The 72,089-nt window shown below is 40.5% G+C and overlaps 1 protein-coding gene across 1 annotated transcript; it reads right to left on the bottom strand.

The window, feature by feature from the left end:
• Nucleotides 20,184-26,930, bottom strand: PIP (prolactin induced protein). Its single transcript, XM_005673107.3, is given in 4 exon segments — nucleotides 20,184-20,424; nucleotides 20,884-21,001; nucleotides 24,761-24,866; nucleotides 26,767-26,930. Coding segments are annotated over 4 exon segments (453 nt in total). The 5' UTR covers nucleotides 26,871-26,930; the 3' UTR covers nucleotides 20,184-20,299.

Below are 72,089 nucleotides of genomic sequence, written 5' to 3' on the forward strand. Positions count from 1 at the left end.
AGGTCATGTTTCTCTAAGCGAGGAAGGAAATGCATCTTCTCCACATGTACATACCATCATCTTTAGGTAAAGTCTTTTCAAAGTAACACCTAACTTTTGAAGTAGTTGTTGTGGCTCCCACAGCAGATTTAGGTCTATGGTTTTCAAGTGGTCGCCAATACTATTATAACCCCCACGATAGATGGCCAATGACAACAAATATATTCATTACCAAATTTCTTCTTCTTTTTCTTCTTCTTTTTTTTGTTTGGCTGTGCCTAAAGCATGCAAAAGTTCCCAGGCCAGGAATCCAACTTGTGCCACAGCACAGACCCAGGCTGCTACGATGATAACACTGGATTCTTGACCCAATGTACCACAGGAAAACTCCCAATTATCAACTTTCTTGAGAAATGAAAATTCAGTCTTAGCTTTGTGGAAAATTCAGTATTTTTTTTTATTATCATACCATACACCTTGTTACCTTAAGCTCATTATGCCAAAAGGTTTATTGGAAAAGTGGCAAATAATAAAACAAAAAAGTAGGTGTAAGAGTTCCCACTGTGGTGCAATGGGATTGATGGCATTTCTGGAGTGCTGGGACGAAGGTTTGATCCCTGGCCCAGCACAGCTGGTTAAAGGGGAACACCATATGCCATGGGGCAGCCCCAAAAAAAGTAGTTGTAGATTTACACTGTACAGACAAATGACAAAATAGCACAGCAGGAACATTCAGACCCCTTTCCACTTGCTTTATGGCAGAACTGCTTGGCCTCTATTTCCTGTACATTTTTCACCTAATGTATAATTTCCCATCCCCCTCACTATTCTCACCAACTGAGGGCCTGAAGCCTGCATGCAAATTTCATGCCACAGCATGATGCCTCTATAAAAGCTCCCAAAGATGGAATCTGGAGGGCTTCCAGGTGGGTGAACATATGAGGGGCTGGGAGAATGGAGCCCTGGGAGAGGCATGGACGCTCTGCACCCCTTTCCACCTATCTTGTTTTACAGCTGTCTTCCATCTGGATGTTCATCTCTTATCTTTGTCATATCCTTTTATGATAAACTGGTAAACATGAGTCATTCTAGCAAGTTAATTGAACCTCTGCTTTATGGAGGATGGATCGGAAGCGCAGGTGGCAACATGGCCTTGGGATTGGCATCTGTAGTTGCAAGGGAGGAGTCTTGTGGAACTGATCCCTTATCCTGTGAGATTGGAGGCTGCCTCTGAGTAGATTGTGTCAGTATTGAGTTGAGTTGTAGGACACCCAGCTGGTGTCACAGAGAATTGCTTGGTGTGGGGAAAGCCTCACACATTGGGTGACAGAAATGTTCTATGTCCATGTGATAGTGGTGTGACAATAAAGGAGACACACAGGAGAAAAAGATAGTAGGGAACACCTGGGTTTTTCCCTACACAGGTGGAAAACTGAGTTTCCCCAAACGTGCAGATAATGGCAAGTGGAGCTGTTGTGTGCACACAAAAAAGGTAGGGTTTGAGGGCTATGGACAAAGCACTGGTGGTAACTCTAACACTTTTTGCTGCAGACTCTGGCAACTTCACCCTTGGGGGGGGTCTCTTGGCATGCAGGGGCACAGCTATCAACCAAGAGTGGGGGTGGGGCAATGGAAAAATATCCCAACTCTTTGTCCTTCAAGTGGGACAGCTTCAGAGATCCCAGCATACTTGGGTTCCGATTGTCCACGTCAAAACCTGTTTATCAGCTCACAGTGTATTTTTCTTCCACTTCCTGTCTCACTTCCTCACTGAAGGGGAGATTCCAGTGTTGGATGCAATCCACCTGCTGTGGGGCAACAGGGACTCTAGTGCAGGTGTTAAAGGAGATGCTGGCATACTGCAGCATCAAAATATTTTGCCTTTAATGTTTGGTAGGTTGAGATGCTGTATAGGTATAGTGTTTGAATAATATGGAGAAAAGGGTAATTATGAGGGTGTGGCATTGGATGCCTATGTTTATTGATCACAGAAACCTAGAAGAAATGAAAAGGGAAAGAAGGTTGATGATCATTTCAGGTTACAATTTCAAAGTCAGAGCATCTGCAGAGCAGCTTAAGGAGATCCTCATCTATTGTAGTTTTCAGTATACCTGTTGAAAATCAGGTGTACTGAAAATCAGGCCCAAGATTTCATTGTCAGGGTGGCAGATTTTAAAAGGACTAGATTCACAGCTGTAACAAGATTCTACGATAAAGTCAGGACCCTCATAAGGAATAAATGGATTCCGAGACTTGGGATGGAGAAATTTGGGTTGATGCACATGAGAACGTTCAGCCCAAGGTAACCCTGAACCTCTGAACTTTGTTAAAAAAGAGCAAACTCCTTTTACCTAGAGACCATGTACCTGAGATGGATGTTTTTGTCCTGTTCTCCTTGAAACCTGCTCCTACATATCCTCATTGATTTTCACTGATAACTGGAGTCAAGTATCAGCTTGGCCCAAGCAAAGAAGGACTGTTTTTACTCTGGGAAGGGAAGGATTGCTCACACTAAACTTTTGGCAATATCTCTCAGGAGGAATGAGGGGAATGTATGGAAATAGTTTTAACTGTCTTGTATTGTAGAAGACAGAATACAAGATTAATTAGACCTTATTTATATAGAGGATATCTTATCTATTGCTGCATAACAAATGACCATATATGTCAAGACTTATATTTTTATTTTTTCATTTTTAGGGCCGCACCTGTAGCATACGGAAGTTCCCAGGCTAGAGGTCAAATTGGAGCTTCAGCTGCAGGCCTACACCACAGCCACAGTAACTCGGATCCAAGATGCATCCTCCATCTATGCCCCAGCTTGGGGCAACAACAGATCCTTAACCCACTGAGCAAGGCCAGGGATCAAACCCTCATCCTCAAAGACCCTAGTTGGGCTCTTAACCTGCTGAGCCACAACAGGAACTCCTGTTGTGGCTTTTAAAAAGACACACATTGGAGTTCCCGCTGTGGCACAGTGGATTAATGATCTGGCTTGTCTCTGTGGTGGTGCTGCTTCAGTCTCTGGCCCGGTGCAGTGAGTTAGGGATCCAGAGTTGCTGCAGCTGTGGCATAGGTCGCAGCTTCTGCTTGGCTTCAATCCCTGGACCAGGATCTTCTGTATGCCCCAAGTGCAGCTGAAAAAGGAAAAACCACCACCACCATCACAACAACAAACAAACAAAACAACACACACACTTATTATCTGACCATTTCTATGGGTCAGGAAACATGCAGTTTATGTAGGTCCTTTGCTTCAGGATCTTTTATAGTCTGCCATTCAACTATCAGCCAGGGCTAAGTTCTCAACCTAAGTCTTGATTATAGAAATATTTGTTTTCAAGCATGTGCAGTTGATGGTGGGATTCAGTTCCTTGTGAGTTATTTCATTATTTCACGGAGACCTTTAGTTCCTTGCAGGGTATTGACTAGAGGCTATGCTCCTTCCTTTGCCATGTCGGTCTCTGTAATGGCATCAGATCAGTAAGGGAGAAGGTCTATGAACAGGGTTGAAATCACTCTGTTATGTAATCTGTGCAGATAAATGACATCTTATCACATTTCCTATGTTCTACTAGTTAGCAGCAAGTCATAATTCCTGCCCTCTCTTAAGGAAAGGGGATTATATAAAGGCATGAATACCAGGAAGCAAAGCATACTCTAACAGGTTTGATATTCTTCTGGAATGGCTCCTTGAAGTTTGACAATGTGGTGACTTAAAGAAGATTCAGTGGATGTGGTCAAAAGTCTCTGGCCAGATATTTGGGAAGGATTCAAGAGATGGAGGGAGGTGGGCATGTCAGAATAGATATAATAGGGAGCTCCCATTGTGGCTCAGTGGTAATGAATCCGACTAGTATCCAGGAGGATGTAGGTTTGATCCCTGGCCTCGCTTAGTGGGTTAAGGATCTGGTGTTGCCATAAGCTGTGATATAGGTCGCAGACATGGCTTGGATCCCATGTGGCTATGGCTGTGGTATAGGCTGGCAGCTGCATCTATGATTTGACCCCTAGCTTGGGAACCTCCATATGCTGTGGATGTGGCCCTAAAAAGACTATATCTATATCTATAATGTATCTATATCTATATCTATAATGTATCTATATCTATATCTGTATCTATAATGTGAGGCCAGAGCATCAGGAGACCTTGCTGCTTGAGAAAGCCCAGAAGACATACCCTTCAGTAAAACAGTAAAAAAAAAAATGTACTAATGAAGGGGCCACTGGAATTGTCAAATTCACTGGTGACTGTCATTCCAAGTCAGGGTTGAGTAGAAAATGCTGCAATGGACCTGGATTCCCTTGGATCCAGGGATTTATAGGATTCTGGACTAGCAGACACCTGGTATAGGCACCTCACTGTTGGAGGCAAGGGAATCAGCATCAAAGTAACTGGCAGCAAGGCCAAATTGTAGCCTAGGGACTTGGGCCCACAGAGCTGTTTGGTGATGGCTAATAGACCACGGTGTTCTTAGGAGAAAAGAATGGAATCAGTGGAAAGGCAGTACACAATTGTTTAACTCATCTACACAAAACGTTCAAGATTGAATAAGCAGAAGGCTGATGTTGGCAAATATAATGGGAAAACACAATTTCTCACCTAGTTTTCAGACCAGAGTTCGTTCTCAGAAGCAGAGCTTACTGATTGAAAAGAGACGGAGTCTCCTTCAGGAGGACCCTGCAACACCACAGCATGCGTTTACATAGTTCCTCAGTGTTTCTCCAAAGGGACTTAAGGCCTCTTACCAGAAGAGCTGTATTTGATAAACGAGGAGCTACTTATTTTTGAGGACTATTGGATACTTGTTCTGAGCTGAAATTGACACCAAAGTGCCATCAAGGCCTCCACAATAGAGTGGGGTTTATGGAAACGAGATGCTAAGTGGGGGACTGATCCAAGCCCATCTCACAGTGAATATATATATATTTTTTAAATCCAGCGGTCATTTCTCTGGCCCCTAAATGCCTAACTGGATAAATATAATCAGCAATGGCAGAACCTTCGCATTGGTTCCCCGACCTCTGGCGTAAGCACTGTTATAACTGGAAAGGCCAAGTCAGAGCCTATGAAATTGCATCTCCCAGCTAATTAGTTCCCATATTAATACATGGATGCCCTTCCTCCCCTCCCCCGAGTGAATGAATTGGGTCTGGGACTGGTGAGGAAGGATTCAGGTTAAATGAAGTCATAAGGACAGAGCTTATAAAACTGGTACCCTTAAAAGAAGAGGAAGAGGCACCAAAGCACTCTCTTCCTTACATGAGGACACAGTGAGAAGGTGGCTGTCTATAAACCACAAAGAGAGCCCTCAGCCTGGTCATGCTGGTACCCTAATCTCAGGCTTCCAGACTTTGGAACTGTAAAAAGTCAATTTCTGTTTCTTTTTTTGGGGGGGCCATACCAGCCTCATGGCATGTGGAAGGTCCCTGGGCCAAGGACTGAATCCATACCACAGCAGTGACAATACCAGGTCCTTAACCTGCTGTGTCACCAGGGAACTCAGGTTTTCTGTTGCTTAATCCACTCAGTCTGTGGTTCAACTGGACTGGCAAAGGCAGACTGGACTGGTTCTATGAATGTCAGCCAGCTCCTGTCCTCAGCTATTCCATTGCTTATGTGATGGCTAATGAGGTAGTGATCAATGCATTTGTTATGGTAAGTGATTTAGATATTGTAGCTGCCCACCTTGTAGTAACAGAGACTAATGCTGAGACTTCAGTAATGTACCATCTCTCAAGGAGACCATTTGATAGAATAATGATTACACTGGAGCCTTTTGAGGCTCGAGGGGGCAGTATCTTGTCTTTACTGAGATTGATACCTCTTGTAAGTATCATCACTATCTGAGAATTCACAGACTATCTGATTTATAGACACAGGAAGTGGAATATACTTATATTTTTTAATGAAGGAGTTGCCACAATGGATGGATAATAAAAGAATTTACTGATTTTTTTTTCATTAATTGCAATATCAGGAAACTACTGGCCAGATGCCATGCTGGAAAAACCTCATTTTAAATAAGTAGCTAAGAAGGTAGCTTGGAAATCATACCTTTTTGGGGTATGGCAATGTCCTTCAAGATGTGGCATATAGGAGTTCTCTGGTGGTCTAGCAGCTTAAGGAGCTGGTGTTGTCACTGCGGTGGATCAGGTCACTCTTGGGGCGCTGGCCTGGGAACTTGTGCGTGCTGTGGGTGTGGCCAAAAAAAAAAAAAAAGGATGTAGCATATATTTAGAAACAATGGCTATTTAATGGTGCTTTGTCTTTGATAGCTAGAATAGATTGGTCTATAAGCCCAGGGATCAAAACAGTCTCTCTTGCCATCACTGCTAGCTGTGGAAGTGCTGGGTTATAAGGTACATGCATAATTAATTAGTGTAAAGTCAGGTGGTTCTCCAGATTGCACTTATTTATGCACCCCCACTAGAATCCCCGAATGGTCTCCATAACCCCCCATTCCCCATGAACACTTGCTATTACCTAGATTTCTGAGTTTTGCCTCACTGTGAGGAAACATCGGGCACCAGGGTGGGACGTCACGCTTAGGAGCCTAGCACATCCAAGAGCCTGTGCATCTTTGCCTTGCTACGAGTTGAGGAGGAGAAAGATGCAGTCATTTTAGGACGTTAGATTGGCTGAACTTTCTGGGATAGCTCGGGGTGGGGGTGGGGGCGGGGGCTGCTGGATGTAATTGGATTAAAACAGGAAGTGAATTTGGACTCTTCGTTCTGCCTTTCATTTTTGTCCTGGGGACAATTCTGCCTCTGGGCATTTCCCCTCCTACATGAGATGGTGACTGTACCTCCTGTCTGCCCTCTCTCCTCATTGGCTAGGAAGTGCTCACATAGCGTGAGCAAGAGAAAATTTCCTGCAAGACCAGTGCTTTAGGACCCAGGTGTCTGAGAAGATACAGTACTAAGTTTGGGGGAAAGAACAAAGATGAGACAGTGGGAAGCCAGTAGGAAGTTAATTTTACAGTCCTCACAGATGCCCACAGATGCAGGAATAGCAGACTTTCTAGATAAGAGTATTATGGTGATCTTGCCCTCAACAGATACTTTGTAACCAGTTGAGGGGTCCAGTTCCACTTCAGGAGGGCGTATGTTCCCTTGGACACAACCTGAGCTGTCCCTATTATGGTGGCATTTTTCTGGAGAGAAGGAGCAATGTCGTGTCAGGCAACTGGACTGCGCTTTTGGTCTTCTCACTCAGGCTCCATCCACAGAGCATCCATCCTGCCTTTTACAGTTTCGAACACTCAGGTCTCACTCTCAACCTCATATATACCAGGCCCAGCTGTTACTCGCCCATCTCCCTTCCTTCGCATGGAACCTCTTGCCAACACTTCCTCTAAGTCTGGTGTTTACTCTTCCTCTGAGGCCTTACTCCTTTCACTTTCTGCAATGTGTCGGGTTCCCCTTTCCCCGTGACTTTACTTTTCTTTTTTTTTTTTTTGTCTTTTTGCCATTTTTAGGGCCGGTCCCACAGCATATGGAGGTTCCCAGGCTAGGGGTCTAATGGGAGCTGTAGCCGCTGGCCTACGCCAGAGCCACAGCAATGCAGGATCTGAGCCACATCTGCAACCTACACCACAGCTCACAGCAACGCCGGATCCTTAACCCACTGAGCAAGGCCAGGGATCGAACACTCAACCTCATGGTTCATAGTCAGATTTGTTAACCACTGCGCCACGATGGGAACTCCATCCCCTGTGACCTTTTCTAACATTATCCCCATCTGACATTAATGCTCAGGCAAGAAGTATCTCCAACTACTGAGTGTTTGTATTTCCTGGAAGTTTCTTGTATCACATAGACAGCTGTTGAAAATAAAATTAACAAAAGGAAACAACTTTTGCAAAGGGCTGGATGGTGGTTTTAACCTGTGGAGAAGAAGATAGGGAAAGTTAAAGGGAGTAGATCGGGCTCAGGGAGCCTGGTGTGATTGATCCTTAAGGCCACCACAGGAAGGGGGCCCCTGGGGACTTCCCCAAGCCATTGTCCCACATTGAATTCAGTGCCATACTCGACTTGAGTCACTTGTTTTGTAATCCTCTTTATCTGCCATGTTCAACTTTAACCTGCATTGTTAAAAAGATATTTTTGGGGGTGTGGTAAATGATAAAGGTTAAAAGTTTATTTGAAGGTGTTGTCAGGTCTGGCACTTGTTTCTGTCTCATGGAAAGTAAACACACCTGGGACGGTGTGGCCAGCATTTAACTATCAGCTGATTTGTGAAATGGATTTTTTTGTTTGTTTGTTTTTAGGGCCCCACCCATGGCATATGGAGGTTCCCAGGGTGAGTGTTGAATCGGAGCTACAGTTGCTGGCCTACGCCACAGCCACAGCAACATCAGACCCGAGCCGCGTCTGTGACCTACACCACAGCTCACAGCAATGCCAGATCCTTAACCCACTGAGGGAGGCCAGGGATCGAACCCACAACCTCATGGTTCCTAGTTGGATTTGCTTCTGCCGCGCCATGATGGGAACTCCCTGAAATGGATTCTTAAGTTCTTCAGTTTAAGCCATGGAAGGGCCAAGCGTCACCATTGCTGGACTGTGTTTAGTTCTGAAGTTCCCACGTTGGAGTATGTAGAAAAGGATTTAAATTCATTTCCCTGTGAACCAAAAAGATCATCAGGATTGGAAACTGCTGTTGTCTACTCTGGGATGGTGGGGAAAAAACCCCACCAAACAAAACAGCGTTTCTTGTCCTAGCTACTCTGCTTTCCAACTTTGTGATGTGACATTTATCCCTCTGAGCCTCTCTTTCTGCCTTTGTGAGATCCAGGTATGGATACTTATGTGTCTAGTCGGTTTACAAGTTTTTGTGCTTTGTAAATGAAAAAGGACCTTTTGAATGTCAAGTACTGTGTCCATTGCACAGGTAAACACACTTGGAGTCTGAAAGCATTTGGCCACTAGCACTTAGTGCCTGTTTTCCTTAGCCAATAGAATTATAAAACTTTTCCTTAGATAGAAGAAGTGAGGAATGACTGAGGTTCTCAAATGGCAGAAGAAATCTCCAGAAGCCAGACCTGAGAAGAGAAAGTACCAAGCCCTTCCTGAAAGAGCACCAGGGATCTCTGGATAGAGGACTTCTCAAAAGCATGTCTTATGTTAGCATCATTTATATCAGAATAAACATTATATACTACAGGTGCTTCTCTCAGGGTTTTGGGTAGCTCCGCAACGTTCCCTTCTGTTTGCATCCGTTTTCTAAAAACCCTAAGAAGGCCTCGAAGGAATTGGGGATTGATACCAAGTACAGTGAAGCAGGAGGTGTAGAGGGTCTGAGGGCTCACTAACAATGGCAGGGAAAGGTAACAGAGGTGGTGACCGGAAAAGCCAATTCTTGTCTGATGTAGGTGGTGGAGATCACACTTACGACATTCTTGCAGCTTCTCTTGCATCTACCATTGCCTACTGAGTGGCATCTTCCTGGCTCAGCCTCACCACTGCACAGGCTGTGGCAGCGGCGTGGCTGGCCCTGTTCCAGCAAAGCTCCTTACTCATTGTCACTCAGTCTTATCCATCTTCATTTTTATCCACTTTTCTCTCTTCGTCCCCCTTCTCCCCAGGGAATGTGAAGAGTCCTGACATGGTTAAAAGCCTCCACTCATGTATCTTCTCCACCCCATCATTTCTTCATCTTTAAAATGGAAATAACAATACACACATTCCTAATGGGGTAACTCTCAGGCTCAAGGCTTCTGTATGCAAAAGCATTGGTAGGCGACTTATTTGTAAGATGCTGTTGCATATCGTATCAGCAACGCCTACTGAAATTATTCGTTATACTTATCTTTTCTTTCCCCAGTTACCATAGACCCCAGTTCTTCATTTACCACCATGCATTGAGTCACATGACTTGTAACTGTGAGTTTTACCACATAGTCCTTTGAGGTTTCCATTTCAGTAATTTCTCTAGATATGGCAAAAGATGCAGAAACCCCAAGTCAGATCTAAGTCCAGGATTCAGGGAGCCTGGCGTGTGGTATCAGGAAAGGCAGAGCAGTGGGATGAAAGGCAGGGAAGACCCCCAGGCCTCAGTGTCATCATCACTTGTAAGAATTCCCTTTTATGGCATATACCTACGGGCTCTGTGTGTCTAGCCAAGACATCCTTATCTGCACAGAAAGAAGTAAATGGAGGCTAGAGAGAAAGAGGTCATTTTTTTTTTTTTTCGTCAGCTAATGAGGATAGGGAACTGGGCCAGGAGAGCTACTTTGCCTTTATCACAGATTCCTGGGTGAATCTCTGTGGTTCTATTTGGGCAGGAAGTGATTTGAGAGCATGGTCTACTTTCGCTGGGTCAATCTCCCTTCCATTGCATTTTTCTTATGGGATCATTTCCGATCCAAGGGAGTTCCTTTTTTGACACTAGTAGAGCTAGTAGAAGGACATGAAGCCCCAAGAATCTGAGAAATTTATTGCATCAATAAATTAAGGTTTACTATGATGACCAACTAAGCTCAACTTTGTTCATCAACGCACTGTTCCCCAGGCCTAAATTGAGGGGACTGTAGAAGTACTATTTAGCTAACCTAAAAGGACAGACTCCCTACCTCCCCCATACACAGCCCTTCCCCTCTTTCCCTCCCTTCTCTTTAGAGAACTCTCTAGGCTGGCAGGTATCCCTTCACCTGAATCCCCATGGCTCCAGTCCCATCTGCTGGATAGGCCTTTCCCCACATTCTGTCTGCTCCATGTCCACAGCTTCGGGGGGTGGGGGGGGGAGCTCCTGATTTCTTTCTGGAAGTCAGAGTGCTTTCCTCTTGGCAAATACGTAGTCCCCTTTCAGTGGCTCTGCATCCACAAGGATGGTTGTAGAACTGCAGACCCATCTGTATCACATGATGGATCTTAATACAGCAGAAGGTCCAGGAAAAGGCAGGGTTCGGGAGCTTGTTTCCACCTTTCCTTGCTTAGAGACACATGCTCTGGTCTTGCAGATTTTGAACTCCAATGTATGAGGCAGATACTAATATGGAGGAGAGCACTGTTGCCAATGAAGTCACAGGGTTCGTCTGAGTTGGTGGATCAGCACACTTCTGTATACTGGGTAGTGACAAGGGACATGGCCCCTCTTGCACAGTTCAGGCATCTTATCAGAAGTGTATTCCTCAGCTATTGACCAAGCTCATATTCCTGCCTGTGCTTCTCTTTTAGGGGAAAAGGATGAGTATGCTAAACTCAGGGTAGGAAACTGCGTTAGTACACAAAGTGGCTGTAGGTCATGGATTTGGTAACCTCCACAACACATTCTGAATAGGAAAAGAATGAGACCAAGAGACCCCCCATACATGGCCCCTGGACTCTCTTTGTGAATAGCGAGGTCTCCAAGGAGGGATCCTGTTGGAACCGGAAAATAATTTCTAGGTGCAGAATGTGGGTTTCCGGACGGGAAAAGTGTCTTACGTGAAGATTTCCTGTAGGGAGGAAAAAGAGGTGACTTAGGTCTGTTCCTGAGCTGAGTCATTTCCCAGGCTCAGGCAGAGAATCAGGAGCAGGGCAGCAGCACTGGTCTTGGACAGACGCTGAAGACCATGCATAGTGGAGGGATTTAATACCAGGAGGACTGTGGATCCAGGGCTGGGATCACTCTTTATAACTATAGCAAGAGGACCTGTTTGGGCAGGTTCACTCTGCCAAAATCTTCACACCTTGGGATTTTTCCTCCCTGCCGCCTTGTCTCTTCGTGGGAAAGGTCAACATTTAGCTGGAATTTTACACAGAGGTAGAGAGAGGCAGGAATGAGTTGGATTGTTTACCCTTGTTTCTCAACATTAGATTTGGAAGGTTCCTGTATAGTTGGGATGGATCCTGTCTTAAATGTTATAAGCAGGATCCAAGGATCCTTTCTTTTTTTTTTTTTTTTTTTTATTTCCACAATACTTTTTTTTTTTTTTGTACTGTAACAGCATGGTGACCCAGTTCTACATACAGGTATACATTCTTTTTTCTCATATTATCATGCCCCATCGTAAGTGACTAGACATAGTTCCCAGTGCTACACAGAAGGATCTCATTGCTAATCCATTCCAAAGGCAAGAGTCTGCATCTATTAACCCTAAGCTCCCAATCCATCCCCACTCCTTCCCCCTCCCCCTTGGCAACCACAAGTCTATTCTCCAAGTCCATGATTTTCTTTTTTGGGGAAAGTTTCCTTTGTGCCATATATTAGATTCCAGATATAAGTGATAGCATATGGTGTTTGTCTTTCTCTTTCTGACTTACTTCACTCAGTATGAGAGTCTCTAGTTCCATCCATGTTGCTGCAAATGGCATTCTTTTGTTCTTTTTTATGGCTGAGTAGTATTCCATTGTGTGTATATACTACATCTTCCTAATCCAATCACCTTTTTAAGTTCTAGTTCCTAACCCCATGAAAGATCTCTCTTTGTCCTCTGAATGACATATATCTTGTCTTCCTCTCAAAGCCTCAACTCTAAAATAGGCTGTAGTTGAATGGCTGCCTTGACGCTCATGTGCCTACTCATAGCTCCCCTGATTTGCCTCCTTAGGTACAATGGATCATCTATAAAAAGTGGCGGCCCCATAAGGTACAGAGAATGTTTAATGAGAATCCAAGCCACAGACATAGGAAGAAATCAGATGAGAATAGGGAGGACCAGATATACATAGTATATATTTTTTATGACATGGCCAAGTAGCAGAAAGCTGGTTTCAATGACCTTTTTAATAAATTGGTTCCTTTTAGGAGCCTAGGTTTCACATTAGATGTCTGGAAGCTGCTATCCTGAAGCTTCTCAGAAAAGTCCTGTCATCTCAGCTCTCTGCCTCTCTAGTTTCCATTACTCCTCAGCATGGTCAAGGGAATTCCGTTGTGGAAGGCAGATGTCAGATTCCATCTTTGGAGGATCTTTGTGGTCATCTCCAATTTTCTGCAAGAGAAGATGTGTTCTAGAGAACCACTTAGAGTCAGGGTGACTAGGAAATTCATGGAATTTCCCACCCACCATCCAAATCAAAGAACCAGGGAAGAGCTGAAGGTTCTTGCATCAGAAGGAGAGGTGAAGTCCAAGAGTGAACGAGGTGGGTCGGCTGAGAGGGCTGCAGGCTTAACCCCTAGTTCTCCTGCAGAACTGGGGTGCTGGAACAGAACAGGACCCTGAGATGCCTTCAGGCTAGAGTGAGGCTGGGAAGCCTGCTTTTGTCTCTTCATTTATTTTTTATGCGATATTGTCTGGGGATCAGGAGGGGCTCCTCTCAAATGCCAGGTGCTAGACAGCAAGTCTTCTCTTGCTTCTCTGCCTTTCATCTCTCTTTTCTTTAAACTCATTAAACTTCCTTCCCCTTATCCTTCCTTCTTCCCTCCTTCCTACCCTCCCCGTCTCCCTTCCTCCTTCCTTCCATCCCTCCTTTCCTTCCATTGATTATTATTTATTCATAAATGTTATTTTTCAACTAAATAATATATTCTCATAACCAAAAACCATTCTCGTAATCAAGATCATATAAAGGATGAACAGCAAAGCCTAGAGCTTCACTCATTCATCCTCCCCCATTCTCTCTTGGGAACTACTTTTATGAGATTTTTGTGTATCCTTCTAGCGTTTCTTTAAGCTAGTGCATTCTTAAGCAATAAATCTTATCATGTCCCTAGTTATCTGACAAAAAATTTATCATATACTGTCTATACCTCACTGTTTTTATTTAATACTATGATCTGGAAAGGTTTCAGTATAGTCTGTAAGACTGCCTTCAATCTGTTTAAACCTGTGTGTTTAGTTGTGTGTACAAACCCTAATTTATGTAATGTTTTTTACTGGTAGGCAATATGGTACTTTGCAAACTTTCGCTGTTGCAAATAGAGTTGTAATTAATAACATTTACCATTTTGAATTCTTTAGGTTTATCTGTAGGGTAAATTCCAAGAAATAGAGTTGTCGAGGCAAAGAGAAATACATGTGTATATTGCAGAAGTGGTCTCCAAAGTATGGTATACTATTTTTGCACGTCAGTCAGAAATGTTTGAGAAGGCCTTTTCTCCCACAACCTCACTGACAAAGTATTATCAATGTTCTGATATTTTGTCATTTAGATAGGTGAAAATATCCCAATATAGTTTAAATTTTCATTGTTCTTATTAAGCGTGAAATCACAGTAACAATCACTTAGCTCTTGATATGCTTGGATGATATATTTATATGTAAATTTGTATATTTATATTATACATTCTTTTATATGTGTGTGTATGTGTATCTCTTTCTTTTATCTAGACTTTGGGGTGTGCCTTCTGATCTTAGTTTTAGCAACCTGTTCCAAGACAGAAATATCTGATTTGAAGTAACATTTTAATGTTTTTTTTTTTTTTTTTTTTTTTTTTTGTCTTTTGTTGTTGTTGTTGTTGTTGCTATCTCTTGGGCCGCTCCCGCGGCATATGGAGGTTCCCAGGCTAGGGGTTGAATCGGAGCTGTAGCCACCGGCCTACGCCAGAGCCACAGCAACGCGGGATCCGAGCCGCGTCTGCAACCTACACCACAGCTCACGGCAACGCTGGATCGTTAACCCACTGAGCAAGGGCAGGGACCGAACCCGCAACCTCATGGTTCCTAGTCGGATTCGTTAACCACTGCGCCACGACGGGAACTCCTAATGTTTTTTTTTTAAATCTAATATTTAAAAAAATCTAATCAATATACTTTGTTGGTTCAAATAAGGGTGCTACTTTTTTCCCTTATAATACATCTTAGGAACTTCTGTAAGATTTAAGAGTTTTAAACACTTGTAAATCAGTTTTTGAGAAATTATGTAAGGAATGAAGAAAATGGAAAATGTAAAAAAACTGAGTTCAAATATTGTATGAGTTGAAGTAAATAAGCATAAGTTTTTCTTAAAAGCTCGTTGTATTTAAATACACTGTGACCATATTTTTGCTGATTTAAAATTCTGGATTGGCAGTTTATCTTTTAGAACTTTGAAGATATTGTGCCGTTTTTCTCCCCCTGGCTTCTATTGTTTCTAAGTCAGCTATTACTCTCATTGTTGACCATTTGAAGGTTAAATGTCCCCCCCACACACACACTGCACTTAAAATATTCTCTTTATCTCTGGTTATCCGTATGATGTCTAAATGTTATTTTCTTTGCATTTATCCTGACGCAAGTTCTAGTTCTTTTGTATTTGTGATTTGATGTCTTTTGTCAGTTTTGGAATATTCTAAGCCATTATGTATTCAAATATTACTTCTTTCCCATTCATTGTCATTTCTCCTTCTGAGCCACTTGCTATAAACATCCTATTCTTCTTCACCATATCCAACATGTTCCTTATTTTCTTATTTTGTGTTATCCATCTTTCTTGTCTCTGTGATTTCATTGTGATTTTTTCTAATTTATTTTTAGTTTCACTTATTTTCTCCTTATCCATGTTTAAGTTGGCATTAAACCTATTCATTGGGTTCTTAATTTCATGTATTATAGTGTTCGTTTCTAGAATTTTTACTTCTTTTTGAGGGAGTAACTTTATTTTGACATAAACTCAAAAGACAAAAGACTATAACTTGAAAAATATTTAAACTTGAATTCCTTCACCCCACAACCAACAGATGGTCACGGTAATTAATTCCTCATAAATCTGTCTGGAAGATTCCTGTGTATCTTTCTCTCTAGTCCTTGACCATTTACCTTGGAATGAAAGCCAGCATAATCATCTTTTCTTATGAACATGTTGTTATCCTGCTAATTATCATTAATTAATCCAGTATTTCTTACTCCATCCTTATCAGGTTTACCTCTTGGATTTATGAAACATTTCTTCCTTATCGTAAACTCATGTTTTAGATTTTATTTATTTTTTCTTATATTTTGACATTGGCCTTTCTTTATCCCAAATCACTGTTGACTTCTTCTTTCCAGGCCTCCACGTCTCCAAATGCTATTTCATGTTGTCCTTCCAAAATGGGGAAACGCGTTTTATCATAGGAGTGACTTTCAGAAGCTGAATTTCTGTCCTAGATAGTTTCTGTCGCATCCACTCAATGAACTTTCCCCTGAAGTGAAGCATGTTTGGTGCAGCGGTGTAGGAAGCAAAAGGCCAACACAGGGTGAAACCAGCTTTTATCAATTCTGGAGCAGAACAATCAGCTTTAAAAAAATTCAGTCTTCCACTCGTTATCCCTCTGTACATCCTAATGAACATAATTAAATAAGAACATTTTTGGGGTATTTATTCTGTTTAGGAACATATTTAGGTCTTACATGTAATCCTAAAAGTCTGAAAGCCTGTTGATGCAGCAGTCACGACTAGGAAAGTCAATTACATTGTTTTTCTTGGTCAGTGGGAGGAAAATTCAGTTTCCTCCTTTGGCTTTGTTTTTAGAAGACAGACATTGTCTCTAATTTGGAGCAAGAGAAAGTCAAAGTGCCAAAGCTTCTGAAGTTGTTTATCTATTATGAAACTGCTAGAGGTGAAGGAAGTTATACAAAGCAATTTGAGGATGACTCAAGTGAATGCCAGGAAATCTCATTCTGAGGGAAAAATCATTCTTGGGTTTTCTCAATCTAGATATCTAAAAAGAAGGCCAGTGTCTAGTGATGAGAGCAAAAATAGAGTTATCTGTCCTACGGCAAAGGCCAACGGCCAAGAGAGGTCTATGCTAGTTTATGTAAAAATGCTAATTATCCTATCACAAATGAGGAAAGAGTTGCTTCAAGGTTATTTGTTTTGCATGAGAATAGAAGCTGAAGTGATAAATAGCACATGGAGTTCTCTGGGACAAGTCCTGTGGTCCAACATCCTTCTCACTTCTGTGACGACCTTTACTACCTTTCTATGGCAGGCAGAATGATGGGTGTCTCAGGATATCCAGGCCCTGATCCCAGGGACCTGTGACTAAGTTTCCCTACCCAGAAAAAGGGATTTTGCAGGTGGAATTTAAGATTGCGGAATTTGAGATGGGGAGATGATTCCTGATTATCTGGGTGGCCCAGTTTAACCACACCAGTCCTGAAAGTTGAGAACTGTTCCTGGCTATGGGGAGAGAGGGTGAGAGAGATGGGTATCCCCTGGTTCAAACTCCAGTTCTGGTACTAGGGTGTGATGTGGTTCTGAGATGTAGGGGGCTGTGCGCATTCTGTCAACAACAGAAATGAGTCAGGAAATGGATTTTCCCCTAGATCCTCTGTAAAGGAACGCAAATCCCCCGATGCCCTGATTTTAGTGCCATGAGATGTGTGTTCAATTTTTGACCCACTGAACTACAAGATAATAAATTTGTGTTGTTTTAAGTCACTGTGCGAGAATTTGTTAGGCCAACAACAGAAAACTAAGATACTATCTAAGTTTAATAATGTTCTAAAAACTCTGACATTGGTGCTGAAGGAATCTCAATAAATATATCTCGATAGATATATCAATAGCTAGATTAAAGTAAGCTTGAAAAGTGTATCTGGTGGCACATAGTATTGACTCACAGATCCATACTTCAGGACTGTGTTCACGCCTTCATTCATTAGTATATGAACTCATTCATTCATTCTTTCAGACTGACATTCATTGAAAACAAGATATGTTCTGGACATGGGGCAAACTTACCTAAGCCAGGACTGCTCTTTGGTGGTTGGACTCTTCAGCTAATCCTATGTGTCAACATCATCTGCATCCATCATCTATGGAACTATGGCAAGTTCTAGCTCAGCCATTGTTTAATTTTACTTAACTATATTTAATCTTGGAGACGGAACCATCTTTTTAGTCTTATTTTCCATACAATAAGCAATGATGGTTACATATTATTAGTTAGATTAACTAACTCTGGACTCAGGAGCCTCACTAGGTAAGGCTAAATATTGCATAGTTTAAGAGATGAAACCTATTCCTTTGTCTCCTCATTTTGCGTAACTCTCTGTGTCTGTTTCTATGTTTTAGAGATAGCTACATCTCCCATTCCTGAAAGAGTAACTTTGTTAGAAAGTGTCTTTTGAGGTCCAGTAGCATAGTGTCCCCAGGTGATCAGAGGCAGGTGTTCCAGGAGCATGCCCTGCATGGGCTGTGTGTCCCCTCCTACTGTGGCTGAGCTGTGCTTGCTGCAGGTGTGCTTTTGTGCAGAGCTGGCCCCTGGTATGGCTGATGGGAAGGCTTGGCAGCAACTGTTGTGTGGTGGATGAAGCTGGCCCCAGGGGTGACAGCTGCTTTGAGGCAATGCCTGTGCCACCTGGGGGTGCCTGTCAAGACTGACAGGGCAGGGGGCCACTTTGTAGGGATTCTGGTGCTAGTCGAGGGTGTCTGCAAGCATGTTTTGGAGGATCTCTGGTGCCAGCTGAAGGCACCCACCTGTGCTGGAAGGGCAGGGGCCACTTTGGAGGGGCTATGGTACCAACTAAGGGTGGTTACTGGATATGGTGAGTGGGGGTTGCTTTAGAGGGGCTCCAGTGCTGGCTGAGGGTACCCGCTAGAACTTGGGTAGTAGGCTACTTTGGAGGGGCTCCAGTGCAGGTCCAGAGTGGCTGCCACATTTGGTGGGGTGGGGGTGGCTTTGGAGCGGCTCTGCTGATGGCTGAGGATATCTGTTGGGACTGGCAGGATTGCGGGGGGCTGCTTTGGAGGAACAGTGGCTGTGTTGGATCAGGGTGGGGCAAGCAGTGCTAGAAGGTTAAAGGGCAAGGGTCAGAAGCGGTGTCTGTCAGTGCTGGGCCAGCTAGGTACAGGGTGCATTGCAAAATCAAAGCAAAAACAGCACTCAGAGGGGTGCCTGCTACTTTTTGCATACCCAGAGAAAGTTCCAACAGATCCTTGCTGTTCTGTCCCCTGCCTTACATGTAGTCAAGGCATTTCCTTCAGGTATGATCCAGGAACTTTTCAAATTTCTGCTTCTGCCCTGGGACTTGGAGAGAGTGAGTTGTGGCTGCATTTCTGGCTTCCCACAGCTCTCTGGCTTTCCCAGGCATAAGCCCCACTGGCTTTCAAAGCCACATGTTATGGTAGCTAGACAAACACACACACACACACAGAGATGGATGGATGTGTGTGTGTGTGTATGCACAGTTACACATGCATAGATAGATAAATATGTAGATAGATAGCTTGGGATTATTTGTGATAGGGCATGTGATAAAACATGTAAGTAAAAATATTTAACACATTTTGAGCACATGTTAAGCATACAACCACCACTACTATTGTAATTAATAGATCAAGTGATCTTTCCCAATGATTGTGTTTTCCTGCCCTGGATTCTGATACCCATTTAGCATCAGCGGTTTGTTTGTTTGTTTGTTTGTTTTCTCTTTAGGGCCACACCCATGGCATGTGGAAGTTCCCAGGCTAGGGGCCGAATAGGAGTTAGAGCTGCTGGCTTACATCACAGCCACAGCAACATCAGATCTGAGCTGTGTCTGCAACAGACAGCACGGCTCACAGCAAGGCTGGATCCTTGACCCACTGAGTGAGTCTGGGTATGGAATCGGCATCCTCATGGATACTAGTTGGGTTCATTTTCGCAGAGCCACGTCAGGAACTCCAGGGGTTTAGAGGCTATGGTCTCGCCTTCTTGCCCAGTTACATCTCTTTGTCCACCTCCTTTCTAGCTTTCCTGCCTTGTCCTTAATCCAGCTCAATACCAAAGGGCTTACCTGCCCTGAACCTACTGCTGTTTCATGCTCGGGGCTCTTGGTACCTGCTATTCCATCCACCAAAATGCCCCCTGCCCACTTTGTGCCCCTGGCCCTGGCTCATGCCCCCCCTTCTCTGGGGAAGCCCTCCTGGGTCCTCTTTGGCGGTGCCCATTGGGGTCCCCTCTGCTTCTTAGCCTGTCACGCCTCCCGTTTATGTTTATCCAGAAACATCATATAGTTCATCATTTTTCACCCGTTGAAAGGAAGCAACTGCGTAGAATGACTCTGCCCCAACTCCGCTGTACGCACGCAGGGTGACTCCCCTCTCCTGGGACCTGCAGTGGTTCCTAGACGGGCAGTGGGACGGCGCGGGGCCAAGGAGTGGGGAGACCTGGGTGCCCGTGCAGGTCCTGCCCCTCATTTGCTGTGGGTCTTAGGGCCCCCGCTTTCCCTTTCGGCGAGAACGGCCCCTCCCTCCTCTGAGTCTTTGTCTCACCCTCTTCATGGACAAGGAGAACCCATACCCTCTCCTCAGGAAAGCTTCTTGGAGAGAACACAGCTCTAACATTTCTGGATCGTCTAAGGCGCCTCGGGGATAAGACAACATAACACAGAGATGCTTGTAAGACGTTTATTCTACAGACCCCGGCAGATCCCCCAGCCCGCTCTCCTGGGAGGCAGCCGCCTGGTGGCGGGGGAGGGCGGTGCAGAGACAAAAGCTTCCCTTAAGATCAGACTACGGTTAGCCTCCTTGAGGAGAAAAAACGGTTTGCTGCAATGGGTATCACCGCCTGATCCTGAGGGCAGATACCTAGTTGACGGATAATATCAACCGTGGCTGTTATTACCATGCTTTCTGAAAGAGACAGAGGATGGCACCCGTGTTAGCGTTCCTTCCCTTTCGAACCTGGGCTGGGTCCCTACATACACTCCACCTCTTCTTTCCTCTGTGCCCTTCTGCCGCTCCTCCCTGAGGCTCTGACCTAGATCTGGAGACATACTTCTCTCTCTCTCTCTTTTTGTCTTTTTAGGGCGGCACACACGGCATATGGAAGTTCTCAGGCTAGGGGTCGAATCGAAGCTGCAGCTGCTGGTCTACACCACAGTCACAGCAACATGGGATCCGAGCAGCGTCTGCGACCTGCACCACAGCTCACGGCAATGCCGGATCCCTGACCAAGTGAGCGAGGCCAGGGACTGAACCTGCATCTTCATGGATACTAGCTGGGTTCATTACCGCTGAGCCACAGTGGGAACTCCTGCGAGTTCCTCTCCCTGGTGGGTGTTTCTCTACTTGGATGACTCCTATACTTACTGTTGTTGGTCTGGAAGTCCCAGAAGAACTTTCTCGGGTAGTCGTCACAGAGGCAGCTGGTATATTTATAGTTAAAACCACCATCAATCAAAATGTCGCTCGTGAGGTAAGATGCAATCTGGGGAGAGAGGATAGATTTAGTCTGGGGATGGAAAAAAGAGAGAAAGTCGTCTCAGAAAGGGTTAAAAGAGAAGGGACAGGAGGGGGATCTCCTTAGTGGGTGAAAAGCAGCAGGGGGCACAAGGAGGCCACTTTCGTATTATTATTTGAGGGGCTTTAGTCTAGATCAGGTTAAGGTTCTGGTGTTGTCACTGCAGTAGCTTGGGTTGCTGCTGTGATGCAGATCTGATCCCTGGCCCGGGAACTTCTACGTGCTGTGGGTGCATGCGGGGGAGGGGGGGGAGAGCAAAGGAAAAAACAAGTCCAGGTCAGAAGATTTTCTGTCCTCATGTTCTCCAATTCCTGCTTTAGCCGAGTGGGCCTAAAGAGGAAGCAGTGTGGGAGGAAGGAGGTAAGCGAATTCATGAGGCCAGGAGAACCCGTTCTAGGGCGGCCGTTCATCTAGGGAGCAGGCTTGCCTTGGTGCCCGGCCAGGGCTGGCAGGAGATGGCCTTGGTCACAGCCTAGCGTGGAAGACAGTGCCAGGCCATACTGCCAGACTCTCACCAAGCCCCAGCAATGCTCCTCTCCAGCTCTGTGACTCTTGGTCATTAGTGACCTTTGGGAATCAAGGTGCCATCTCTCACTCCTGCTTTCCTCAGGGGTGAAAGGAAAACAATTACCCCCTAAATCTAGCTCTTAGATAAACTAGTGAGAGCTTGAAGATAGATTTCCTTTTTCCTTCTTCAACCTGACAGTACTTTACAATGTACAGTATAGCACAGAGGTGATTCAGGGGAATCGGGAAGCTTTCGTCTAGTGTGTTCAGCATAGGAGTTTTACTCTGGGGTCCATAAGCCCAGAGGGGTCTGTGGATAGAGTCCAGTGAGTCTGTGAACTCAGATGGAAGAAATGATATCTTTATACTTTTGACTAAGCTCTCACTGAAATGGAGCATTCCTTCTGTGACGGAGGTCATCAGTGGCCCACGGTGGCAATAGCAGCGTGTGTGATCTTATGAAGAGAAACGTGTTTGTGTCACATTACAGATATAGAGCTCTTGAAATACTGAGGCCCATCTCCTGAAGCTTGCTCAGCTAATTGGCAGTTCTGCACTGCATAGCCCATCAGCCCCAAAGACTGAATTCAAATTCACTAGAATTTTGCTCAGACTACTTTGGAGATCCTGGGGTTTCTACAGAGAAGTTCAACATTGCCTTGTTTACATTTTAATTACTTTTACAACAATGTATTGTCATGAATCAGAATTTTCAATACTTGAATAAGCAAAACAGAAAAAAAATCAGAATCCACCGACGTCCAGCACAAAGGATGTGATTCATTGTCAAAGACCAGTGCAGAATTGAAGGCTCTTATTCAAGCTAAACAACAGTAGCCATCACATAGCTAATCTTTATAAAATAAAATTTGTTTGTATTTTAAATGTATTGATTTTTTTAGCTAATATGTCCATAAAGAAACATGTACGTGTGTATAAATATATCACCAGTTTTTAAAACTAATTTTATCACTGTTCTTTGATAATGGTGATTTTCCTATGTACCCAATGCATTTTATTTACATATTTAAAAGCAATTTTCTGGAGTTTCCATCATGGCTTAGTGGTTAACGAAATCCGACTAGGAACCATGAGGTTGTGGGTTCGATCCCTGGCCTCACTCAGTGGGTTAAGGATCTGGCGTTGCCGTGAGCTGTGGTGTAGGCCGGCAGCTACAGCTCCAATTAGACCCCTAACCCCTAGCCCCTAGCCTGGGAACCTCCACATGCCACGGATGCAGCCCTAGAAAAGACAAAAATACAAACAAATAAATAAATAAATAAAAAGAAAACCAGTTTTCTGATAAGGGTTCTGTAGACTTCAAGAGACAGCAAAATGGTCGAGACCACAAATGTTTAAGCACTTTGTTTGACCTTGAGGTTTTCTTCGATCTTCAGTAATTTTATGACCTTCATATTCAAATACACACTTGCAGGTATCATCTATTCTAATTTTATATTTGTGATTCTAATATGTCACTTGCATAAACATTATAAGTGATAGAAAATGAAGATTAGGTGCTAGAAGCATCACACATATAAAAAATTATATTTTCCTAAAGTGTTAAAAATATGAAGATGATTTTTATAGCTAAATTTATTTTTCATTGGAAGCTACAAATAAAAATTGGTTAATCAGAACTTAAAAATTTCCCATCAGTTCTTTCTAATTTGCAATATCATTTATTCTGTGTAGTTCCTTGTTCTTGTACCTGGGTAGGTTTTAAAATGATCACTTTATTATACAAGCCTTGTTCTTAAAACAGTCTTATTAGTCACAGCAGTGCAAAATTATACCACATATCACTTTGTTGATTAAACACATTTTTTTACCCTTGTCACTGTCTCAGGGATGGCAAGGGACTTTGTTATCTATCACCACCAGAAGCTACCGTTATCACAGAACTTTGACGCCCACATTCTCATTCCTTTTTCCAGCTATGCCTGTGGTAAAAACACAACATTAAAAAATGATTCCGCCTCCCTCCCAGCCCAAATTAACACACGCGGTTCATGTTCTCAGACTGTATACAGAAAAATGTACAAAGCAGCAGTTTATTCTTTGTTCAGTGATGAGAAGGCCTTCTCTTATAAGTGTGGGGCGTCTCTAGAATGTAGGTTAATGAACAGCAATCCTTAGGCTCCTAATTTTGTTTTCTTTTTAGTCATGGGACTTAAATCTAGTTAGATTTGGGAAACTCATGCCCCGTAGCAAGATATGTGCGCTTCCTGAGAACGTGGTGGGGTAGGCGCGTGGGTCTTGGCCCTGGAACAGAGGTGGCCAACCATGGTCTGGGACGACACCCACGGGGACTGTGGGTGAGGCGGAAGAGTTTCTATGGGTTCAACCTGCCCAAGTCCTTCTCCGGGTGGCCCAGAGCAGTCAGACGAGAGGGAGTCTCCCTTATGCAGGGTTTCGTCTAGGATTCTTCCTCCTAGCCCCGCCCGCCACAACTGCTGCAGTGGGAGAGAGGGGGCAGGAGAACGTGGTTTCCTTCTCAGAGAGGGGAGGCTGGAGCAAGCGTCACCCTCAGCCTCTGACGACAGGGGAACGAGCAGAGGAAGAGCCAGAAGAAAGCGGACTGCTCAGGCTTCTGGAAGAGGAGTCAGGCCCTGCGCTTCGTCCGCACGGGTCTTGTCTCCCCGACCTGCTCAGCCTACTGCATGGGGTTGTCCTTCTTCCTTCTGAGAATCCCCTTTTCACTCGTCATCGCACCTAATCCTTCCCAGGGCTTTGGAGGAACTCTTACTGATCCTCGTCCAGGTCTTACATGTTTCCCTCTTCTCTGTCTTGGCTGTGTTTTCTCACTACCCCTTCCTTCTGTCTCCTCCTTTCTATACTTCTCTGGATTAGGGCTCCTTTAGCTGTAAAATTAAAATAGGCATCTGCCCTGAGCTCTCATGATTCGTTTTTTTTTTTGTTTGTTTGTTTGTTTTTTTTCTGTAGGCTACACCCGTGGCATGTGGAAGTTCCCAGGCCAGGGATCCAACCCTTGGCTCGGCAGTGACCTGAGCCATGGCAGTGACAATGCAGGATCCTTAACCCACTGAGCCACCAGGGAACACCTCCCATGATTCTTTTGAGGCTCAAGTAGCATCTATAAGAATTGTAAGCATGAGGATTAGGATTCGTTATATGATTCATCCTATAAGCAATAGCACAATGAGAGCTTAATCTAACTGTATTCATAATTCATTTTCTCAAGTTGGGTCTACTTACCACCACACATTCTCTCAGTTGTGTTGCAACATCGAGTGTCACCGTGACCTCTTCACCTGCTGTTGCTGTTAGTGGTACTTGCAAGTTCAGCATTATCGGCTTTCAACTGGTTTTGGGGATAGAGAAGCAGAGCAGAGGTCAGAGATCAGTCCATAAGTGAGAGGGGTTGCCACGAGCAGGGCACAGAGAAGAGAGAATGCGCAGGGGAAGGAGATGGGGGAGCTGGACCAATTGCTGAGCATCATCATCTCCTGAGAACTTTTGATATGGGGTTGTTTGGGACAGATTCATTTTGCTTAATAAATCAACTTGGATTCTTTATTTTAAAACTGAGCATCTTTCCTTCCATCGGTAGGAATTTATATAATTATATAATTAATGTATATGATTTAATATATATATAAATTCAGCAAAGAATAAAAGTACAGTACCATATGTCATTTCCTAGTAAACCCTTACGGGTCCTGCTGATTGTCCACTGAGCAGGAGGGCTCAAGTCATCAGTAGTAGGAAATTTCATATCGGCAGAGTCACAACAAATCATAAACATCTCAATGCACCAGAGGAGTCTGTAAGATCATTCTTGAAGATGCTCCTTTTCTGGTTCCTAGTGGAGCCTAGGAACTTGTGTTTGTTTAGCTCTGTATGGATGAGGACACATGGCCATGTTTGGGAACTTTAAACCTCCTTACATTCAGGCCACACATCACACTCTGGACAGGAAGTGGAGACGGAGTAGTCAGTATTCCTCTTTGGGTTGAGGACCAGGAGAGCTATTATTTTCCTCAGAAACACCTGGCTAAACTCTTTTGGGTCTAACAGGAGAAAATTCAGTTTTTTCGCTTTTCCTGTGGTAAAATGCCTCAGATTTCCAAGAGATTCCATGTCTCATGCCAGTTGCTTCAGTGCTCAGTGCACAGAACAGGGGTGTGAAGACTTAAGTGTCTTCAAAATGCATCCCCTGTGTCAATGAATTTAGGATCGATAGGGCGACCAGCTTAGCTAGAGCGACTGATTGTCCCAGTTTGCCCCAGTGTGAGGAGCTTTTTGGGCTGAGGGACCGTCACGGCTAAAACCAAGGAAATCCGTGGCCGATGGGGGCGGCAGGTCACCCAAATGAGCACAGGTTATTTCAAAAACTTGCAGCTGAGTGGCACATTTATCTGCATCTGTCCCCACTCGGTGCTTTTTGAGACAGTTGCCTCAGTGATACCACCGTGTCCAACCCTGAGTGGTTTCTTTCAGGACAGAACATCTGATACAGAGGGTATGTCTACTGCAGAGGATACCCCCAGGACCATAACCCAGAAACCCAGCATTCCAAACCCCCTTCCTATTGAGAAAACTCCCTAGATTTCCCTGGTGGTCCTGCTCCTCAGACCCTGGCTCATTTACTACTTCATCTTGCCTGCCCCAGTTTTCCTGCTTCTGGCGAACATGTACTCACAATGGCTTCTAAACCTGTGCTCCCAGGTCTCAGTGTTTGTGGGGCGAGTGGTCCTTGTCTTCACCTTTGGGCTTCTCGGGAAGAATGTCTAAGCTTCTGGGTGAGTGAAGCCTCAGGCCATGGGCCCAAGGATCAGTAACCATGGCCTCTAATCCTTCCCTCAGTTCTGCCAAAGCTCCCCAAAGTATTGTTGGAACTCATGCACCTGCTAACGTCTTCTAGGAGGGAAGCCTTGAAAAGGTGAAGTTTCCCGAGCAGAAGCCTAACAAAGGTGTTAACTATGGACAGGATGTGCATCAGAGCTTTAGAGAAAGACTGGTTGTTACTTGCAGCCTTATGTACACAGGGGCCTTACTTCCATGGGCAACCTAGAAGCATCCAGTGGAAATGCGAGGGAAATTGATTAATAGGACTTGGCATGGGGTTCAAGAGAACTCCGGGGACTAGAGTTCTGGGATGCTGACCACCGTTTTTCAGGAAGGGACATGTAAATGTCTAGGCTAGGAGTGGAGCCCGCCCCCAAAGGGTTTTGTGGGAAGAGGAGAAAGGCTTGGCTCACGTGTCTTCCACTTCTTCCTGAGCTTTGTTGGTCCCAAGCTGCAGGCAGAGAATCAGGAGCAGGGCAGCGGGGCTGGCCCTGAGCAGGAGGTAGAGTGAATGCATTCTGGAGGAGACAGACAGTGGCGTCCCCGAGAGAAATGGCTGCTCCCAGGAGCTCAGCACACTCTTTATATGCACATCCAGGAAGCAGGAGAGCTGCCAAGTTGATCCATCAGGCCACCACCCTTCCAGCTCATGATCTTTTCCTTATTTGTTTTTCTATGGAAAAAGTCAACCTTCAGCTAGAGTGTTAGAGTCTGGGAGAGGAGTTCTATTATCCTTCCTCATTTTCTCAGTATCAGAGTTTTTGGCCATCCTACTCTATGTAGCCTTATCTTCAAATCCCTGCTCTCCTCATCTCTGGAGCCAGAGAACCCTGCTATGGTAGTGGACTTCAGATCACAGCCCTAGGACATAGTTGCTTGATCCCTTTATAGGAAGTTCAAGAGACATGTTCAAATAATTTCTTGGACAGCTAGGGTGATCCACCAGTCATGGCTGCTCTGGGCGATGGAAAAGTGAGGCCAGAGCACTGGGTGACATGGAGATGTTTGTGATTCTTGAGTCCTTCTTAACTTCAGGATAATAATAATGTCCAACAGATGCCCAAGATCTCCCGTTACCCTGGAGTCCTCAGTGTAGGCAGTATTTTAACTCTAGACAATTCCTGCCCATAGCTGGCATCCCCAAGTCATACATGTTGGCACTGAAGAATCTACTTATTTCACTATTGACGTGGCCCCTTTCTTACACTTAGCTTCCAGCACAAGATCCCTCCCCACAATGGGAAAGATTCTCTCTGTGAGAAGAGACCCCATACAGTGTTCAGGAGATTTTCCTGGCCCTGGAATGAGAGGGAGACTGACTCCGGCTGACCCTGGCATTGTGATATTTTAATTTCCTCAATTAAATCTATCCCTTAATCTATGATGTATGACATTGTGGAATTTTTTCCTATCCTTTACATGACAGATGGAAGATTCTTTCTGGTGTGAATGTAAAAATCAGGGTTGTGGGAATTACCTATGTGAATTTCTGTAGCTAGAATTCAGAATTAAAGTCTAGATGTATGCCTCTGTTTCTGATGTATCTTTATAAATTGCTCTGCCTGCTTATTCCTGTGAACTTGACATTAGTCCTGTCATTCCTTGCTTATAATCTCAGCCCTTATTATGATCACAAGTTTTCTTCTTTTTTTTCTGTTCCATGTACTCAAGAACAATGCTTTCATTCCATCTCACCCTGGTCATGGTGGCCCTCCTAAGTAAACATTCTCCAGCATTGTAATTTTCTTTACTCCTGCTCCTTCTCTTACTTACATGAATGATTTTCATCAGATGGACATGCTAGCTGATTTCAGTTGAGAAGTTATGGCAGAAGAATCGTGAAAGTGTCCATGTGGGAAAATCCAGAAAGACCTCTTGGCTGAGGTGTAACTCCCTTTGAAGGCCTAGCCCCATCGTTGAGGACATACCTTTGGCATTTTCTCAGCAAGGCAGTGCTCCAAAAGGGGCAGATGACAGTGAGTTGAGAGACTTTTTTGACTCTATGTCCTCCCATAGGCCCGCAGGAAACTGAAATATTCAGAACCTGTAGTGCAGATGACAAGTCCTATGTACTAGGCAGGGCATGGCTAGTTTGATGGTTTACTTTGTATGTCAGCTTGACTGGATCATGGTACCTGGTTTTGGTTAAATACAAGTCTAGATGTGGGGGTATTTTTAAATCAATAGGCATTGAATAGAGCTGATTACCCTCCCTAATGTGGGCGGATCTCATCCAATCAGATGAAAGCCTTAAGAGAAAGGACTAAGGCCCCCCAAGGAAGAGGAAATTCTGCCTCCAGAATGCCTTCAGCCTTGATCAACAGCATCAACTCTTCCTTGAGTCTTTGGTGTGCTGGCCTGCGCTGCAGATTTCGAATTGGTCAGTCTCTACAATTACATGAGTCAAATCCTTAAAAAAACAAAACAAAAACAACCCCCCCCCACCCTATTGGTTCTAATATAGCTGGTGTTTGAAAATGGACAGTAAATGTTGAAAGGTTTGTATTTCATATTGGTTAAAAGTATATTTGAAACCTTGGGGTGAAATTAGTTTCTAAACCCATGATATAGCAGGCATTTCAGGTGGAAAGGACTGCTAAGGAGTGGAGGAAAATATACCACTTAGGTATGTATGCCGAACTCTCAGTGCCATGTTGCTGGGCTTTATGGTGTTTCAGTATTACTTTATTATGTGGTGAAGTCCTGGCATATTAGATGGATTGTGGTCTATTGAGCATAACTTTGGAAGGCACTACATAATGATATTTACCCCATTTTAGTTTAAAAATTATTATTTTTTAAAGCAATGGTCACATATTGGTAAAGGATATCACGGAAAAGGGTGACCATGAAATAGTGGAACATGGTGAGGATGACTTAAGAGCCAGTATGAATGACTATAATTTGTTTGTTTGTTTTTGTCTTTAGGGCCACACCCATGGCATATGGAGGTTCCCAGGCGAGGAGTCAAACCACAGTTGTAGCTGCCGGCCTACACTACAGCCATAGGAATGTGGGATCTGAGCCACGTCTGCGACCTAAACCACAGCTCACGGCAACGCTGGATCCTTAACCCGCTGAGCAAGGCCAGGGATCCAACTCTCATTCTCATGGATACACTCGGGTTTGTTAACCACTGACCCACGACAGGAACTGCTGAATGACAGTAATACGTCTTTCACTCCATCATGTATGTTTGAGTCTAGGACTCCTGGGTATGTTATACTGATGTGAATGTTTGTAGACATTGGTTAAATCTGATTTAAGCAGCATTGGATCCTTTTTTTATTTTTTTTTATTTTTTATTTGGTTTTTAGGGCTGCACCTGGGGCATATGGAGGTTCCCAGGCTAGGGATCTAATTGGAGCTACAGCTGCTGGCCTACACCACAGCCACAGCAATGCGGGATCCGAGCCTCATCTGCGACCTACACCACAGCTCATGGCAATGCTGGATCCTTAACCCACTGAGCGAGGCCAGGGATTGAACCCGCAACCTCATGGTTCCTGGTTGGATTTGTTTCCGCTGCTCCATGATGAGAACTCCAGCAAAGGATACTTATTCGAGAAAGTGGTGGAGTTTGACAGTCATTGGGCCAATTAATCACCACAACATAGTTTCCCCACCTGCTACCCAACCGCATCGAAGATCTGGATGAAGATGAACAGTTTCAGGCACGCCTTGCAGCAGTGCGCTTTCTTGTGCATTTTCACTGGATTTAGCTTAAAATCAGGAACCAGGCAAATACATCAGGCAAAAATCCATGTGTCCCATGTCTGTTCCATAGCTGACACAGAGGTGTCAGCATTCATGGGACTGAATATATCTCAAAAGATGCATATTTCAGAACCTAAAGTAGCTGCTGCAGTGCTGTAGGTGATATGTATGAATGTTTTCAAAATGTTATTTATGTTAAAACTTCAAGGATAATACCCTCTTCTTCTCCATGTTATTGATCGGAAAACCAGTCTAGCAGGTGTGGCTCCTGAAGGGAAGAAATGAAACCACATTGTCATGTCCCAGACCAGGGGTCAATCTGGAGCTGCAACTGGGGCCTACGCCGCAGCCATAGCAACACCGGACCTGAGCTGCATCTGTGACCTACATGGCAGCTGGTGGCAATGCCAGATCCTTAACCCGCTGAATGAGGCCAGGGATGAAACTGACATCCTTACAGAGACCACAGCAGGTCACAGTGGGAAATCCCATGGTGGAGCCAACTTCGGATCCAGGTTTGGGGGAATCTGAAAGTTTTATTTTATGGTTTTGAGAACCACTGTCAGAAATAGATGACAAACTTACAAATAAGAAATAAAGCTACAGAATCCTGGAGGAGACACTAAGTGAGGGGCCTAAGTCTTCACATTATTAACTTTATTGTGAATACATCCTTTTTTGGGGGGGGGCACAGGTGTGGCATATGAAAGTTCACAGGCTGGGGGTTGAATTGGAACTGCAGTGGCTGGCCTACCACAGCCACAGCCACATGGGATCCAAGCTGTGTCTGCGAACTATACCACAGTTCACGGCAATGCCAGATCCTTAACCCACTGAGTGGAGCCAGGGATTGAATCTGCGTCCTCATGGATATGCTAGTTCCATGGTTCTTTCTATGAGTTCATTTCCATAGCTAGTTCCATGGGTTCATTTCCACTAAATGACAATGGGAACTCTGACTGTGAATATATCTTTGGATGGAGGTAGAATTTGAACACAGGCTATCTGGTTCTAGAACCTGAGTTTTTAATGGTTCCACTGCCTCTTAGTGAGTGTAAGACCCCGGTGTGTCCTCCCAAATACTAATGGAGAGGCCTACAGTGGAGAGAGGCAAGGCCTACTCTAAGCATCTGTTTTGCCTCTGTCACTGACCATTTTAGGGTGTTTCCCCATTAAGTTGATGGGAACAATCTCAGCATTCATTCTTTCTTCTATGCATTCATCTCTCCATCCATGATCCTCCCAGTGCTTAGAGATAATCCACTCTACAAATATTGGTTCAGCAGCTATGATTACAGAGAGGGTTTGGGTTACGAGTGCGCAAAGATGAATATGACGGAGAGTAGTGGGGGCAAAATCACAATAGCAAATGCAATGGACTGTGATTGGCATTGCAATAATAGTTTCTGTTTATTGAGGACTATTAAGTGTTTTTTAGGGTTAACCTCAATGGAGCTGGCTACCTTGGGACCTGTTTCTGTCTGTCCATATGTATTTTTAAAAGCATGCAAACAAATAAATACACCTGAAAACAGTAAAATACAAATTTGGTGGAAAAGTTTTGAATAATATCATAGATCTTTATAGTAATTGTTTTTTTAGGGGAGATGGAAGATTTTTATACATTATATTCCACAAACACCTTTCTTCCCTGACCCCAACATTTCTCGTATTTGCAGCTAGACATCTTCCCTTGTCTCTGTCACCTATGTGATTCTTCCCCATTTTCATCCCCTTTTAATACACCAAATACTTTTGACGTGTGACCCTCCCACTGTGAAAGACCTCAGAAGGAGAGCTCCATTCTTTTTGTCTCCTTTTCTCATGAGAATTGCAGACCCTAGAATGACTGTGCATAGCTTTTTCAAATACCAAAAGCAATAGTAAGAATAAACACATACTGAGCTCTTACTGTAAGTCAGACTCTATTCTAATGGCCTAACATATTAATTCACCCATTCCATTAATATTCGTATAATTTAGGCATTATCCCATTTTATGGATGAGGACTGTAAGGTCTGGAGAGATAAAGTAACTTGATAAAGTTTGCAGTTAGTTGGGGTTCAAAATTAAATTGTATGATACCAGAGTCTAAGTCCATAAGGACATTTACTTTCCCTTAATGTAACAACATTTCACTTGAGGAAAGGAAATGTGACAGAGGTTCAATAACTTGTTCAAGTCATACAGCCAACAAATAAAAAAGGTGACATTCAAAAGCAGATAGTAGCAAACCCAGAACTGGTAAGAATGTCTCTTTATATTGCCTCTTAATGAATAAGAGCATAAGTGAAACAGAACATGCACAAAGGGCATTTAACTCATACCGAGGAGATAATGAAGTACCAGAGAGGGTTACATCCAAATTCAGTTTTGAAGCATTGCAGTGTAAATCAAAACCAGTCTGAGATAGCATGCACGCATGTGTGTGTGTGTGTGTGTGTGTATTACCAACAATAATGCTAGATGCCTTAAAACCTATCAGAGGTGAGAGAGGGCAGGAGGGTCAGTCTGTTAGTAAAAACTCTCATCTTTTTCTTTATTTTTTCTTTTTGTTTATTTAGGTATATTGATAATATTGTGTTAATTTCAAGAGTATACAGGTGTGTTAGTTTAAGGGGTACAGATTCATATATATATATACACACATTTATATATTCACATATGTACACAATATATATGAATATATCTGTACAATATCTGTGTATATATATATGTATTTCAGATTGTTTCCCGTTATAGTTTATTACATAATATCGAATATAGTTACCATGCTGTACAATAGGTCCTTGATGTTTATCTATTTTACATATAGTAGTATCTGTTAATCCCAAATGCCTAATTTATCCCTTCCTCCACCTTTTCCCCTCTGGTAACAAGGTTTTTTGTTTTTTTTTTTCCTCTTTTGTCTGCCCTTCGTCATATGGATTTCCCCGGCTAGGGATCAGATCCAAACTGCAGCTGCAGCAATGCTGTATCCTTAACCCACTATGCTGTGCTAGGTATCAAACCTACCCCCAGTGCTGCCAAAATGCCACTGATCCTGTTGTGCTACAGTGGGAACTCCATGTTTGTTTTTTATGTCATGAGTCTATTTCTGCTTTGTAAATAAGTTCATTTATATCATTTTTCAAGATTACATATACAAGGGATATGATATTTGTCTTCCTTTATATATATAAATTTGTTTTCATTTATATATAAAAATATACATATACACACACATATGTATCAAAGACATATGTGGATATATATGTGGGTGTATATAAATATATAGTACACATGTATATATAATATTACTCAATGATAAAAAGAATGAAATAATGCCATTTTCAGTAACACAGATGGACCTAGAGATTATCTTACTTAATGAAGTAAGTCAGACAAAGGCAAACATATGATATTACATATATGGAATCTGAAAAATGACACAAAATTGAATTTTCAAAACAAATAGACTGACAGACAGAAAAAAAATCTATAGTTATGAAAGGGGAGAAGGGAAAATTAGGAGTTTGGGATTAATAGATCCACACTACTATATGTAAAATAATTGAAAAAATAAGGACCCAATGTATAGCACAAGGAAGTATATTCAATATTTTTCATAATCTTTTATGGAAAAGAATCTGAAAATGAATATGTATAACTGAATCACTTTTGTGTATATCCACGACTAACACAACATCGTAAATCAACTAAATTTATTTTTTTATTTTTTTATTTTCCCACTGTACAGCAAGGGGGTCAGGTTATCCTTACATATATACATTACAATTACAGTTTTCCCCCCACCCTTTCTTCTGTTGCAACATGAGTATCTAGACATAGTTCTCAATGCTATTCAGCAGGATCTCCTTGTAAATCTATTCTAAGTTGTGTCTGATAAGCCCAAGCTCCTGATCCCTCCCACTCCCTCCCCCTCCCTTCAGGCAACCACAAGTCTCTTCTCCAATTTTAATTTAAATGATATTGGCCTGTTTTTCACAGAACTAGAACAAATAATCCAAAAACTTATATGGAACCACAAAAGACCTCAAATTGCCAAAGCAATTCTGAGGGACAAAAACCAAGCAGGAGGCATAACACTCCCAGACTTTAGGCAATATTACAAAGCCATAGTAATCACGACAGTGTGGTACTGGTGCCAAAACAGACATACAGACCAATGGAACAGAATTGAGAACCCAGAATAAAATCCAGACGCCTATGGTCAATTAATCTTTGACAAAGGAGGCAAGAACATAAAATGGAAAAAAGACAGTCTTTTCAGCAAGTCTTGCTGGGAAACCTGGACAGCTGCATGCAAATCAAACTAGAACACACCCTCACACCATGCACAAAAATAAACTCAAAATGGCTGAAAGACTTAAATATGTATGGAGATCAGTATGGAGATACCTTAGAAATCTATACATAGAACTACCATGTGACCCACCAATCCCACTCTTGGGCATATATCCAGACAAACTTTCCTTAAAAAAAGACACATGCACCCACATGTTTATTGCAGCACTATTCACAATTGCCAAGACATGGAATCAACCCAAATGTCCATTGATAGATGATTGGATTAGGAAGATGCAGTATATATACACAATGGAATACTACTCAGCCATAAAAAGACCAAAAGAATGCCATTTGCAGCAACATGGATGGAACTAGAGACTCTCATACTGAGTGAAGTAAGTCAGAAAGAGACAAATACCATATGATATCTCTTATATGTGGAATCTAATATATAGCACAAAGGAAACTTTTCACAGAAAAGAAAATCATGGACTTGGAGAACAGAGTTGTGGTTGCCAAGGGGAAGGGGGAGAGAGTGGGGATGGATTGGGAGCTTAGGGTTAATAGATGCAGATGCTTGTCTTTGGAATGGATTAGCAATGAGATCCTCCTGTGTAGCACTGGGAACTATGTCTGGTCAGTTATGATAGGGCATGATAATGTGAGAAAAAAAAATGTATACCTGTATGTGTAACTGGGTCATCATGCTGTAAGGTAAAAAAAAAATTTGTATTGGGGAAATAACAATTAAAACAAATTTAAAAAATAAAAAATGAAAGCTATTGGCCTATCAATTTCTTTTATTATTTATTTATTTTTGTAATGTCTTTGTCTGGTTTTGGTATCAGGGTGATAGTGACTTCATAGAATGACTTCAGGTGTGTTCTGTTCTAGTTCATCTTTTGGAATAGTTTGAGGAAGATAGGTATACATTCTTTATATATGTAGTAGAATTTCCTAGTGAAGCTGTCCATCTGGTCCTGGAGTATGTTTGCAAGGTTATTTTTGTTTTTGCTTTTTTTTCTTTTCTTTTTTTGGCCACACTCAGGTCATGAGGAATTTCTTGGGCCAGGGATTGAGCCTGAGCTGCTACAACAGTGACAATGTCAAATCCTTAACCACTAGGCCACCATGGAATCCCTGATTGCTTTTTAAAAACTGTGTACTGTCTATTTAAGTGATCTTCAGTTATTTTATTGTATTTTTTTATTAAAAAAATTTTTTTTGGTCTATTGCCTTTTCTAGGGCTGCTCCCATGGCATATGGACGTTCCCAGGCTAGGGGTCTAATCGGAGCTGTAGCCACCGGCCTACGCCAGAGCCACAGCAACACGGGATCCAAGCCACATCTGCAACCTATGCCACAGCTCATGGCAATGCCGGATCGTTAACCCACTGAGCAAGGCCAGGGATCAAACCTGCAACCTCATGGTTCCTAGTCAGATTTGTTAACCACTGCTCCACAACGGGAACTCCCAGTTATTTTATATATTTGCATTTCTTGTTGTGTTTTTCTCTTTCCTATAGATTCTTGCTTCTTTTCTATTTAGAGAAGATCTTTTAATATTTATTTTAGATTAGATTTAGTGTTGCTGCATTTTAGTTTTCGCTTGTCTGAGAAATTCTTAGTTTTTCTTGCTATTTTAAATGATAATCTTGCTGGATAGATTGTCCTAGGCTGCAGGTTTTTCCCTTTCAGGAATTTGAATATATAATGCCACTGCCTTCTGGCCTCAAAGTTTTTATGGAGAAATCATCTGATAGTCTTATGGGTGTTCCCTTATAACTGAGTCTTTATATTTTTCTTGCTACCTTTAGAGTCCTCTATCTTTAACTTTTGCTATTCTTTTAGGGCTGCACCTGAGGCTTATGGAGGTTCCCAGGCTAGGGATACGATTGGAGTTGTAGCCACCAGCTTATGCCACAGCCACAGCAACGTGGGGTCCAAGCTGAGTCTGCAACCTACACTACAGCTCACTGCAACACCAGATCCTTAACCCACTGAATGAGGCCAGGGATCAAACCCATGTCCTTGTGGATGCTAGTTGGTTTCATTAACTGCTGATCCATGAAGGGAACTCCAAATTTGCTATTTTAATTAAGATATGTCTTGACATGGAGCTGTTTGGGTTCATCTTGTTTGGGACCCCCTGTGCTTCCTATACCTGGATATCTGTTTCCTTCTAAAAGTTTGAGAAGTTTTCAGCCATAATTTCTTCACATACATTTTGATCCCCCTTTCTCTTTCATCTCCTGAAACTCTTATTATGTATAAGTTGGCATGCTTTATATTCCATAAATCTCATATAGCTTTCTTTTTTTTTTCATTTTTCTCTGGTGTTCTGATTTGGTAATTTCCATTATTCCATCTTCTAGATAACTTATTCATTCTTCTGCATTGTTTAATCTGCTATTCATTCACATTTTATCTCAAAAATTTAGTTGTCTAATTTTGATTGCTCCCTCTTTGTAATTTCTAGTTCCTTGTTACAGTGATCCACATTTCTATCAATAATATATTTTAATTCCTTTAGCATTTCATTAACTTCTTTTTGAACTCAGAGTCTGGTAAACTAGAAAAGTTTGTTTCATTGTTTGTTCTTTCAGCAAATTTCTCTTGGTTCTGCTTTTTTATTTTACCTAAATTTCTCTGGGTGTAGTTCTGCTTTTTAAATTTTATTTCTGGGTGTAGTTTTTTTTTATTTTACTTCTGGGTGTAGTTTTTTGTTTTGCTTTTTTTTTTTTTACTTCTGCTGTTTTATTTTACTTCTGGGTGTAGTTTTTTATTTTACTTCTGCTTTTTATTTTACTTCTGGGTGTAGTTTTTTATTTTACTTTTATTTTACTTCTGGGTGTAGTTCTGGTTTTTTATTTTACCTAAATTTCTCTTACTTTGTGAATTTAGGAGAAATAGTTATCTACTGTGGACTTGAAGGACTCTTTTTATGTGAGAGCACCCCTGTGTAGACTGTGAGAGTCCAATTATTTTTGGTGTGGGGGCTGTTTTTCATATGGATGCTTGCCAGATCTTTCCTCAGAGGTGCTGGCCATTTTCTCCTTGATAGAGTGTGGGTGTTTAGTGTGTTTGGTGTTGCAGTGTCCAGAGCCTGTACTGGATATTGGGTGGGGCCTCCTTTTTGCTCTCTGGCTGTCATAGCCCTGTCAGGGGCATGACTACTTCCTAGTCATTGGAATAGAATTCCATAGATTTGGTTTTAAGCTGCAATGTGAGGTAAGGGTGACTGGAGTTATCCTGCTGGGAAAGGAAATGCTGCCTATTCCTCCCCAGGGCTGTCTGCTGGGGACATGTAATTTTGTGACAACTGCCTCCCATCTGGTATGACAACAATGTCTGATGCTGCTGGAGCTATCCCAGTTCTGCCTGGCTGAGGGAGCACTGATAATTAACTCCAGTGTCAGTCCCATCCCAGCAGTGTACATATTCACAAAGCCACAGCTGCTAGAGCTGTGCCCACCAGGAGCACACTGATGATGGGGCTGCTATGGAAGCCCTGTGCCCCATCATGCTCATGTCCACAATTGTGGCTCAGACCACTCCACTTGGGCTGTTTCTGTGCAGCTAAACTGAGTCCTTTCCCCTGAGTTTCAGCACTTAGCCACTGTGCTTGCTATCTGACACTCTTTTGGGAACGGAAACTGTGGTGATGTGGCACAGTTCTATGCTCTGTTAGCAAGTCAGTGCCTACACACTTCCCTTGAGCAAAATCCAGGCCACCCCAACTCTCTACCTGTTCTGTCAGGCCTCTCACCTGGTGAAGGGAGTTTCCAGGGCAAGGGGAACTTTCTTCTTTCACATCTCCCTTCTAAGTCCCATCTGAATCTTTTCGTTATTTTCTTTTTGTACTATTAGATTATGTGGGAATCTTTCTTATAGCTTTGGATTATAAGGGATCTTTTGCTAGCTTTCAGTTGCTTTTATGTGAGAATTGTTCTACATGTAGGTGTATTTTTTATGTGTTTATAGGTGAGTTGCATGTCAGATCCAGAAAAACCCAAGTTTGGTAAACTCTGTAGTCTGGAGTAGAAGCTAGTCAATACTATGTTCAGTAGGTCTGGTTGTATCTTTAAATATAAAACAGATTGTTGAATTTCATACCCACAGATTTTTTTTTTTTGCTATTTCTTGGGCTGCTCCCGTGGCATATGGAGGTTCCCAGGCTAGGGGTCCAATCGGAGCTGTACCCACCAGCCTACGCCAGAGCCACAGCAACATGGGATCCGAGCCGTGTCTGCGACCTACACCACAGCTCATGGCAACGCCGGATCCTTAAACCACTGAGCAAGGGCAGGGACCGAACCTGCAACCTCATGGTTCCTAGTCGGATTCGTCAACCACTGCGCCACGAAGGGAACTCCCTCATACCCACAGATTTTGATTCATGATTTGGTAAAATGACATAGGAATTTGGTATTTTTATATAAATCTATAGGAGATTTTGATGTGCCATCAATGCTACAGAGAACCTGAAATACATAGATTAGAGCAGAGGGCCATATTCTTAGGAAGCAGAAATTTGGGTGAAACCCAAAAGCTAAAAATGTAGCCAGGAAGATGAACAATTCATAACATGGTTTAAAACAAAACTAAAGATGTTATAATCCTGCATGGATCTTCAATCCATTCTCCCCTTATGATGGTTTTCAAAGAGTTTTTAGTTATAAATTTAGGTTAAGGTTTAATGATGTTGGAGCTTTAGAATTTAATAGAGCATTGGTTTTCAAATCTTTATGTAACTAAGAACTGAGTGGGTAAACAACAACAATAGTGCAGCCCATCTTAGAGACTGGAATCCAAATATCTAGATATGCAGGATTTTGGTATTTAAAAATTCAGAGTACTTAGTTTTCAAATACATATATTACTTGTTAAGGAAATAGTTTGATCTGATTATTCCATGATTTTAATGACTTTGGAGGGAACCATGTGAAGCTAGACTGAGAGATGTAGGGAGGGAGATGAGGGAAGCATTTTTGCATGATTTCCCCCCATCCCACACACAGACACTACTTTCAGGCAAACTACCTTGGATGTTAGAAACAAGTTGTGCATGTGCCACACATGAAACCTTTGTTTCAAACAAACTGAGCTTTTGAACTGTTTGAAGTTATCTTTGATAGGATTCTTTCTCTTACACATCCAATCTTCCAGCAAATCCTATTGTCTCTACCTTGAAAGTACCTGGAATGTCATCTGTAATGCCGCATCCTCAGCCCAGCCCTAAGTACCTATCCCCTGGATTCTGTAACATTTCTTAACTGTTCTCCTTGCTGTCACATTTGCCCTCATATATTCTATTCTATGGATAGGAGCTAGAGTGTGATCCTTTAAAAAAATAAACCAGAAGTTCCCATCATGGCCTAGCAGTAACAAACCCGACTAGTATCCATGAGGACACGGGTTCAATCCCTGGCCTCACTCAGTGAGTTAAGATCCAGTGTTGCTATGAGCTGTGGTGTAGGTTGAAGAGGCGGCTCGGACCATGGGTTACTCTGGCTGTATTGTAGGCTGGCAGCAGCAGCTTCAGTTTGACCTCCAGCCTGGGAACTTCCATGTGCTGCATGTGTGGCTCTAAAACAGAAAAAAAATCAGACTTTGTTCTATCTCTTCAAAACAACACCACCACCCTTACTGATGGCTTTCAATTATATGCAGAATAAATTTCAATTTTCCTCCCCTGTCATGGTCTAGCACCCCTAGGAGATCTGGTCACTACAAAATTTTCCCATTTCCACACCTATCACTGTTCCTTTTTCCTTATTCTGCTTCATTTGCCTTGGCCTTCTTGCTCTTCTTTAAACAAACCAAAGCAAACTCTTGCCTTAGGGCCTTTGTACTGCATGACAACCTGTCTTAAGTTTGTGAATGCTTGGCTCACTCATCTCAAATGGTTCACCTTCAGGAAGCTCTTCCATTGTAACCTTGTTTAAATGATCATCTCCAGACTCTTCATCCCTTTGCCTTGCTTTATTTTTCTCCATAACAGTTATTGCCCAACATTTTATTTTACTTAAAATTTTTTATTATAGTTGAATCACAATGTTCTGTCAATTTCTGCTGTACTGCAAAATAACCCATATACATAACCCATATATATGTGTATACATATATACACATTCTTTCTCTCACATTATCCTCCATCATGTTCCATCACAAGTGATTAGATATAGTTTCCTGTGCTATACAGCAGGATCTCATTGCTTATCCACTCCCAATACAATAATTTGCATCTACTAACACCAAACTCCCATCCATCCCACTCCCTCCCTTTCCCCCTTGGCAACCACAAGTCTGTTCTCCAAGTCCATGAGTTTGTTTCTTTTCTGTAGATAAGTTCATTTGTGCTGTATATTAGGTTCCAGATGTAAGTGATATCATATGGTATTTGTCTTTCTTTTTCTGACTTATTTCACTGAGTATGAGAGTCCCTAGTTCCATCCATGTTGCTGTAAATGGCATTCTTTTCTTCTTTTTTATGGCTGAGTAGTATTCCATTGTGCATATGTACTACAACTTCTTAATCCATTCACCTGTCAATGGACATTTAGGTTGTTTCCATATGTTGGCTTTTGTGAATAGTGCTGCAATGAACATAGGGGTGCATGTATCATTTTCAATGAAAGTTTTGTCCAGATATATGCCCAATAGTCGGATTGCTGGTTCATATGGTAGTTCTATGTTTAGTTTTCTGAGGTACCTCCATACTGTTTTCCATAGTGGCTGTACCTTATTTTATATTTCTTTCTTTCTTTCTTTTTTTTTTTTTTGTCTTTTTAGGGCCACACCCACAGCATATGGAAGTTCCCAGGCTAGGAGTCAAATCGCTACTGTAGCTGCCAGTCTACAACACAGCCATAGCAATGCAGGATCTGAGCCATGTCTGTGACCTACACCACAGCTCACGGCAATGCTGGATCCTTAACCCACTGAGCGAGGCCAGGGATTGAACCTGTGTCCTCGTGGTTACTAATCAGATTCATTTCTGCTGAGTCACGATGGGAACTCCTATTTTATATTTCTTTATGATTTGTCTGTACTGCAATAGGATATAAATCTTAGAGGGACAAGGAATTTCTATCTCCCATTTCCTGCTTTATCTAGAAGACATAGAACAGTAACTGTCAAAGAGCAGACAATCTTGAAATTTTTTTAAATTTTGTATTATATTTGATTTAGCATGTTGTATCAATTTCTGCTGTACAACAAAGTGACCCAGTCATATATGTATACACACACATTATTTTCCTCATAGTAACCCCCAACGTGGTCTATCCCAGGGGACTATCTCTAGTTTTGAAAATTTAATACAACTTTTTGGCATCTCCTGGGGATGTTTGCTGAGAACTTCATACATCCTGCCATTCAGATCCCCAGGGCTAGGAAACAACATTCCCTAGCATTTATTCATGCTAAAGGAAAGTAGTGAGAAGAAATTAAATTCTAAGAGAGACTGTCATCTGCACATGTGGAAGAACCGAGAAAGCCTTAAAATTCCCTTCCCTCCAGCCTGTCTGGCCCGGGAGAATGGAAACTTTCTTATTAATCCCATTCAAGGGACTGGCTCTCCTCCTTGGTAGGTGCCTTACTTACTTCATGCCAACCCCACTACTCTTCTTCCTTTCTAGAATCTGGCTTTTTCCAGGCATCTTAAGTCAGCAACCTTGGAATAAAAGTTAAATTTTCTGAAAACTTGTGAAGGAGCTTGTTCTATGTCAGGTCTCTGCAATTTCCCCCTTGCCCAGCAACAAAGAGGCCAGAGAGTCAGATGGAAAAATGAGTTTCTCTGGTTCCAGACTCACCCTTTTTGGGGGAGACATGAGAATGCTTTCCCTTTTGTAGATTTATGGTAGATGCTTACATTTCTAAAGGGTTTCTTCAAACGTTCAGTTCCAGAAATGCACCGGCCCCCTAAATGTGCTGTGGGAGTCTTTCACTGGGGACGTGCATGGTTCCTGATGTGCGTAGAGCAAAGTGCAAATCAGGGATAGAGAGGAAGACTGAGAGATGGTGCTGGAGCTAGAAGTGGGTGGAAGAAGGAGGGACTCTGGCTCATTTTCATCCAGGAACTGAGCCTCTGGGATGAGGGGAGGGGTCGTTTCTGACTTCATTATCCACACCCAGCAGAGGGAAGACGCTGGAGCAGGGTATCTCAGAGGTAGAGGTGGCTTCCTGTCCCTCTGGAAGTGAAACAAAACATGTTCCAGTCCCTTTTTACGACAGGGTGGAGGCCTGTGTGTGTTCTTGAGCTGGAAGTCTGTGGGGAGATGGAGATGTTGGGCCTGCTTGGACTGGCACACATACAGTCAAGCCCACAGTCACACCCACACACACAGTCACTAATGTACATATTCATAAACTCACACCCATACCCACAACCCCACACGGTCACACATACACAGCCACACCCCACAGTTACACACACACACAAAGTTACACACACACCCCACAGTTACACACACACACATGTAAGTCATACCCCACAGCTACACATACACAATCGCACACACAGTCCCAATGCCACAAAACACACCATCGCATACATGTGTGCACAATCACAAACAGTCACGCCTCCACAGTCACACCTCCAGTCTCTCTCTCTCTCTCTCACACACACACACACACACAGAGTTGGGGCACTCTGGGGGGGTAAAAGGGAGGTTTCTTTCCTTATGTATTAGCATGTGCTTGGCATTTTCATCTGGTTCTGTCTCTGTCTCATAAAACCTCCTGCAAGATGTATACGATTAAACTGATGTCACACGTTAATTTCCCTAAGATGACACAGGTACTAAGTGGCCAGGCTAAAGTAATGTCTAGGTCTCTCGCATTGAAAATCCATCCTCTTCTCATTAGCCTATGCTGCCTCTCACAGTTTCAAATTCAAGTTTAGTCTTTGTGGCCAACCTGTGCTCTTAGAATTCAGAACTGACATCTAAGCCAGCAGTTCAGCTAAGCACAGGAGGGCGAGCAAGCGCTGCCCTGTGGGAGGCAGGGAGGGGAAGAGAGGAAGGGGGGTTTGGGAGTCCCTTCAGGCCAGTTGGCAAGGGTTCCCAACACACTCTCATAACCTTTCAAGATGCCCTTTTAGACAGATTCTCCTTCTGTCAGAAAAATCAACAGGATCTGCACAATGGCACATATCATTGATATGTCCCCAGGATAGGAAACAGGCTGTGCTTCCTGGTTTTACATACTAAATAATGTCCTTATGTCAGAGATCATTTTAATCTACTGTCTTGGCTTGCCTGCCATTTCAACCACTTCAATCATGTGAAACAATGGTTGCTGACTTGCCATTTGCCAAGCTGGCGCTGCTCTGATCCACGCCCCGGCCCCCTTCCTCATCTAGCCCTGTTTTCTGCCATGTAGAATCTGCAGGGATTGGACTCCAGACACTGCCCCTGGTTAGGTCTTGGGGGCTCTGGATCTATTAGTGAAAAATTGCTGATAGGAACCCCCAGTGGACAGGAGTTTTGTCCATCTTGGTTGTGTGCAAGAGAGCTGACCCACACTTTCCCTATAAAGTTCTGCTTCCCAGCTCTGGACACATTTTGAGAGAATTTTGAGAAATAATTAGTAGGAAAGCAATGGCGTTTATGCTCAGTTTCTTCATTCCACCCCATGGAGTGTGACAAATTCACCCCGTTTTGCCTGGAACTTTCTCATTTTCAACACTCCAAGCCTTGTGTCCTGGGCAAACCCCTCAGTCCCAGGCAGACCAGGGCAAACCTCATTCCCCTTCTGTCACAGCTTCTAGCTCACTGTGTCTTTCAGCTCTTAGGATAATTTCTGGGAGCTTTGGTTTGCTAAAAATGGGGTGTGCCACGGAAGTGCTAAAATAATCCAGTCTCGAATTGCTCTCTTCCTTGGGAAAACGATCCTAGAAATCTCCAGGAGAATCATTGCTACTGTAGCCCTTCTGCTCAAGATGGCAAAATCAGTCCATTTGTTTGCTTTTCTTCTTTCTGTGAAATAAATGAATTAAACAACAAACCAACAAGCAACAAACACCATGGCCAAAAGGGAAAAATCACTTTGTTACTACTCCCTTCTGTCTCTTTCCCCAACTCCGTAAACCAAGACTTTGAAAAATTATTTATGGACATCTTTTCTATTGATACTTTCCTCTGCCTCAGAAATCATGTTGGTGCTGAAATATCTCAGTGTCTATCCCTGGCTTCAGTATTGAACTCCTGACCCTCTTTCCAGCTGTCTGCCCTTCACTTCCAACTGGATGGATCACTAACACTTTAACTCAGTCTCCATCACATACTCCACTCGGTCTCTTCCTCTTGTTACGAACACCACTTCCCCAGTCTACCAGGGCTGAAAACTAGAGCCCTTTCGTTGTGTAGAGCAAGATAGATAGAAAGGTGGATCAATCAGCCATCAACTCACTTTGAGACCTTCCTTTATCCCCACCCACTCTTGCATGTCTTTCTTGGCCCTTTTTTTTTTTTTGATACCCTTAAAACTTTTCACCAAAATTATTACAGTAGCTTCTCTAACTGTTCCCTCTATATTCTACTTCCTCCAATTCATATAATCTTAAAAACTACTACTAAATTCCTCTTTATTAAGGGATGCACTGATTAGGCCACTTCATTGCTCAAAAGTCTCCCCAGCTCTCTTACCCATTGAAGTAAGTAAACATTCGTCAATCTGGCATTCCAGACCATCTATTTGTGTTTATGGGTTCACCTACCACCCTTCTCTATAGACACTCTGCCTCCTAGCCACACTGAGCTTTTCACTGATAACTAAACAAGCCCTGTTAACAGAGCTTTGCTCATACTTGCAACCCTCCACATTGCCTTTGCCCATTTCATATTCCCACCTACATGTTATCTGCTTTTTTTTTTTTTTAGGTGTTTTCACATTCTCCCTTCTGTATGAAATGTACTCTGATCCTTCTAAATTGATCTCATAACACACATTTTAAACCCTCAGCATTTTGAATATACCTTCCTTATGAAATCAACTTCACTTTACCTTGCATTATAATTATTTGCCTAACTGTGTTTATCTTCCGAAGAAACAAATCTCTTAGAGGACTAACTTCTGCAGCACCTACCTGTGTTTTGTGTATCACAGGTGAGCAATAAGAAGTTGATCTATTGAGTTGTGAAAGATGGGGAGCATCCAGAAAGGTCAAGAGAACAGAAGGGGTCCAGGTGGTGAATGGTTAAGATGTGACTAAAAGTTGTGGGAATGGAGAAAAAGATAACTCACTTTGAATATAGTGAGAAGAACAAAAGACATGCTCATGTGGCTAGAGCAAAGGATTTTTGAAGGAGAAAATTGGGAGACAAATGTTAACAAGCAATTGGAGCCATTTTGTAACAGGCTGATTTGGCCCCACAAATGTCCTTTTGAGGGCACAGTCTGCCATGCCATTACTGGACATTCCATTCAAACTCTATGACAGTTCTGTCTTTGAACTTAGCCAAAATAGAATTTCCAATAGGCTGAAATAGACTGAGGCATAGGCAGCCTTTGAATGTCATTATCCCCCTCTGGACCATTGTTTTAGTCTCTATCACTTGCAGGAAAGTCATGTACTTATTTGCCCTTTCCTTGACCTTGAGTTCTGTGGTTAGGAAGTAATGATTGGCTAAGTTGCCCGAGCTCAGTATTAATCATTCAGTTACTGAGGGTTATTAACACCCAAACCTCTCAGTAGCATGTCAGAGCCAAGTGCAGTTAAAATAGTCTTCTGCAAGATAAGATAACTAGAAAAATGTTTTTACATCCAAGGAAAACATACACATGTTTTAAGAAATCAGGTAGTCCTGCAAGACCTGTACTGAAAAACTGCAAGTCATCACCTTTTTCCTCCCACACATCCAGTCCTATGTCATAGAGAAAACCACATTTTGAAATTATTTTTGAATAATTATGCCCACACTACTTAATGGTAATCTCATACTGCTGTTGATTGCTTTATCAATTTTGGATATTTTTATTCACTTTCTGTTATGACAGATGTGGATTTAACTCTCTAGACTTTACCTCTCCCTCTCCTTCTCCTCCCAATTATTACTATTTTAGTTAAATCAGTGTTCAGTGACTCTGTCATTATTATTATGAACATTTCATTTACTGTGGAGTTAGGAATATGATTTTATTCCTGTTGGGATTTAGAGTCTGTATTTTTCCAAATAAAAATAATGTGTTTCCATTTGAATGAAACTTTATACACCCATTTAAAATTATTTTCTAAGATCTTCACATGTTTGGTATCATATCATATAGTCCATGGAAACATTTTTGTTTTTTTCTGGAGAACTCTATCCAGAAGTCCAGCATCTTCCTGCTTCAATCTGACCTGGGCTACTCTATCCAAATAGTCACTTTTAAGTTGATGAGGGCAATTAACTGTAAGAATGATTTTCAAGACTAATGCAAAATAGCTCATGAGATTGATATGATTAAGTGAAGGAAAATAAGGAATTCCTGTTGCGGCTCAGCAGGTTATGAACCCCACTAGCATCTATGAGGATGCAGGTTTGATTCCTGGTCTTGCTCGGTGGGTTAGGGATCCAGCTTTGCCACAAACTGCTGCATAGGTCACAGATATGACTCCGATCCTGTGTTGCTATGGCTGGGGTGCAGGTGAGCAGCTGAGGCTTTGACTCAACCCCTAGCCTGGGAACTTCCACATGCTGCAGGTGTGGCCCTAAAAAGCAAAACAAGATAACAACAACAACCTCAAAAAATGGAAAGGAAAATGAATCCTTATAATGAAAAACAAACCAAACTATCCTTATCAGAATATGAGCTCAGAGCTTCATATAATACTTTGAGTTCCTTGAGGTCAAGATCTGTGCTATATTCTCCTTCCTACCCAGTTTCTGGCATAAAGTAGAGCTCACAGTTCTTTATGGAACAGATGGATATGATCGAGAGATCTGGGAAAACAAAGGGAGCTCCTCTACCATTGAAAACTCTGGAACTCGAATCATGGAGGGCACGACTCCTCACACTTAGCACGGATTGGCCTCTTGTGAAGAGTCATGCTGACTTCTGAGCCCTGGTTCTCTTCCCTAGCCCAGACCTCAGAAAAAGCAGTGGGCAGCCAATTGCAGAAGGTGGAAAATAGGAGACACCAAGGGGATCCCAACTTCAGGCAACCTGTCTCTACCTGAACAACCTACCCATGCTCTGGGGATAAATAAAAGTTATCTCAGGATCTTGTCCGAATTCAATTCCTGGAATTACCGTGAGCATGGCCCAGCTATAGCTTGCAGGAATACGCAAGTGATTCATATCTGGGCAGGCAAAATTCCTTGATCTCAGGGAGAACTTGGAAGGGGTGAAAGGAGAAGACAGGACAGCACACCTGTCATTACCATGGCAACTGCCAACTCCTGGCAGCAGAGGGATGAATGAGATGTCTGGCAATTAAAAGAGTATGAAGAGAAGGCTCAAAGGGAGAAGCATATTAAATTAGGATTTTCAGCCCTCCACGGTGGCCAGTGTTTCTCTGGTGGCACAGAGGAGAATTTGAGGAGAAAAAACTTTCTCATCATCAGAATGTCTGAGCCCTACTTCCTATCTTCACTGTGTGGGTTCACTTTTGGGCTTCTCTTATGCCAGGAGGGGGGTTCCCCATCTTCCACAAGGTAAAGAAAAGAGTGGTGGGATTGGCTAGGTCATTTCCTAAAGGAAGTACACTTCCTTCTCCATAGCCAAATGCATCACATCCCTGGGTGTATGGAGAATGTCTGAGGAGGTGTGAAAGGAGGAGACGTAAATAGCTTTAGTTGCTCACCCTATTCAATCTGACGCAAATCTGTGCACATATTGATAATGCGTCATGGCACGGGGCTTGGGGAGTGATGTTCAAGTTTACATGCGTGACTTCACATGTTAGCTGAGTGCAGGTGATCACAGTCTGATGTGCCTAGGCATGTGTCTGGGTATTGGTGTTTCTATTATAAGTTAGTGTCTTTCTGCACATGACTCTGTGAGTTCTAGCATATGCGTGTGCATCCCTAGAACTGTGTGTCTGCTGCTTTGCTTCATATCCATATGTTGACCCTGGAAGTCTGAGCCCAGAATAAATATCCGGCTGCTGAGCCATGCCAAGGAACCTTGGGCTAAATCACTTAGGACAATGGGCTGGTCCCACAGTGTTGTTTTTGGATGATTTGGGAGACATGAGTCTTTAGGACAGAAGATTAACCTTGTGACTGTTGGTCATGGGATAGCCTCGATGGGACTGCATCACCCTCCTAGGTATCGAAGGAGGAACTGTTTCTCTAAACTCCTGAGGAGGTCACCCCAGGAAATACATTTTTTTCAACCAGGCAGGAGAGATGACTACCTGTTTCTCTAATCTCATGACCATGTTAAGGGATGGGACAGTGTGAGATCAGAAGCTGTCTCTCATTGAGCCTTGAAGGAACTGGATCTGAAGCAGAGAGAGAGGCACACATGGAGCTCAGGTGGCAGGAAGGAGGGGTTCTGTCTGTCAAGGTCAGCTGCACCAGGATCATGGCATAAGCCATATAGCTAGTGTCACCACCAATTCATAGAGCATAGGAATTCCAGTGAGAATTTAACCTGTTACACACTGTCCTGGCTTCTACACTAGCTCATTCTCTATTCTATAACCTGTGATGTCTGTGTTTCTGAAGGGAGGGATATAGGTATGAGGGAATACGCTGCTTCCTTCCTTTGAGGTTACACGATTTGTTTTTGGCAACACATGGCCAAGGGATGGAGGCTCAGCTGAATGTTGTCAAAGAGGATCTGGGTATGTGGCTGATGCTGATGACCAAAGCTGGGAGGACATCATTAGTTCCTCAGGAAGCCGATCATCTCCTCTCCCACAGTGCACTGAGATTCTTGATGTCTGTGCACAAATAATCACCAAGCGAGCCTGACTCCAAGACCAATTAATTATGTCAGAATTTCTGGAAATGGTGCCTTGGCATCAGTACTTTTTTTGGCCACACCCAGGGCACACAGAAATTCCTGGGCCAGGGATCAAACCCACACCGTAGCAATAACCTGCAACACACTGCAGTGACCATGCTGGATTCTTGGCCCACTGCACCAAAATGTTCCATCAGCATTTTAAAATACACATTATAAGTGGTTGCAACATGTAGCCCGGATTGCCAAACACCAAAATTATGGAACTTCTCAGGGTGGAAACATGAACCCAGAGTAGTCACCCAGGGACCTTGATATTGAACTAGGAATGGGAATGGGAAGGGAGACTCTGTCTCTTTTATCCATATGAGATGCTGGGTGAGCTGCTCAATATGTGACATCTTCGTGATGTTCAGGGGACATGTCTGAAGACTGAGCTGAGCCAATTAGATTTTCTCTCTCAGGAACTTGAAGAAAGACAGGCAGTGATGAATGCCTGACCTGAAAGTTAGCGTCCGTTGGGGCGTGGTGGTCATTAGGCGTTGATGGTCCTAAAGATTTATCAGGTAGAAAGGCTCAGAGGAAATTGCTCAAGAGAAGGAAGAGGGTGAAAGAGCAGTGGGAGAAGCAAAAAAGTAGCCTCAGGGGCTTAGAAAGGGGAGGATGGCCAGCCCTCCGAGATGCCTTGATTCCTCACCTTGCAGAGGTCTTTTCCTCCATTGCAGTGCAAACAGAAGAACCCTAACTAGAACTCTGATTTAGAACCTTATGTGAGAAAGATGCTGTTTCCTATCATGTCTTCGGGCCTGGCACATATCTGTCCCCCTGTCTCAAGTGCCCTTTCTTTTCATCTCTGTCACTTACCTACTTCCTTTTAAAGAACAGTTTAAATATCACTCCTACTTGGCTCCCTCAGAACAAATTATAACCCACTCTTTGCTTACCCTTTGTTCACATCTCTATTCCTCTCTCTTTTTTTTTTTTTTTTTTTTTTTTTTTTTTGTCATTTCTAGGGCCGCTCCCGCGGCATATGGAGGTTCCCAGGCTAGGGGTCGAATGGGAGCTGTAGCCGCCAGCCTACGCCAGAGACACAGCAACGCGGGATCTGAGCCGCATCTGCGACCTACACCACAGCTCACGGCAATGCCGGATCATTAACCCACTGAGCAAGGGCAGGGATCGAACCCGCAACCTCATGGTTCCTAGTCGGATTCGTTAACCACTGTGCCACGACGGGAACTCCACATCTCTATTCCTTTCTGCATGAAATTGTAATGTTGTGCTTACCCGTGTTCTGTACTGGATTTTGAGCTCTTTTAGGGTAGAGGACATCTCTGGTTTTCATTCTTCACCAGTACTTAATATTGGAGTTCTTGGTGTACAGCAGTTGCTGAAGAGAAGCTTGTTCCCTTCTTAAAGATCAAATGGGCCTGAGTCTGTTGAACTTCTGTTTTCTCATACATTTAGAAAAGAGCTAATAAACATAAAGTCTTCCCTGGAATGCAAGATCTAAAGCTTGCAAGGAATATTCTCTGTAATTTCTGTTTTAACATATCTACAAAACCCTTAGCAGAAAATTCTCCTCTTTTTTTTTTCAATGTAGCATCATTTATTTAAAATAAAGTCAGTAGATATTTGTGTAGCTATTTATAAAGCATACTGAATAATCATGTTTAACCACATAATCACAGGTAATTGATAATTATTTTTTCCTTGAAAAATTTCATACAGTTTTACTCAGAGACTCCAAAGACTTGTTTTAAAATAAAACTATTCTTGTGAACTTGGGATGAATCCCACTTGGTCATGATGTATGATCTTTTTTATATGTTGCAGAATTTAGTTGGCTAAAATTTTGCTGAGCATTTCTGCGTCCATATTCATCAAAGACATTGGTTCATAATTTTATTTTTTGGTAGTATCATTGGTTTTGGTATCAGGGTGATATCAGGGTGATTGTATGGTGGCTTTATAGAATTTCTTTGGGAGTGTTCCTTCTTCTTGAACCTTCTTCTTGAACCTTGTGGAAGAGTTCAAGAAGCATGGGTATATTTGTTCCTATAATTTGTATGTTTGGTAGAATTCACCTGTAAAGCCATCTGGTCCTGGACTTTTGTTTGTAGGGAGTGTTTTTATTACACATTCAATTTCATTTCTAGTGGTTGGTCTGTTCAATTGATCTATTTCTTGTTGATTCAGTTTGGATGGGCTGTATGACTCTAGAAAGACATCCATCTCTTGTGGGTTGTCAGATTTTTTGGCATATAATTGTTCACAGTATTCTATGTTTTTTGTATTTCTGCAGTATTCATTGAGATTTCTCCTTTTTCACTTATTATGTTGTTTATTTGAGTTCCTTCTCTCATCTTCTTGGTGAGTCTGCCCAGAGGTTTGTCAATTTTGTTTACCCTTTCAAAAAACCAGCTCTTGTTTTTATTGATTTTTTTCTATTGTTTTTTGAATCTCTATTTTATTGATTTCCTCGCTGATCTTTATGGTTTCCTTCTTTCTCATAACTTTAGGTTTTCTTGACTCTTCTTTTCCTAATTGCTTTAGGTGGTGGGTTAAGTTGTCAATTTGAGATTTTTCTTATTTTTTAAGGAAGGCCTGCATGGCTATGAACTTCCAAGAACTGCTTTTGTGGCATCCAATATATTTTGAATGGTTGTATTTCCATCGTATTTGTCTCAAGGTATTTTTTAATTTCCTTTTTGACCCACCAATTATTTAGTAGCATGTTGTTTAGTCTCCACGTAGTCATATTTTTCTCATTACTTTTTCTGTGGTTGATTTCTAGTTTCATGCCACTTATATCATGGTGGAAGTTAATTAAGTAGTAGTCTATGTAAGGATGTTACTTCTGTGCCTGGTGTTGGACTTGAACCAAGCAGTGCCCGCAGCAGGTGGCCTCAGCTCTCTGCTCTTCAGAACTCAGACTTACTGCTGCACTCTTCTCTGCTTTTGGAGATCACAGAATTTTTAAAAGAGAAATGTAAATAATAAGATTAATTTTTGAAACCATACCTGTCTTTTTTATTTATGGCAATATGAAAATTGTTTATATAAGCAATTAAAATGAGCCAGCTAGCATAACTGCCCCGCATATCAGATTTTGAAATGCAAACTTCGTGGTTAGTATTGTGACACAATGACTTGAATTAATCAGTGGTTGCGTAAATACTTGGCACCTCGTGTCAAAATGGAACTATATTTTGCTAGATCCTTAACCCACTGAGCTACCAGGGAATTCCTATAAATGCTTCTTGATAATGCCTCTTCATGTCTTTTGCCAACTTTCTAATTGGATTGCTGAATTTCTTTTTTTTAATTTAATTGCTGAACTTCTAGGTCCATCCATGTTGCTGCAAATGCTGTTATTTCTTTCCTTTTAATGGCTGAGTAATATTCCATTGTGTATATGTACCACATCTTTATCCACTCCTCTGTTGATGGACATTTAGGTTGTTTCCATGTCTTGGCTATTGTATATAGTGTTGCAATGAACATTGGAATACATGTGTCTTGTCTTTTTTTTTTTATTTGTTTTTTTATTTCCCCAATACATTATTTTTTTTTCTGCTGTACAGCATGGTGACCCTGTTATACATATATGAGTCTTTTCAAGTCATGGTTTTCTCTGGATAGATGCCCAGGGGTGGGATTGCTGGATCAAATGGTAATTCTATTTCTAGTGTTCTGAGGAATCTCCATACTGTTTTCCACAGTGGTTGCACCAATTTACATTCCCATCAACAGTGTAATAGGGTTCCTTTTTCTCTACACCCTCTCCAGTACTTGTTTGTAGAATTTTGATGATGGCCATTCTGGCTGGTGTAAGATGGTACCTCATAGCAGTTTTGATTTGCATTTCTCTAATAATTAGAAAATGTTGAACATCTTTTCATGTGTTTTTTAGCCATCCGTATGTTTTTGGAGAATTGTCTGTTTAGATCTTCTGCCCATTTTTTGATGGGGTTGTTTGTTTTTTTGGTATTGAGGGGTAGGAAGTGTTTATAAATTTTGGAGATTAATCCATTGTCAATCACTTCATTTGCAAATATTTTCTCCCATTCTGTGGGTTGTCTTTTCATTTTGTTTAGGGTTTCCTTTGCTGTGCAGAAACTATTAAGTTTAATTAAGTTCCGTTTGTTAATTTTTGTTTTTACCATCATTACTCTAAGAGGTGGATCTGAGAAGATGTTGAGTCATTTATGTTGGAGAGGGTTTGGCCTCTGTTTTCCTCTAATAAGAGTTTTATAGTATCTGGTCTTATATCTAGGCCTTTAACCCACTTTGAGTTTGTTTTTGTATGTGGTGTTAGGAAGTATTCTAATTTTATTCTTTTACATGTGGTTCTCCAATTTTCCTAGCATCGCTTATTGAATGGGCTGTCTTTTCTCCATTATATATGCTTGCCTCCTTTGTCATAGAATAGTTGGCTGTAGGTGCGTGGATTTAATTCTGGGCTCTCTATCCTGTTCCACTGATCTCTATTTCTGTCTTTGTGCCAGTATCATTCAGTTTTGATGACTGTAGCTTTGTCTGAAGTCTGGGAGCCTGATTCCTCCAGCTCCATTTTTCTTTTTCAAGATGTCTTTGGCTATCCTGGGTCTTTTGTGCTTCCAAACAAACTTTAAAATATTTTGTTGAAGTTCTGGTGAAAAATGTCCTTGGGAATTTGATAGGGATTGCATTGAATTGTACATTGCCTTGGGTAGTGTAGTCATTTTGATAATATTGACTCTTCCAATCCAAGAGCATTGTATGTCTTTCCATCTGTTTGTGTCATCTTTGATTTCTTTCATCAGCATCTTATAGTTTTTAGAGTACAGTTCTTTTCTTTAGGTAGGTTTAGTCCTAAGTATTTTATTCTTTTTGATGTGATGGTAAACGGGATTGCTTCCCTAATTTCTCTTTGTGATCTTTTGTTGTTAGTATATAGAAATGCATTTGATTTCTGTGTATTAATTTTGTAACCTGTGACTTTGCCAAATTCATTGATAAGCTCTAATAGTTTTCTGGTAGAGTCTTAAGGATTCTCTAGGTATAGTATCATATGCAAATAGTGATAGTTTTACTTCTTCTTTTCCAATTTGGATTCCTTTTATTTCTTTTACTTCTCTGATTGCTGCGGCTAGGACTTCCAAAGCTATGTTGAATAGTAGTGGCAAGAGCGGATATCCTTGTCTTGTTCCTGATTCAGCAGGAATTCTTTCAGCTTTTCACCATTGAGAGTGATGTTAGCTCTGGATTTACCATATATGTCCTTTATTATGTTGAGGTAGGTTCCCTCTATACCCATTTTCTGAAGGTTTTTTTTTTTAATCAGAAATGGGTGTTGGATTTTGTTGAAGGATTTTTCTGCATCTATTGACAGGATCATGTGGTTTTTATTCTTCAGTTGGTTAAAGTGGTGTATCACACTGATTGATTTGCAGATATTGAAAAATCCTTGCATCCTTGAGATAAATCCCACTTGATCATGACGTATAATCCTTTTAATGTATTGTTGGATTCAGTTTGCTAGTATTTTGTTGAGGATTTTTGCATCTATGTTAATCAGTGAAATTGGCCTGTAATTTTCTTTTTTTTTGTGGTATCTTTGTCTGGTTTGGTATCAGGATGATGGTGGGCTCATAGGATGAGTTTAGGAGTGTCCCTTCCGCTGCAATTTTTTGGGAATAGTTTCAGAAGGATAGGTGTTAGCTCTTCTCTAAATGTTTGATAAAATTTGCCTGTGAAGCCATCTGGCCCTGGACTTTGTTTGTCAGAAATTTTAAAATCACAGTTTCAATTTCAGTACTTGTGATTGGTCCTTTCATGTTTTCTATTTCATGTTGGTTTAGTCTTGGAAGATTGTACTTTTCTAAGAATTTGTCCATTTCTTCTAGGTTTTCTGTTTTATTGGTGTATAGTTGCATATAGTAGTCTTATGATCTTTTGTATTTCTGTGGTGTCCGTTGTTACTTCTCCTTTTTCATTGCTAATTTTATTGATTTGGGTCCTCTCTCTTTTTTTCTTGATAAGTCTGGCTAAGGGTTTATCAACTTTGGTGATCTTTTCAAAGAAGAAGCTTTTTGTTTCATTGATCTTTTCTATGGTTTTCTTAGTTTCTATTTCATTGATTTCTGCTCTGATCTTTATTTCTTTCCTTCTGCTAACTTTAGGTCTTGTCTGTTCTCTTTCTAGTTGCTTTAGATGTAAAGTTAGGTTGTTTATTTGAGCTTTTTCTTGTTTCTTGATGTAGGTTTGTATTGCTATCAAGTTTCCTCTTAGAACTGCTTTTGTTGCATTCCATAGGTTTTGGGGTGTCATATCTTTGTTGTCATTTTCTTCTACATAGTTTTTAATTTCCTTTTTGATTTATTCAATGATCCATTGGTTTTTTAGTAGCATGTTGTTTAGTCTCCAAGTGTTTGTGTTTTTTGCAGTTTTTTTCTTGTTGATTTCCAGTCCTATAGTGTTGTGGTCAGAAAAGATGCTCAATATGATTTCAATTTTCCTAAAGTTACTGAGGTTGGATTTGTAGCCCAGGATGTGATCAATCTTAGAGAATGTTCCATGTGCACTTGAGAAGAATGTGTATTCTGTTGTTTTTGGATGGGATGTCCTATAAATATCTGTTAAGTCCATCTGGTCTAATGCTTCATCCAGGGTCTAGCTTTCCTTATTGATTTTCTGTCTGGATGATCTGTCCATTGCTGTAAGTGGGGTGTTAAAGTCCCCCACTATTATTGTGTTATTGTCACTTTCTCCTTTTAAGATTATTAGCAGTTGCCTTGTATATTGAGGTGATCCTATGTTGAGTGCATATATATTTACAATTGTTATATCTTCTTCTTGGATCGATCCTTTGATCATTATGTAATGTCCTTCTTTGTCTCTTATAATATTCTTTAAGGACTATTTTGTCTGATATGAATATTGCTACTTCAGTTTTTTTTTGATTCCTATTTTCATGGAATATTTTCTTCCATCCTCTCACTTTCAATTTGTATGTGTCCGTAGAAGTGAAGTGGGTCTCTTGAAGACAGCATATATATGGGTCTTGTTTTTGTATCCATTCAATCAGTCTATGTCTTTTGGTTGGGGCATTTAGTCCATTTACATTTAAGGTAATTATTGATATGTATGTTCTTATTGCCACTTTATTAACTGTTTTGAATTTGTTTTTGTTGGTCTTTTTTCTTCCCTTCTTCTCTTGTGGTTTGATGACTATCCTTAGTGTTGTATTTGAGTTGATTTTTCTTATTTGTGTGTGTATCCATTGTAGATTTTTGGTGTGCAGTTTCCCTGAAATTTTGATATAGGAATATACATATACATGAGATTGTTTTAAGTTGTTGTTCTCTTAATTGCAAGTTCATCTCCGGTGTCCTGCATTTGTACCCTCCTCTTCTCACTATTTCTGATTTTGTTAGCATATTTGTGTGTGGATGATTTCCTACCTTTACTCTATATATGCATTTACTGGTGATCCTTGTCATTTGTAGTATTTTTTTCTAGTTGTGGCCTTTTCTTTTCTGCCTAGAGAAGTTCCTTTAATATTTTTAAATTTTAATGAAGTCCAATTTATCCATTTTTTCTCTTAATGAATTTTACTTTTATTATTGCTTGAGGACTCTTTATGCCTAGACCTTTCACCTGAAAAATTTTCTCTTGTGCTTTTTTCCTATGAGTTTTAAACTTTTAAGTTTTACATGTATCTATTATCCATTTGAAGTGAATTTTTTTTGTATAAGGTGTGGGACTTCATCAGTCTTCTTAGATTTTTGTTGTTGTTTGTTTTTGATCTATGAATGTGTCCAATTGCTTCAGCACAATTAGTTGAAAAAGCCATCTTTCCTTTGATTTTTCCAGAGCTGCAAAAGCAGTTTAACAGTTGGGCATATTTGTGTGAATCTATTCTGGGTTAACTGTTGTATTTATCTATGTTTCTACCTGAATGCCACATAGTATTGATTTTTTTTTATTTTCCCACTGTACAGCAAGGGGGTCAGGTTATCCTTACATGTATACATTACAATTACAGTTTTTCCCCCACCCTTTCTTCTGTTGCAACATGAGTATCTAGACATAGTTCTCAATGCTATTCAGCAGGATCTCCTTGTAAATCTATTCTAAGTTTTGTCTGATAAGCCCAAGCTCCCGATCCCTCCCACTCCCTCCCCCTCCCATCAGGCAGCCACAAGTCTCTTCTCCAAGTCCATGATTTTCTTTTCTGAGGAGATGTTCATTTGTGCTGGATATTAGATTCCAGTTAAAAGTGATATCATATGGTATTTGTCTTTGTCTTTCTGGCTCATTTCACTCAGTATGAGATTCTCTAGTTCCATCCATGTTGCTGCAAATGGCATTATGTCATCCTTTTTTATGGCTGAGTAGTATTCCATTGTGTATATATACCACCTCTTCCGAATCCAATCATCTGTCGATGGACATTTGGATTGTTTCCATGTCCTGGCTATTGTGAATAGTGCTGCAATGAACATGCGGGTGCATGTGTCTCTTTTAAGTAGAGCTTTGTCCGGATAGATGCCCAAGAGTGGGATTGCAGGGTCATATGCAAGTTCTATGTATAGATTTCTAAGGTATCTCCAAAGTGTTCTCCATAGTGGCTGTACCAGTTTACATTCCCACCAACAGTGCAGGAGGGTTCCATTTCTCCACAGCCCCTCCAGCACTTGTTATTTGTGGATTTATTAATGATGGCCATTCTGACTGGTGTGAGGTGGTATCTCATGATAGTTTTGATTTGCATTTCTCTTATAATCAGCGATGTTGAGCATTTGTTCATGTGTTTGTTGGCCATCTGTATATCTTCTTTGGAGAGATGTCTATTCAGGTCTTTTGCCCATTTTTCCATTGATTGATTGGTTTTTTTGCTGTTGGGTTGTATAAGTTGTTTATATATTCTAGAGATTAATAAGCCCTTGTCCGTTGCATCATTTGAAACTATTTTCTCCCATTCTGTAAGTTGTCTTTTTGTTTTCTTTTTGGTTTCCTTTGCTGTGCAAAAGCTTTTCAGTTTGATGAGGTCCCATGGGTTTATTTTTGCTCTAATTTCTATTGCTTTGGGAGACTGACCTGAGAAAATATTCATAATGTTGATGTCCAAGAGTGTTTTGCCTATGTTTTCTTCTAGGAGTTTGATGGTGTCCTGTCGTATATTTAAGTCTTTCAGCCATTTTGAGTTTATTTTTGTGCATGGTGTGAGGGTGTGTTCTAGTTTCATTGCTTTGCATGCAGCTGTCCAGGTTTCCCAGCAATGCTTGCTGAATAGACTTTCTTTTTCCCATTTGATGTTCTTGCCTCCCTTGTCAAAGATTAATTGGCCATAGGTGTCAGGGTTTATTTCCGGGTTCTCTCTTCTGTTCCATTGGTCTGTCTGTCTGTTTTGGTACCAATACCACACTGTGTTGATGACTGTGGCTTTGTAGTATTTCTTGAAGTCTGGGAGAGTTATACCTCCTGCTTGGTTTTTGTTTCTCAGGATTGCTTTGGCGATTCTGGGTCTTTTGTGGTTCCATATAAATGTTTGGATTGTTTGTTCTAGTTCTGTGAAAAATGTCATGGGTAATTTGATAGGGATTGCATTGAATCTGTAGATTGCTTTGGGTAGTATGGCCATTTTCACAATATTGATTTTCCCAATCCAGGAACATGGAATATCTTTCCATTTCTTTACATCTTCTTTGATTTCTTTGATTGAAGGTTTATAGTTCTCGGCATATAGGTCCTTTACCTCCTTGGTCAGGTGTATTCCGAGGTATTTGATTTTGTGAGGTGCACTTTTAAAAGGTATCGTATTTTTGTATTCCTTTTCTAATGTTTCATTGCTGGTATACAGAAATGCAACTGACTTCTGAATGTTAATCTTATATCCTGCCACTTTGCTGAATTTATTGATCAGTTCAAGGAGTTTTGGGGTTGAGTCCTTAGGGTTTTCTATGTATAGTATCATGTCATCTGCATACAGTGACAGTTTGATCTCTTCTCTTCCTATATGGATGCCTTTTATTTCTTTTGTTTGTCTAATTGCTGTGGCTAAGACTTCCAAAACTATGTTGAAGAGCAGTGGTGAGAATGGGCATCCCTGTCTTGTTCCAGATTTGAGTGAGAAGGCTTTCAGTTTTCCCCCATTGAGTATTATATTTGCTGTGGGTTTCTCATAAATGGCTTTGATTATATTCAGGAATGTTCCCTCTATACCCACTTTGGCGAGGGTCTTGATCATGAATGGATGTTGGACTTTGTCAAATGCTTTTTCTGCGTTTATTGAGATGATCATATGATTTTTGACTTTTTTTTTTGTTAATGTGGTGTATGATGCTGATTTATTTGCGTATGTTGAACCATCCTTGTGAACCTGGGATGAACCCAACCTGGTCATGGTGTATAATTTTTTTGGTATGTTGTTGGATTCGGTTGGCTAAGATTTTGTTGAGAATTTTTGCATCTATATTTATAGTATTGATTTTTTTTTTTGTCTTTCTAGGGTCATACCCATGGCATATGGAAGTTCCCAGGCTAGGGGTTGAATCAGAGCTGTAGATGCCAGCCTATACCACAGACACAGAAATTCCAGATCCAAGCCATGTCCGTGACCTAAACAATAGCTCATGGCAATGCTGGATCCTTAACACACTGAGTGAGGCCAGGGGTGGAATCTGCATCCTCATGGATACTAGTCTGGTTTGTTACCATTGAGCCATGATGGGAACTCCTAGTCTTGATTATAGTAGGTATGTAATAAGTCTTGAAATTGGAGGATAGTTCTTCTGACTTTATTTTCCAAAATTGTTGAGTTTTTCTAATTTTTTTGCCTTTCCATATAAATTTTAGAATAATCTTGTCAATACGTATAAAAAAATATCTTGCTGGAAATTTGACAGAAGTTGTGTTAAATCTGCATAACAATTTGGGAAGAATTGTCATCTTTAGTATGTTGAGACTTACATGCATGTCCTTCTAATTGTTTAGATCTCTTGTTTTTTTTTTTCCATCAGTATTATGTAGTTTTCGGCATATGTCATATATATACATATTTAGATTTATACCTATGTTTTCAAATTTTAAAGAAATTGTACATGGTTTTACATTTTAAATTTCTGTGTTTGTGTGTTCATTGCTAGCATATTGATTTTTGTATATTTATCCTGTATCCTGCAACCTCTGAACTTGTTTTAGTTTTGGGTGGGTTTTGGGGTAGATTTCTTAGGATTCGTACATAGACAATCATGTCATTTGCAAGTAAGGACATTTTTATTGATTCCCTTCTGACATAAATAGCTTTCATTGCTTTTTTGCATTGGTTAGAACTTCTAGTGCTATGTTGAATACGAGTAATGAGAATAGATACCTGTGTTTTGTTCCCAATCTTAAGGGCAAAGCATTTAGTCTTTCACCATAAACATAATGTTAGCTACAGGTTTTTGTTTGTTTGTTTTTTGTTTTTTTGCAGATACACTTTATCAAGTTGAGAGACGTTTCCCTCTATTTTTTTTTGAGAGAATTTTTATCATAAATGAGTGTTGAATTTGTCACATACTTTTTCTACATTGGTTGGTATAATCATGTGGTTTTTCTTTTTTTAGCTTGTTAATATGATGGTTTACATTGACTGATTTTTTTGAATATTGAATCTCCCTAGTATCACTGGAGTAATATGCATTTGATCATTGTGATAATTCTTTGCTCATATTTTCTTAGGGATTTTTGAGTATGTATTCATGAAGGATATTGGTTTGTGATTTTCCTTCACTGTCTTTTTCTAGTTTTAGTGTTAGAGTAATATTAGCTTCATATAATGTATTGAGATATATTTCCTTTCCATCTCTCTACTTTCTGAATGAGTTTGTGTGGAATTGGTATTAATTCTTCTCTAAATATTTGATAGAATTATCCAGTTAAACCATCTGGGGTTAAAGATTTCTTTTTGGAGAGTTTTAAGATTATGACTTCAATTTTCTTAATAGTAATTGGATATTCAGAATTCACACCTATTTCATATTGTTAGTTGGTGCTTTTTGAGGACATGGTCTATTTTGTATAAATTATCAAATTTATGTGTGTAGAGTTGTTACTAGTATTTTCTTATTATCCATATTGTCTTTAGTGTCCATAGTGATATCTCCTGCTTCATTCCTAATGCTGGTGATTTGTGACTTCTCTTTTTGGTTTGCATTCTTAGAAATTTTCCAGTTTTATTAATGTTTTCAAAGAATCAGATGTTCTTTTTATTGATTTTTCTCTATTGCTTTTTTTGTTTTCAATTTTATTTATTCATGTTCTTTGTTTATTGTTTTTTTTTCTTCTTTTGCTTTGGTCTTATTTTACTTTTCTTTTTCTAGGCTCTTGAGGTGGGAACTTATATTATTGATTTAAGATTTTCCTCTAGTCTAAAGTATAAATTTTAGTGCTATAAATTTTCCTTTCAGTGCTGCTTTAGCTGTCTCATGGCTCTGTTTATTTTTTTCTGTCCATTTTCTTTATTCTATCTTCTGCTCCACCACTGCTTTCCTTTTCCTCCTTCATTCTGTTGAAAAATAATTTCTAAGTAAATATTAATTGGACAAATTATTAATTTTAATAAAATAAATTTAATATCTCTACATATTGTATTATATTATTTAAATACTATTAATTAAAATAAATAGTATTTCATTTATAAATTAAAATAATTTTGGCGGGTAAAATAGTTAAATTTCTAAAATGTTCATTTTGTTCTTCCATAGTATTTTCCAAGTTGATTTTTTTGGTCTGGGAACTAGCACCAATTCTAATTCTTTTTTATAAAAAAAGGGAAGCTAAATTATAGTAGAACTACATACTGTAATACTTCTCTGTTTTTACTAGCATCTCTGGAGGGTTTTGAAAACATATGATTATATTTAGAGATGCAATTGCAACACCCTAGCTATTAGCAAAGGATTCTTCTGACAGATGTTCTCTAGTATTCATGCTGAAAAAGTAACACGAGCTATCTTCCATAAGGATTTAGGAGCTTTCTGAGAAGGCAGAGTTCAAAGGCATATTAGATATATAGATATATAACTATTAGAAATATAGCTGATGCTATAGTAACAAGTATAATAAAAATATAAGTGGATTAACATACCAATAGTTTATCACTATGCTAAATCTACTGTGAATCTAGGGAAGCTATCTTTGGTATGGATATGGCTCAAGATTCTAGGTGCCTTTCTTGTGCATCTCAGTCCAATTACTTAGTGTGATGGGGGAGTAGAACAACGAGTCTCATCAATGCTTCCAGCATGATTGAGTCATGACATTTCTATCATATGTGACTGGTCCAAGCAAGTCACATGACCATGCCCAAATTCAGGGGTGTGGGAAATGTGTGTGTGTTTAAGAGAGAGAGAGAGAGACATACAAAGAGACAAAGAGACAAAGAGAAAATATTACTATGTATAATGTACCTTGTTAGGCTATTGTATGACTATTAGTATTGTATGACTATTACTGTGCAAATTAGTTTTAATGTATACATGTATAAAACATTCTTGTGATGTTTATTTTCTTCACTTTTACAGAGGAGGGAATGGAAGTTCAGAGAGGTTGTATAAACTGTAAAGTCAGAATTTGAACCCACCCAAGGCTCTCTGGTTTTAGACTTATGCTTTCTTTTTAACGAATGCTGTGATAACCTGTAATGCTCAATCCAGCATCCTCTCTACTAATTCTAATTTGGTTGAACATCAGGAATAGGGTGTGAAAATAGACCATGCTAGGTGGAGACAAGAGAATAGTAGAAGAGTTCAATGTAACACATTTTTAGTCAGCCCTTTTTATGTACCAGGCACCAGGAAAGCTCATAGTCTAAATGAGATGTAAGCTGATAGACAGCACTTGTGAGAATACAGTAGAAATTTGCGCAGAGTGCCATTCAAGGATTCATTTGGGACAATAAGTGGAGGCAGAGTCAGTGCAGCATTTTTGGAAAAGCTGATATATGAACTTTGTCTTTTAAACTTTATTATCTTTGCTATTTAGGGGCCAACTTCATTCATTTTATTCCATTTTATTGCTCTTCCCTGTAACCTGTTGCCCTCCCAAACACTATTGAATTCTTAGGCATATGGTTGGGAATTATCTGTCTCACCCCCTGTTATGCCATCATTCGAGGTAATGTGTCTGTCTGTGTGGGTGATCCATTCAACACCTTGGCCTCTCTGATCATCTGAACTCCATGGACTTCTATCTAAGTTCAACTCCAGTGACTTGCATTCATTGTTGCCATTAAGAACTCAGAACTGTGGATATTAAACCTACAGATAAATTTATAATTGATAAGTATATAATTTAATAATTCTATAATTAATATTTCTCATTCTGCTATGAAATAGCTGGACCATTCACCTTTCTCTAACTTCACAATTTATTATTTCTAACCTGGCATATGAAAGACAGAGGGATAACAGGGTTTTGTGAAGCAGGATATGGCCCCTGCCTATATGTAATTTTGTTTGAAGACAGCAGCAGGAGAGTTGAGAAAGTTGATGATAAACTTAGGGTCTATAATATGTAGTAGCTGTGGCAGAGTTTCATCTCTACTGCTTTATTGTATTATCTTCCAAGTTGCTTTCTTAGTCCAACCTTAAATTGTTCTTGCTCTGGCTAGGTGAAATGCCAGAGGAATATGAAATAAATGATCAAAGAATGAGGAATAATAAATAGGATGCAGGAAGTCCCAATTTCATAAAAGGAAAAAAATTGGTAATAAAAGTGTATAATTTAAAAAAATTTGTACCACACCCCTCCAGAAATGAATGAGGTAAAGTTTCCAAAAAAAAAAAAAAGGTCTTAGATGAACTTAAAACTGAACTGAAAAATATATTCTGTCTTTAATACAGCACTTGTTATTAAGCAGTACTGAATAACAATAATGTATTGTTTGACCCTAGAAAAAAGTGTCCTGTGTTGAAATTTGATGCTTTAGAAAAAAATAGGTTACTAAATAGAGAACGAGGACAGAGATGGGAAATATCGTGGTTACCTGCAGAGATCTTCTACACATGTGCAAGGGACTCCGGGATGATTCCTCAAATTCTTTGTCATTTCTAATTTGATTCAAAACTTATGATTTTCCAAAATGGTAACTATCCTTTTTGGGAAGGGGGGCTAGAGGGATAGTAGATGACTTTTTAAATTTATGTCTTCTAGTAATTAGAAAAAAAGCACAAATTATTTCTAAAATAAATGTTTTTTTTTTTCTTGTTAGTCACAATAACTACCACAACTTTTATTGTATCTTGTTGTTCACTTGGGTGGTTTTGGACATAGAAAAGAAGTAGAGAAAAGGAGTGCTGTTTGAATTCAGAAGTTGGGACAAAAGAAGACCTATTTTAATATGAGAGTAAGAGAGATTGCCTGAGGAACATAAGAGGTGAAAGACAAGGTGGGGAGGTGGGAGGCAGTGGTTTATGCATAGATCTTTTGTAGAGAGAGAAAATAGGTAATGGGAGAGATGCTTATCATGTAATTATTTTTTAAAAAATAATTTTAATTATAGTTAATTTACAATGTTATGTCAATTTCTGCTATACAGTAAAGTGACCCAGTTAGACATTATATATATATGTATATATATATACACACGCAGTTTTTTCCTCACATTGTCCATCATATTCAATCAAAATCCTATACAGCAGGATTTCATTGCTTATCCACTCCAAATGGATTACTTTGCATCTACTAACTCCAAACTCCCCATCCATCCCACTCCCTCCCTTTCCTCCTTGGCAACCACAAGTCTGTTCTCCATAGCTATGAGTTTGTTTTTTTTTCCTTTCTGTAGATAAGTTCATTTGTACCATATATTAGATTCTAGATATAAGTGATATCATATGGTATTTTTGTCTTTCTCTTTCTGACTTATTTCACTTAACATGAGAGTCTCTAGTTGCATCCATGTTGCTACAAATGACACTATTTTGTTCTTTTTTATGGCTGAGTAGTATTCCATTGTGTATATATACCACATCTTCTTAATCCATTCATCTGTCAATGGACATTTAGGTTATTTCGATGTCTTGGCTATTGTGAATAGTGCTGCAATGAAAATAGAGGTGGATGTATCTTTTTCAATAAATGTTTTGTCTGGATATATGCCCAGGAGTGGGATTGCTAGATTGCATGATACTTCTACATGTTGTTTTCTGAAGAACTTCCCTACTGTTTTCCATAGTGGTTGTCCAATTAATGTTCTCACCAACAGTGTAGGAGAGTTCCCTTTTCTTCACACCCTCTCCAGCATTTGTTATTTGTAGACTTACTAATGATTGCTCTTCTGACTGGTGTGAAGTGGTACTTCATTGTAGTTTTGATTTCCATTTCTCTAATAATTAGTGATGTTGAACATTTTTTCCTGTGCGTGTTGGCTGTCTGTATGTCTTCTTTGGAGAAATGTCTATTCAGATTTTCTGCCCATTTTTAAATTGGGTTGTTGGTTTTTTTACTGTTGAGTTGCATGAGTTGATTATATATTTTGGAGATTAAGCCCTTGTTGGTTGCATCATTTGAAACTATTTTCTCCCATTCCATAGGATGTCTTTTTGTTTTTTTTATTGGTTTCCTGTGATGTGCAAAAATGCTTGTAAGTTTGGTTGATGTCAGAGAATGTTTTGCTTATGTTCTCTTCTAGGAGTTTTATGGTGTCGTATCTTATGTTTACGTCTTTAAGCCATTTTGAGTTTATTTTTGTGCATAGTGTGAGGGTATGTTCCAGTTTCATTGATTTACATGTGGCTGTCCAGTTTTCCCATCACCACTGCTGAAGATACTTTTTCCCATTTTATATTCTTGCCTCTTTTGTCAAGTATTAATTGACTGTAGTGGTCTGGGTTTATTTCTGTTTTTTTTTTATTCCATTCCTTTTGTCTGTATGTATGTTTTGGTTCCAGTACCACACTGTCTTGATTACTGTAACTTTATAATATTGCCTGAAGTCTGGGAGGGTTATGTCTCCTGCTTGGGTTTTTGTTCCTCAGGGCTGCTTTGGAAATTCTGGGTCTTTTATGGTTCCATATATATTTTTGGATTGTTTGATGGAGTTCTGTGAAAAATGTCAGGGGTAATTTGATAGGGATTTCATTGACTCTTTAGATTGCTTTGGGTAGTATGGCCATTTCAATGATATTAATTTTTCCAATCCAGGAGCATGGAATATCTTTCCATTTCTTTGAATCCTCTTTAATTTCCTTGATTAATGTTTTATTGTTCTCAGCATACAAGTCTTTTACCTCCATGGTCAGATTTATTCCTAGGTATTTGATTTTTGGGTGTGATATTTTAATAGGTATTTTATTTTTATATTTCTTTTCTAAGATTTCATTGTTAGTGTACAGAAATGCCACTAATTTCTGGATGTTAATATTGTATCCTTCTACTTTGCTGAGTTCATTGATCAGTTTGTGTAGTTTTTGTGTAGAGTCCTCATGGTTTTCTGTATATATTATCATGTCATCTGCATTTAGTGATAATTTTACCTCTTCCTTCCAATTTGGATATCATTTATTTCTTTTGTTTGTCTGATTGCTGCAGCTAGGACTTCCAATACTATGTTGAATAAAAGTGGTGAGAGTGGGCATACTTGTTCTCAATTTTAGGGGGAAGGCTTTCAGCTTTTCTCTGTTGAGTATTGTATTGGCTGTGAGTTTGTCATAAATGGCTTTGATTATGTTGACGTAAGTTTCCTCTATGCCCACTTCTATACCCCATTTTATCATAAATGGATGTTGGATTTTGCCAAATGCTTTTTCTACGTCTATCAAGATGATCATGTAGTTTTTGACGTTTCTTGTGTTAATGTGGTGTATGACATTGACTGATTTGTGTGTATTGAACCATTCTTATGAATTTGGGATGAATCCCATTTGGTCGTGGTGTATGATCTTTTTTACATATTGTTGGATTTGGTTGGCTAAAATTTTGTTGAGAACTCTTGCATCTATATTCATCAAAGATATTGGCCTATAATTTTTTTTTATTAGTATCCTTGTCTGGTTTTGGTATTAGGGTGATGGTGACTTCATAGAATGTCTTTGGGAGTGTTCCTTCTTCAAGAAAAATTTAAGAAGGATGAGTATAAGTTCTTCTTTGTATGTTTGGTAGAATTTGCCTGTGAAGCCATCTGGTCCTGGATTTCTGTTTGTAGGAAGTATTTTTTATTACATATTCAATTTCATTTCTAGTGACTGATCTGTTCAATTGATCTATTTCTTCTTGGTTTGGTTTTGGTGGGCTGTATGGCTCTAGAAATTTGTCCATTTCTTCTAGGTTTTCAGATTTGTTGGTATATAATTGCTCATTGTATTGTCTTATGTTTTTTTTTAATTTCTTCAGTATCTGTTGAGATTTCTCCTCTTTCATTTCTTATTTTGTTTATATGAGCTCTTTTGCTCCTCTTCTTGGTGAGTCTGGCCAGAGGCTTGTCAAAGAACCAGTTCTTGATTTTATTTTTTTTCTATTATTTTCTGAATCTCTGTTTTATTGATTTCCTCTCTAATTTTTATGATTTGCTTCCTTCTGCTGACTTTAGGTTTTGTTTGTTCTTCTTTTTCTAATGCTTTTAGGTGTAGGTTAAGTTGTTGATTTGAGATTTTTCTTCTTTTCTGAGGAAGGCCTGTAATCGCCACAAACTTCCCTCTAAGAACTGCTTTCATGGCATTCCATAGATTTTGAATCGTTGTGTCTTCATTACCATTTGTCTCAAGGTATTTTTTAATTTCCTTTTTGATTTTCTCATTGACACATTGGTTTTTTAGTAACATGTTCTTTAGTCTCCATGTAGTTTGTTTTTTTTCTTCTCATTTATTTTCCTGTGGCTGATTTCGTTTCATGCCATTGTGGTCAGAGAAGATACCTGAAATAATTTCTATACTCTTAAATTTGTTGAGGCTAGTTTTGTGCCCCAGTGTGTGGTCAGTCCTGGAGAATGTTCCATGTGCACTTGAAAAGAATGTATATTCTGATTTTTTTTGATGAAATGTCCTGAAAATGTCATTTAAGTCTAACTTTTCCATTGTGTCATTTAGGATATCTGTTGTCTTATTGATCTTCTGTCTAGAGGATCTATTTATGTGAGTGGGGTGTTAAAGTCACCTACTTTTATCATATTCCTATAAATTTCTCCTTTCATGTCTGTTAGTATTTGTTTATGTATTTTGGTGCTCCTATATTAGGGGCATGTATGTTAACAAGTGAAATATCCTCTTCTTGAATTGATACTTTTATCATTAAATAGTGTCCTTTTTCTTTGTGGAATTTGTTTTAAAGTCTATTTTGTCTGATACAAATATTCCAACTCCTGCATTTCTGTCTTTTCCATTAGCATGAAATATCTTTTTCCATGCCCTCATTTTCAATTTATATGTGGCTTTTGCCCTAAGGTGATTCTCTTGTAGGCAGCATATTGTAGGCTTTTAATTTTTTATCCAGTCTGCCACTCTATATCTTTTGATTGGAGCATTCAGCCCATTGACATTTAAGGTAATTATTGATAAATATGTATTTATTGCCATTTTAAACTTTGTTTCCCAATTGATTCTATGTTTCTCCTTTGTTTCTTTCTTTTTGTTTTTGTTGTTGGATTTCCTTTTATTTTATGCTTGTGTCCTCTTCTTTTTGTGAATGTATTGTTTGGTTTTGATTTGTGGTTTCCCTGTTTTTCAAGTATGCTAACCCCTTCCTATATCTACTTGCTTTAGCTTGATAGTTATATAGGCTCAAACACATTCTAAAAAAACAAGAGTATAGATTTTCTTTCTTTTCTTCCCCACATTTTATGATTTTGATGTCCTTTTTTAACATCTTCATGTTTATCCTTTTGCTGTTCCTTGTGTTTATTGTTGCTTTTACAATAGTTTTTTTCCCTTTAGATCTCTATTCTGCCTTATTTAAATAATTACTTTCTACTTGTGATTTCCTCCATCCTATTTATTCTTAGTCTTTTTTTTTATTTAGAGAAGCCATTTCAGTATTTCTTTTAGAATGGGTTTAGTATTTCTGTACTCTCTTAGATTTGTTCATTTCTCCCATTTTAAATGATATTCTTGCTGGTTAGAGTATTCTAGGCTGCAACTTTTTTTCCTTTCAGAACTTTATATATATCTTGCCACTCCCTTCTGGCCTGTAGTGTTTCTGCGAGAAATAAGCTTATGGGGACTCCATTATAATTAACTCTTATTTTCCTCTTGCTGCCTCTCTTTAACTTTTGCTATTTTTATTATAATATGTTGTTGGTGTGAGCTTGTTTGGTTTCAACTTGATTGAGGCCCTCTGTGCTTCCTGTATCTTGATATCTGTTTCCTTCTTTAGATTTGGAAAGTTTTCAGCCATCATGTCTTCAAATATGTTTTCAATCCCCTTTTCTTCTTCTTCACCTTCTGGAACCCCTATTAGCATAGATTGGCCCAAAAGTGGACCAATATAAAAATATTATCCCATAGATAATATAAAGATATTATCCCATTGATCTCATACTGCTTTCATGTGCTTTCACTTGGTTTTGTCTGCTGTTCTTTTTTTAAAAAAATTTTTATTGTTATTTTCCCAATACAATATTTTTTTTCTAGTGTACAGCATGGTGACCCAGTTACACACATATATATATATATATACATTCCTTTTTCTCACATTATCATGCTCATCATAAGTGACTAGACATAATTCCCAGTGCTACACAGCAGGATCTCATTGCTAATCCATTCCAAAGGCAATAGTCTGTATCTATTAACCCTAAGCCCCCAATTCATCCCCACTCCCTCCCCCTTGGAAACCACAAGACTATTCTCCAAGTCCATGATTTTCTTTTCTGCGAAGAGGTTCATTTGTGCCATGTATTAGGTTCCAGATGTAAGTGATATCATATGGTATTTGTCTTTCTCTTTCTGACTTACTTCACTCAGTATGAGTCTCTAGTTCCATCCATGTTGCTGCAAATGGCATTATTTCATTCTTTTTTTATGGCCGAGTAGTATTCCATTATGTATATATACCACATCTTCCTAATACAATCATCTGTCAATGGAGACTTAGGCTATTTCCATGTCTTGACTATTGTGAATAGTGCTGCAAAGAACATACGGGTGCATGTGTCTTTTTTAAGGAAAGTTTTGTCTGGATATATGCCCAAGAGAGGGATTTCTGGGTCATATGATAGTTCTATGTTTAATTTTCTGAGGTACCTCTGTACTGTTTTCCACAGTGGTTGTACCAGTTTACATTCCCACCAACAGTGCAGGAGGGTTCTCTTTTCTCCTCACCCCCTCCAGCATTTGTTATTTGTGGACTTATTAATGATGGCCATTCTGACTGGTGTGAGGTGGTATCTCATGGCAGTTTTGGTTTGCATTTCTCTAACAATCTGGGATGTTGAACATTTTTTCATGTGCCATCTGTATATCTTCCTTGGAGGAATGTTTATTCAGGTCTTTTGACCATTTTTCAATTGGGTTGAGTCTACTGTTCTGATTGAGTAATTTCCATTATTCTATCTTCTGAGTCACTAATTTGTTCCTCTGCATTATTCATTCTGCTCTTCAGTGTCTTAACTCAGCTTGCAATTTTTTTATTTTTAAATTTATTTATTTATTTATTTATTTATTTATTTATTGTCTTTTGTCTTTTTAGGGCTGCACCTGTGGCATATGGAGGTTCCCAAGCTATGTGTGTAATCAGAGCTATAGCTGCTTGCCTATGCCACAGCCACAGCACTGCCAGATCCAAGCTACATCTGCAACCTATACCACAGCTCATGGCAATGCTGGATCCTTATCCCACTGAGTGAGGCCAGGGATTGAACCCACAACCTCATGGTTCCTAGTAGGATTTGTTTCCACTGCGTCATGATGGGAACTCCACAGCTTGCATTTCTGAAAATGAATTTTCCAATTTTTCTTGGCTCCTCCTTATATTTTCTAGTTTCTTTCTAATGTAATCTCCATTACTAGTCATATCTGCTCTTAATTCCTTCATATTCTCTTTTTGCTCTTAATTCCTTCAGTATTTTCATTATCTCCTTTTAGAACTTGGTGTCTGTTATACTGCAGAGGTCTGGTTCATTGTTTGCTCCTCCCCAACAATGGCACCTTGCTTTTCCTGCAGGTCCAGACCTCCTCCTGTGTTCCCTCAGCTGTGGTTTTCCATTCCCCAGGCCTTGGTGCACTGATCCCTAGCCCCTAAAACTGTCTCCACACAGCCAACTCTATTCCTCTCCCTAGAACTGAACTTCAGAGCCTTAGTCCCAGCATCCAGCGCCTTCCAAGTGTCTCAGGCTGTGGTGTCTTGGCTGATCTCCCCATCAGTTAGGTGACTTCCCACGGTGTGGGTTCCTCTCCTCTTTCACAGCTCCCTCCCAGGCATGCTATCCTGCCCTGATTCCTTTCTCTCTCTCTTTTCCTTTTGTTATACCCAGTTATGTGGAGGGTTTATTGCCATTTTGGAGGTTTAAGTTCTTCTGCTAGTGTTCAGTAGATAATTTGTGTGAATCTTTCTACATGTAGATATTTTTTAAAGTGTTTCTGGGAGAAGTTGAGTGCCACATCTTACTCCTCTGCCATCTTGATGCCACCTCCTGGATAATTATCGACTTCATATCCTACACAAAGAGAGGTGGATGTGTTGGAAGGTGTGGAAATCAACAGGGCCTTCATATTTATAAAACATTTATAAATTTTCTTCACAATCACAGTCTTATAACTTGTACTTTTATGGTCTAGACCTAAATTTCCTTAACCAGAACTGTTACTGCCTTAAATTCTTGAGGCTTTCTATTTATTTCCAAGAGTATTTCCTAAATAATGCT

This window comes from Sus scrofa, chromosome 18, assembly GCF_000003025.6.
Source record: "Sus scrofa isolate TJ Tabasco breed Duroc chromosome 18, Sscrofa11.1, whole genome shotgun sequence".
Taxonomy (NCBI): Eukaryota; Metazoa; Chordata; class Mammalia; order Artiodactyla; family Suidae; genus Sus; species Sus scrofa.